Below are 72,089 nucleotides of genomic sequence, written 5' to 3'. Positions count from 1 at the left end.
ACCTCCATCGCTAAGGTAATGGTAACTGAGTTTCTCCTCTGTAAAGCTATGATTTTCCCTTTCCTTACTCTGTTCTTCGGGATAGAGTCATTAAGTCCAGCCCACAGTAAAGGAAGGTTTAGCTCCACCTCCTGGAGTAAGTATCTATATATAATATTTGTAATTTTTCTGTAAGGAAGATTTGTCTTTTCTTCCTCATTCATTTATTTATGGAATATTTTACTTATGTCAGTATAGATTTGTGCATTTTTTAATACTTTAAATTATAATCCAATACCATGCTATTTATTTTGTTGCCCACATTGTTCCAGCTTTGACTATTGAGGGCTCTTTCCGGTTAGCTCCTATGCCCTTGTGACATACCCATACTTTTTCATTGTGAAGCTTTCTGCCTCAGCCCTAGAATCATCCATCCCTCCAACTTGCCCTGGTTCCTTTTAATGAATGATAAAATATAGAAACCAAGATCTGGACATTGTTTAGCCTAAGTTTTAAGCAGGAAAATGATATAATCATATCTGTGATTTTTAGAGCACTGTAATCCTACAGTGTGGAGAAAGTATTGCAAGGGGACAAAGTAGACATGGGATTATTCATTGGGAAGAAAATGAAGTATCACGTGCAAGATATCTCCTTTACCCTAAATTAAATTCATGTAAGAATGACACTTCTGGGGGCCGGCCCGGTGGGACAGCGGTTAAGTTCGCACGTTCTGCTTCTCGGCGGCCCGGGGTTCGCTGGTTCGGATCCCGGATGCGGACATGGCACTGCTTGGCAGCCATGCTGTGGTAGGCGTCCCACGTATAAACTAGAGGAAGATGGGCACGGATGTTAGCTCAGAGCCAGGCTTCCTCAGCAAAAAGAGGAGGACTGGCAGTAGTTAGCTGAGGGCTAATCTTCCTCCAAAAAAAAAAAAAAACAACAAAAAAAAAGAATGACACTTCTGTAGTTTGTGTTCTATTTCACTGATCTCCCTGTCCATTCTTAAGCCAGTATCATAATATTTTGATTAATGCATCTTTACTACATATTTCAGTATCTGATATGTCAAATCTCTGCTTACTATTCTTTTTTCAAAACTTTCTTGGTCATTCCTGCATATGTTTCCTTCCAGGTGAACTTTAAAATGCTTTTTGGTCCCCCCAAATTCCCAAAGGGATGGTTATTGCAATTGCATTAATTTGGGAGAAAATTAACAAGTCAGCACTATTTATCTGTGTACAGAGAATGACTCTGAGAGCCCCTGTGGCTATAAGTAATAATATGAGAGGTGGGGTTGATTAAGGAAACACACAGGAAAGCTATCATGGGAGGATGCAATTTTTCCATTACAGTGCATTGAGGAAATTCTCAGAATTATCAACAGCCTTATAAACTGCTAATCCATGGGGAGAAATAGAGGCTAAAAAAATTCTCTCTCAAACTTATCTTGAGGAACTTCACTATAAAATAGAAGTTTCTGCTTGCCCAGAAATCCAACCTTAACCATTCCCCACACAAATTATTTTCAAATAACCGTAAAGAAAAATCACCTTATTTAAAGATAAGTAATATAAACAGGAACCAGAATGAGATCCAATATTTAACATTAAAAGAAGAAAGAAAGGCAAGTAGCAGGAAAGGCAAATGGCAGATAACAAACATACACAAGAAAATGCTGCTATAGAATTGATGGCATAATTAACTCAAAGAACTTAATGAAAAAATTGACATTTTTTTCCAAGCATTGATTTATTCTTTTATTTAAATTTTTATTATAGAATAGAATTCAACTTACAGAAAAGGATATTACAGATTTCCGATATACCTCACATCCACTTTGCCCTATTTTTAACATTTTATAGTAGTAGGGTACATTTGTTATATTAATAAAAAATATTAATATATCATTAACTAATGTCCATATTTTGTTCAAATATCATTAGTTTTCACCTACTATCCTTTTCCACTTCCAGTATACCATTTGGGAAACCACAATACATTTAGTATTTATGTCTCTTTAGCCTCTTCTTGGTTGTGAGTTTCTCAGACTCCTCGTTTTTTGATGATCTTCAGTTATGAGGAATACTGCTCAGGTATTTTGAATAATGTCCCTCAATTGAGATTTCTGGTGTTCTCACAGTTACACTGGGGTTATGTGTTTTTGAGAGGAAGACCACAGAAGTAAAGTGCTATTCTCATCTCATTATATCAAGGGAACATACTATTAACACACAACTTGTCACTGTTGATGTTAACCATGATCGCCTGGTTGAAGTAGTTTTTGTCAGATTTATCCACTATAAAGTTACTCTTTAACTCCATTTTCCATAGTGTACTTTTGGAAGGAAGTCATTAGGTACACCCCACACTTAAGGAATAAGGAGTTATGTAAATACTTCCTTCTTGAGCAGGAAGTATTTACATAAATTTTCTCCATGGGAGATTTGTCAATTCTCTCCAATTTATTTATAATCCAATCATTTATATCAGTATGGACTCATGGATATTTACTCGATATTTGAAGTTAAAATCCAATACTCATTGTTAATTTTTATCCAATATTTATTTTCTTGCTCAAATTCTTCCAGCTTTCACCGTTGGGAGGTCTTTCAGTAGGCTCCTGTGTCCATTTGACATACATTGACTAGAATGGGTTGTTTGTTTGGAGAACTTTCTTATTCTGTGTCAGTATAAGATGTTACAGGGTCCATTTACATATTCTCTGCCTAGCCCTATAATCAATCATTTATTCAAAGATTTCTGTTTCTTTATTCTAGAATGATAGAAAACAAGTTCTGAGCCCTGGATATGCTTATTGCTAGAGAGTTAACTTTGCTTCTAGGTCCTCTCAGTTGGCAGAAGTAAGAAATATGTGTGTGTAGACTAACCCCAGTATACTATAATTATGTCTATATATATTCATCTGTATCTATACTAAGTTAAACATAAGTTCATACTGACGTCTCCAACTCTAATCGAGAAATACATAGCTCATCCTAGTCTTCTCTCCTTTGCTTATCTTCAACCACTCCAACTGTGAGAAACCTAGGTCCTGCCATATGTTACCCCAACACTTAATTGTTCAATTCTAGTTTACATGTATAGTGGTCTCAGCATTCTTAATCTATACCTCCCATAGGACATAGTACTATCAACTAGAATACAGTGCTTATGTACAGTTTCTTTTGCCTTTAGTCTTTGAGTTCTTATTCATTTCCAAAGTTACTTAGGTTAGCACCTTTTTCACCCACCCATTCAGTAAGATTATGTAACATATCTGTAAAATATTTAGATTATTTTGTCATAGTCTCCATTCCAATATGGGATCCACTGACTTCCTAAATAATATTTTTTAATTTGCATACATTAAGGTCCAATCTTTGTGCTATAAATTTCCGTGACTTTTGAAAAATATATACTGTCATGTAGCCACCAATACAATATCATATAGAATAGTTTAACTGCCCTAAAAGTTTCCCTGTGCTTCATCTATTCAAATTTCTCCAATTTTGAACTCGTGGCACCTACTAATTTGTTTACTATTTCTAAAATTTTCCTTTTACAAAATGTCACGTAAATGGAATCACATAGTTTGTAGCCTTTTCAGACTGCTATCTTTCACTTAGCAATATTCATTAAAGATTTATCCATGTCTTTGCATGGCTTGATAGCTCACTCTTTTTTCCACTGAATAGTACTCCACTGTATGGATACACCACAGTTTGTTTATCCATTCACCTATTGAAGGACATCGTGGTTGTTTCCAGCATTTCTTTTTTGTGAATAAAGCTGCTACAAACATTCATGTGCAGTTTTGTATGGCTCTAGGTTTTCAAGTCAGTTGTGCAAGTACCTAGGAGCACGACTGCTGGATCATATGGTAAGACTATATTGAGCTTTGTAAGAAACTGCCTAACTGTTTTCCAAAGTCGCTTTACCGTTTTCCATTCCCATCAGCAATGACTAAGAGTCCCTCTTGATCCACATCCTCATCAGGCATTGGTCTAGTTAGTTTTCTGTATTTTAGCCATTCTAATAGGTGCATAGCTGGAACACATTGCTGTTTTAACTTGCGTTTCCCTAATGACACATAGTGTTAAACATCTTTTCATATGGTTATTTGCCATCTGTATGTCTTCTTTGGTGAGGAATCTGTTAAGGTCTTTGGCCCTTTTACTTAAAAACAGGTTATTTGTCACCACATTTTTGAGTTGATCATTTTGCAATATATACAAATACCAAATCATTATGCTATACACCTGAAACTAATATAATATTGTGTCAATAATACCCCGATAGAGTTCTAAGTATATTTTTTATATAAGTCCTTTCTTAGATACGTGTTTCACAAATATTTTCTCCTGGTGTGTGCTTTGTCCTTCCATTACCTTAAAATTTTCCTTTGCAGAGCAGAAACTTTTATTTTAATAAGATCCAATTTATGTACTTTTTTTCTTTCATGGATGATGCAGTTGGTATCATATTAAGATCTCATTATCAAACTCAGGATCACATAGATTTTTCTCGGATGTTATCTTCTAGAAATTTTATAGTTTTAGATTTTATATTTAAGTCTATGATCCATTTGCAGTTAATTTTTGGGAAAAGTGTTAAGTTTGTGCTTTGTTTCACTTTTTTTGCATGTCAAATTGCTCCAGCACCCTTTGTTGAAAAATCTACTGTTTCTTCATTAATTAACCATTGTGTCTTTGTCAAAGATCAGTTGACTGAATTTGTTTGAGTCTATTTCTGGGCTCTCAATACTGTTATACTGATCTAAGTGTCTATTTTTTCACCAATACCATACTATCGTGGTTACTTTATCTTTAAAGAAATCTTAAAATTAAGCTGTATAATTCTACCAATTTTGTTCTTCTTTAGTGTTGTGTTGACTATTCTTTTCCCTTTCTATATAGTTTTGAGTATCAGTTTTACAATATCTACAAAATAGGTTGCAGGGATTTCATTTAGTATTGCATTATATCTAGAGTTTGGAAGAACTAACATTCACAATAGTGAGTTTTCCAGTTCATGAACATGGGTTTATTTAAATCTTCTTTGACTTCTTTCATCAGCATTTTTCAGTTTTCTACACACAGATCTTGTGTATTTTGGTAGATTTATAACCAAGTATTTCTTTATTTTTGGTGCCATTGTGAATGTTGTTGTTTTCTTTTTTTGGTTAATTCTAATTCCAAAGGTTAATTGCTGACATATACACAAGCAATTGTCTTTTGTATATTTACTCTGTATCCTGAAAACTTGCTATACTTGCTTATCAGTTCCAGGAGGGTTTTTCTCATAGTTTTTTTATTGGGGGGGGGTTCTACTTAGACAATAATATCATATAAAAATGAAGGCCATTTTATTCCTTTCTTTCAATCAGTACAAGTTAAAAATCTTATTATAATAGCTAGGATTTCCATTACAATGTCAAGTAAAAGTAGTGAAGAAGAATATCCTTGACCTTTTGCCAATCTTAAAAGAAAAGTGGCCAGTATCTCACCATTGAGTATAATATTAACTGTATGTTTTTTTAGGTGTTATTTATCAAGATGAGAATGTTCTCATTTCTAGTGTGCTGAGAGTTTTATCATGATTGGGTGAAATGTTTTTCTACATCAACTGATATGATTTTTCTTTTTCAGCCTTTTGATACAGTATAATACGCTGATTTTTGAATGTTGAACCAGACATATATCTGGAATACATCTGGTGATGTATAATTATTTTTATAAATTTTTAGGTTCAATTTGGTAACATTCTGTTGAGGATTTTTGCATCTCTGTTCATGAGAAATATTGGTCTGTGGTTTTCCCATTGTGCTTTTCTTTATTTTCTTTTGGTAATCCTGGTTTCATAGAATACATGTGTTAGGAAGTGTTCTCTCCATTTCTATTCCTGGGATAGATTGTCAAAATTGGTATCACTTCTTCTTTTACTGTTTGGTAGAATTCACCAATGAATCCTTTTGGTCTTGGTGCTTTCCTTTCTGAAAGTTTAAATATTGATTCACTTCCTTTTATAGATACAGCACTATTCAGTTATCGGTTTCTCCTTGTGTAAATTTTGGTAGCTTGTCTTTCAGGTAATTGGTCCATTAACTAAGCTTTAAATATGTGAAGTTTTTTCTACCCTGACAATTTCTGCCTTCAACTGGCGTATTTAGACAATTTACATGTTTTTTTCTTTTTTCTTTTTCTTTATTGAAGTAACATTGGTTTATAACATTATATAACTTTCAGGTGTACATAGTAATATATTTCAAATTCTGTGCAGATTACGTCATGTTCACCACCCAAAGATTAATTATAATCCATCCCCATACACATGTGCCTAATCACCACTTTCGCCCTCCCACCTTGCCCCTTCCCCTCTGTTAATCACTAATTCAATCTCTGTTGCTATGTGTTTGTCATTGTTTTTATATTCTACATATGAGTGAGATCATACGGTATTTGGCTTTCTCTCTCTGACTTATTGCACTTAGCATAACACCCTCTAGGTCCATCCATATTGTCACAAATGGCTTGAATTCATCATTTCTTATAACTGAGTAGTATTCCATTGTGTAAATATACCACATCTTCTTTATACATTCGTCGCTTGATGGGCACCTCGGTTGCTTCGAAGTCTCTGCTATTGTGAATAAGGATGCGAGGAACATAACAGTGCATATATCTTCATGCACTTGAGTTTTCAAGTTCCTTGGATAAATACCCAGCAGTGGAATAGCTAGATCATATGGTAGATCTCTTCTTAATTTTCTGAGGAAACTCCATACTGTTTTCCATAGTGGCTGTACCAGTTTCCACTCCCACCAGCAGTGTACAAGGGTTCCCTTCTCTCCACATCCTCTCCAACACTTATTGTTTCCAGTCTTGTTAATTATAGCCATTCTGATGGGAGTGAGGTGATATCACATTGTAGTTTTGATCTGTATTTCCCTGACAGTTAATGATGTTGAACATGGTTTCAGGTGCGTGTTGTCGATCTGTATACCTTCTTTGGAGAAATGTCTGTTCAGATCTTCTCCCCACTCTTTAATTGGGTTGTTACCTTTTTTGATGTTGAGATGTATGAGTTCTTTGTACCTTTTAGATATTAACTCTTTATCTGATATATAGTTTGCAAATATCTTCTCCCAATGGTTTGCAAATATCTTCTCCCAATGGTTTGCAAATATCTTCTCCCAATTGTTAAGTTGTCTTTTTGTTTTGGGGATGGTTTCCTTTGCTGTGCCGAAGCTTTTCAGTTTGATGTACTCCCATTTGTTTATCTTTTCTATTGTTTCCCTTGCCAGCCAGACATGGTATTTGAAAAAAATGCTGCTAAGACCAATGTCGAAGAGTGTACTGCCTATGTTTTCTTCTGGAAGTTTCCTGGTTTCAGATTTTATATTAGTCTTTGATCCATTTTGAGTTGATTATTGTGCACGGTGTAAGATAATGGTCTACTTTCATTCTTTTCCATGTGGCTGTCCAGTATTCTCAATACCATGTATTGAAGAGACTCTCCTTTCTCCATTTTATGTTTTTGACTCCCCTGTTGAAAATTAGCTGTCCATAGATGTGTGGATCTATTTCTGGGCTCTCAATTCTGTTCCATGGATCTGTGTGTCTGTTTTTGTGCCAGTACTATGCTGCTTTGGTTACTATAGCTTTGTAGGATATTTGGAAGTCAGGGAGTGTCATACCCTCAGCTTTGTTTTTTCCTTAAGATTCCTTTGGCTATTTGGGGTCTTTTGATGTTCCATATAAATTTAGGATTCTTTGTTCTATTTCTGTGAAAAAGGTTGTTGGAACTTTCACAGGGGTGTCATGGAATCTGTAGATTGTTTTAGGAAGTATGAACATTTTAACTATGCTACTTCCTCCAATCCAAGAGTACAGAATATCTTTTCATTTCTTTTTGTCTTCTTCAATTTCTTTCAACAATGTTCTATATTTTTTGGTGTACATATCTTTCACCTCATTGGTTTAGCTTATTCCTAGGTATTCTAATCTTTTTGTTGCAATTGTAAATGGGATTCTATTCTTAATTTCTCTTTCTGCCACTTGGTTTTTAGTGTACAGAAACACAACTGATTTTTGTATTTTGATTCTGTACCCTGCAACTTGACTGTATTCATTTATTATTGACTGTATTCATTATTAATAGTTTTTCAGTAGATTCTTTACGGTTTTCTATATACAAAATCATGTCATTTGCAAATGGTAACAGTTTCACTTCTTCTTTTCCAATTTGGATCCTTTTATTACTTTTTCGTGCCTGATTTCTCTGGCTAGGATTCCAATACTATGTTAAATAAGAGTGGTGAAAGTGGGCATTGTTTTCGGGTTCTTGTTCTTACAGTGACTGCACTCAGTCTTTCTCCATTGAGAATGATATTAGCTGTGGCTTTGTCATATATGGCCAGTATTATGTAAAGGTATTTTCCTTCTCTTTTTTTAAATACTTTTTTTTATCACAGTAACATGGGATTATAACATTATATAGATTTAAGATGTATATCGTAATATATTTCAAATTCCGTGTAGCCTACATCATGTTCACCACCCAAAAACTGATTATAGTCCATCACCTCACATGTGAGCCTAATTACCCCTTTTGCCCTCTCCACTTCTCCCTTCCCCTATGGTAACCACCAATCCAATCTCTGTTGCTACGTGTTTGTTTGTCATTGTTTTTATCTTTTACTTATGAGGGAGATCATACAGTATTTGACTTTCTCCCTCTGACTTATTTCACTTCGCATAATATCATCAAGGTCCATCCATGTTGTCACAAGTGGCCGGATTTCATCATTTTTTATGGTTGAGTAGTATTCCATTGTGTATATATACCACATCTCCGTTATCCATTCATCCCTTGATAGGCACCTAGATTGCTTCCAAGTCTTGGCTATTGTGAATAATGCTGCAATGAACATAGGGGTTCATGTATCTTTATGCATTTGTGTTTTCAAGTTCCTTGGATAAATACCCAGCAGTGGAATAGCTGGATCATATGGTAGATCTATTCTTAATTTTCTGAGGACACTGCATACTGCTTTCCATAGTGGCTCCACCAGTTTCCACTCCCACCAGCAGTGCACCAGGGTTCCCTTCTCTCCACATTCTCTCCAACACTTGTTGTTTCCTGTCTTGTTAATTACAACCATTCGGACGAGAGTGAGGTATCTCATTGTAGTTTTGATTTGCATTTCCCTAATAGCTAATGATGTTGAGCATCTTTCCTTATGCCTGTTGGCCATCCATATATCTTTTTTAGAGAAATGTCTGTTCAGATCTTTTTCCCATTTTTTAATTGGGTTGTTGTGTTTTTGTTGTTGAGATGTATGAGTTCTTTGTATACTTTGGATATGAACCCCTTATCTGATATATGGTTTCCAAATATATCAATGGTTAGGTTGTCTATTTGTTTTGTTGATGGTTTCCTTTGCTGTGCAGAAGATTTTTAGTTTGATGTAGTCCCATTTGTTCATTTTTTCTTTTGTTTCCCTTGCCAGGTCAGACATGGTACATGGAAATATGCTACTAAGACTGATGTCAAAGAGCGTACTGCCTATGTTTTCTTCCAGAAGTTTCATGGTTTCAGGTCTTACATTCAAGTCTTTAATCCATTTTGAGTTGATTCTTGTGCATGGTGTAAGGGAATGGTCTACTTTCATTCTTTTGCATGAGGCTGTCCAGTTTTCTCAACACGTTTTATTGAAGAGACTCTCCTTTCTCCATTGTATGCTCTTGGCTCCCTTGTTGAATATTAGCCGTTCATAAATCTGTGGGTTTATTTATGGGCTCTTGATTCTGTTCCATTGATCTGTGAGTCTGTTTTTGTGCCAGTACCATGCTGTTTTCATTACTATGGTTTTGTAGTATATTTTGAAATCAGGGAGTGTGATACCTCCAGCTTTGTGCTTTTTTCTCAGGAATCCTTTGACTATTCAGGGTTTTTTGTTGTTTCGTATAAATTGTAGGATTCTTTGTTCTATTTGTGTGAAAAATATTGTTAGAACTTTAATAGGGATTGTGTTGAGTCTATAGATTGCTTTAGGAAGTATGGACATTTTAATGATGTTAATTTTTCTAATACAAAGTCATGGAATATCTTTCCATTTCTTTGTGTATTCTTTGATTTCTTTTAACAATCTTTTATAGTTTTTGGTGTACAGATCTTTCACCTCTGTGGTTAAGTTTATTCCTAGATATTTTATTGTTTTTCTTGCAATTGTAAATGGGATTCTATTCTTAATTTCTCTTTCTGCTACTTCATTGTTAGTGAATAGGAAATCAACTGATTTTTGTCTGTTGATTTTGTATCCTGCGACTTGAATGTATTCATTTATTATTTCTAAAAGTTTTTTAGTGTATTCGTTAGGGTTTTCTATATATAGAATCCTGTTTTCTGCAAAGAGTGACAGTTTCATTTATTCTTTTCCAATATGGATCCCTTTTATTTCTTTTTCATGCCTGATTTCTCTGGCCAGGACTTCCCATACTATGTTAAATAAGAGTGGTGAAATTGGGCATCCTTGTCTGGTTCCTGGTCTTAGAGGGGTTGCTCTGGCAATGATCATTAAGAATGATATTTCCTGTGGGCTTGTCATATATGGCCTTTATTATGTTGGAGTATTTTCCTTCTATACTCATTTTATTTAGAGTTTTTATCACAAATGGATGCTGTATCTTGTCAAATGTTTTCTCTGCATCCATTGAGATGATCATGTGATTTTTATTCTCCATTTTGGTAATGTAGTGTATCACATTGATAGATTTGCAGATGTTGAACCATCCCTGCATCCCTTGAATGAAACCCACTTAATCATGATGTATGATCTTTTTAATGTACTGTTGTATTCGATTTGCTGTATTTTGTTGAGGATATTTGCATAGATGTTGATCAGTGATATTGGTCTGTAATTTTCTTTTTTTCTGTTGTCCTTGTCTGGTTTTGGTATCAGGATAATGTTGGCTTCGTAAAAGGGGTTAGGAAGCCTCCCCTCCTCTTCAAACTTTTGGAAGAATTTGAGAAGGATATGTATTAAGTCTTCTTTGAATGTTTGGTAGAATTCACCAGAGAAGCCATCTGGTCCTGGACTTTTATTTTTTGGGAAGTTTTTGATTGCTGTTTGGATCTCCTTACTGGTGACTTTGTTCTTTGTTCCAATTCAAATTCTCTACTTCTTCTTGGTCCAGTTTTGGAAGGTTGTATGTTTCTAAGAATTTATCCATTTCTTCTAGATTATCCAATTTGTTGGTATATAGCGTTTCACAGTATTCTCTTATTATCTTTTGTATTTCTGAGGTGACTGTTGTATATTTCTCCTCTTTCATTTCTGATTTTATTTATTTGAGCCATCTCTCTTTTTTTCTTGGTGAGTCTAGTTAAGCGTTTGTCAATTTTGTTTACCTTTTCAAAGAACCAGCTCTTGGTTTCCTTAATTTTCTCTAATGTTTATTTAGTCTCTATTTTGTTTATATCTGCTCTGATTTTTATTATTTCTTTCCTTCTGCTGATTTTAGGATTTGTTTGTTCTTCTTTCTCCAGTACCTTTAGATGAGCTGTTTGATTATTTGGGATTTTTCTTCTTTGATGAGGTAAGCCTGAATTGCTCTAAACTTCCCTCTTAGAACCACTTTTGCTGTATCCCATAGAGTTTGGCATGTCGTACTTTCATTTTCGTTTGTCTCCAGGAATTTTTTGATTTCTCCTTTGATTTCTTCATTGACCCAATCGTTGTTCAGTAGTATTTTGTTTAATCTCCCCATGTTTATGGCTTTTCTAATTTTCTTCCTGTAGTTGATTTCTAGTTTCATACCTTTGTGGTAAGAAAAGATGCACGGTATTATTTCAATCTTCTTAAATTTATTGAGACTTGTTTTGTGGCCTAAAACATTATCATTCCTGGAGAATGTTACATGTGCATTTGAAAAGAATGTGTATTATGTGGTTTTGGATGGAATGTTCTGTACATATCTACTAAGTCCATCTGGTCAAATGGGTCATTTAAGGCCAGTGTTTCCTTATTGATCTTCTGTTTGGATGATCTATCCATTGGTGTAAGTGGAGTGTTAAAGTCCCCTACTATTATGTTACTGTCTATTTCTCCTTTTATGTCTCTTAATAATTGCTTTATATATTTAGGTTCTCCTATGTTGGGTGCATAGATATTTACAAGTGTTATATCCTCTTGTTGGATTGTTCCCTTTATCATTATGTAGTGCCATTCTTTGTCTCTTGTTACAGTTTGTGTTTTAAAGTCTATTTTGTCTGATATAAATATTGCTACCTCCGCTTTCTTTTCATTGTCATTTGCATGGAATATCTTTTTCCATCCCTTCACTTTGAGTTTGTGAGGGTCTTTAGGTCTGAAGTGTGTCTCTTGTATGCAGCATCTATATGGGTCTTGTTTTTTTATACAATTAGCCACCCTATGCCTTTTGTTTGGAGCATTTAGTCCGTTGACATTTAAAGTAGTTATTGATAAATATGTATATATTGCCATTTTGTTATTTTTTTCTGTGTGTTTTAGTAGTTCTTCTCTGTTCCTCTCTTTTTCTCTTGCTCTCTTCCCTTGTGATTTGATGGCTTTCTTTAGTAATATGTTTTATTAGTTTTGTCTTACTTATTTGCTTACTTATTATCAGTTTCCGATTTGTGGTTACCATGAGGATCCTATATAATATTCTATGTATATAACAGTCTACATTGAGTTGATAGACACTTTAGCTTGACCTCTTCCTAAAAGCTCTACTTTTTCACTCCCGTCCTCCACATTCTATGTTTTTGAAATCATATCTAATCTCTCACTTTGGGCGTGTCTATCCATTACCCTATTACCATTTAAATAGGTAATTTTAGTACTTTTGACTTTAACCTTCATCTTATCTTCACAGCTGGTTGATCTATATTTTCTATAATTTTACCTTTAGTAGTGATTTTATTGTCTGGTTTTTTGGGGTATTTTTTTGATAATTTTTATCCTGATTTGTGGTCATCACTTTCCCACTTAAATAAGTTCCTTCAGCATTTCCTATAGAACTGGTTTCTTGGTGACAAACTCCTTTAATTTTTGCTTGTCTGGGAAGCTCTTTATCCCTCCTTCAATTCTGAATGACAATCTTAATGGATAGGGTATTCTTGGCTGTAGGTTTTTTCTCATTAACACTTTAAATATGTCATGCCATTCTTTTCTCGCCTGTGGGGTTTCAGTGGAGAAGTCCTCTGATAGCCTTATGGGCTTTCCTTTGTACCTCACTTGTTGCCTTTCTCTTGCTGATTTTAGGATTGTCTCTTTATCTATATTTTTTATTTTTTTCTTTTTGCTTTTTGAGGAAGATTAGCCCTGAGCTAACGTCTGCTGCAAATCATCTTCTTTTTGCTGAGGAAGACTGGCCCTGAGTTAACATCTGTGCCCATCATCCTCTATTTTATATGTGGGATGCCTACCACAGCTGGCTTGCCAAGCTGTGCCATGTCCGCACCCAGGATCTGAACCAGCGAACCCCGGGCCACCGAAGTGGAAGGTGCACATTTAACCACTGTGCCACCAGGTCGGCCCCTCTCTTTATCTTTAATTTTGGACATTTTAATTATAATGTGTTTTGGTGTTGGTCTTTTTGGGCTTATCTTGTTTGGAGCTCTCTGTGCTTCCTGTACTTGGATGTCTGCTTCCTTCCTTAGGTTAGGAAATTTTTCAGGTATTATTTCTTCAAATAAATTTTCTGCCCCTTTTTCTCTCTCTTCTCCATCTGGGACACCTATAATATGAATGTTAGTGTGCTTGATATTGTCCCAGAGTTCCCTTACACTGTTCTCATTCTGTCTAATTCTTTTTCCTTTTTTATGTTCGGCTTGGGTGATTTCCTCTAGGTTTGCATCTAGCTCGCTGATGCATTCTGCTGTATCCTCAACTCTGCTATTGAGTCCCTCTAGTGAATTTTTCATTTTCAGTATTGTATTATTCATTTTGGATTGGTTCTTTTTTATATTTTCCAGTTGTTTCTTGATGAGCTCACTGTATTCCTCCAGTCTTCTCTCAATATCTGTGAGCATCCTTGTGAGTTTTTGTTCAAACTCTTTGTCCGGTAGGTCACTTATTTGTTTCATGTAGTCCTTTTTCTGGGGTTTTGTCCTGTTACCTTGCTTGGAATGTATTCCTTTGTCTCCTCATTATGGCTCTTTCTCTGTGCTTATATGTATGTATTAGGTGAGTAGGCTATGTTTCCTGATCTTGGAGAATTGGCCTTACGTAAGAGATGCCTTTTGAGGCCCAGCAGTGTGCTTCCCTCTTGTCACGAGTCCAAATGACCCAGGAGTGACCTTTTTGTGGGCTACTTCCATCCTTCTACTGTGGCAGGGTTGTTCCCACTGCAGGTACCCAGGGAGTCTAGTCTTTCCTTCCCTGGCCAGCTGTTTGTAAATCTGGTTTGGGAAGCCTCAGCAATCTCATCTACAAGGTCTAACAGCACACTCTTGTTGCAGTTTTCCTTTTAATTGGTTAGGTACCCAGTGTAGCTGGTTGCTAGGCTTACAAGGCTGTTGTCAGTTGAATTAGGAGTGCAGCTGAGTGGGGCTGGCCCTAGGCATGGGAGCACTCAATTGTTTCAGGCTTTGGAAGGTGGGGCTGATTGTTTTTGTGGCTATTTGGGAAGCACAGGTCTTCTGCCACTGAGAAGCCTCATCCCCCACAGGACCACACACACCATCAACACAGTCCTGGTCCATGCACACTTCCCAACCCTCTGGAGTATACCCCAGCACCCCACTGAAGAGGCCCCCATATCTGCACCAATGCCCCCACAGTTCACATGGTCCTCATACAGGCCCTGTCCCACAGAGGCAGATGCACTCACCTTCCTGTAGAGGATCAAGGCACCCAGAAAATGCAGGCCAACAAGTAGCCTGCGGGCTTGCTGTTGGGTGGGGCCAGTCCCTAGGGTGGGCTGCCTGCTCTGGTTGAACTGGATTAAATTTGCTGTCTTGTGGGTGTGGCAGACCCCTAGGCTAACACGCCAGGGAAAGAATTTCAATGGCATCTGACAGGGTCTGTGTCAGCACGCCTAGACTAGGTCACAACAGTCCCCCCCCCCAATGTCTCAGTCCCCTGAGAGGTCTCTCCTCTCACAGAGATGCACCCAGAACCCACCAGGTGAGTCTCTTTTCACCAAAAGACTCTCAGCATTCTCTCTGTTGATTTTAGGTTGCTGAGACAGGTGAGATTGTGTGTGGGCCCTTTAAGTCATGGGTCTTTTCAGCCTTCTTCCAATAGCTTTTCTGGGGGTATTCCCCACTGCAGTTAATAGTCAGTGAAGCCAGATAGTAAGACCATCATCTCAGTTGTGCTGAGTCTCAAGGATGCTTATAGCAGTATCAACCCCCACTCTGGACCTCACTGCTCCAGGGAGGGCTGTGTACCTTAGGGTGGCTACCCCTTGGCTGGCTGAGAAACTCCACTGCTCCTGTAGGTGTGTTTTTCTCTCCAGAAGGAATTGCTGCCACTTCCAGCTTAGTCATGACTGTCCCTTGTTGTGGGGGTTCTTTTTATCCAGTTTTCAGTTTTCTATCCAGAGTAATTTTTCCAAAAATAGTTGTAACCTGGTTGTGTTCATGGGAAGAGATGAGTTCAGAGTCTGCTTATGCTGCCATCTTGATGAGATCTCCATATTTTCCTTGTATACTCATTTTATTCAGAATTTTCACCACAAATGTATGCTGTATCTTGTGAAATGCTTTCTCTGCATCTATTGAGATGATCATGTGATTTTTATTATTCATTTTGTTAATGTGGTGTATCATATTGGTTGATTTGTGGCTGTTGAACCATCCTTGCATCCCTGGAATAAATTCCACTTTACCATGGTGAATGATCTTTTTAATGTGTTGCTGTATTAGATTTGCTAGTATTTTGTTGAGGATTTTTGCATCAATGTTCAACAATAATACTGGCCATTAATTTTCTTTTTTTGTGTTGTCCTTGTCTGGTTTTGGTATCAGGATAATCTTTGGCTTCATAGAATGAGTTAGGAAGCTTCCTCTCCTCTTCAATTTTTTGGAAGTTTGAGAAGGATAGGTATTAAGTCTTCTTTGAATGTTTAGGAGAATTCACCAGGGAAGGTGTCTGGTCCTCAAGTTTTATTTTGTGGGAGGTTTTTGATTGCTGTTTCAATGTCCTGACTGGTGATTGGTCTACTCAAATTCTCTACTTCTTCTTGACTCAGTTTTGGAAGGTTGTATGATTCTAAAAATTTATCTATTTCTTCTAGATTATACAATTTGTTGGCGTATAGTTTTTCATAGTATGCCATTATAACTTTTGTATTTCTGAGGTGTCTGCTATAATTTCTCCTCTTTCATTTCTCATTGTATTTATTTGAGTCTTCTCTCTTTTTTTCTTGGTGAATCTAGCAAAAAGTTTTTCAATTTTGTTTATCTTTTCAAAGAACTAGCTCTTGATTTCATTGATTTTTTCTTTTGTTTTTTTAGTCTCTTTTCTGTTATTTCTGCTCTTATTTTTATTATTTCCTTCCTTCTGCTGATTTTGGGGTTTGTTTGTTCTTCTTCTTTTGGGTCCTTTAGGTTCCACTGTTAGATTGTTTATTTGGGATTTTACTTATTTGCTGAGGTAGGGCTGAATTGCTATACACTTCCCTCTTAAAACCACTTTTGATGAATCCCTTAGATTTTGCTATGCTGTATTTTCTCTTTGATTTGTCTCCAGGTATTTTTCAGAGATCTGCTGACGATGAATTCTTTCAGTTTTTGTCTGAGAATTTAATTACTTCTCTCTTAGTTTTGAGTGGTAATTTCTCTGAATCTATAATTCTACACTTTTTTTCTTTTCACACTTTATTTTCATTCCATTTCCTTCTTCCTTTGATTCTGATGATAAGTCCTCTATGTTTATTCTACTTGTTCTTCTATAGGTAAGATGTTTTTCTGTATCTCCTTTAAAGATTTTCTCTTTCTGTTGGCTTTTTTGCATTTGGAATACATGCCTAGGGGTAGGTTTTTTTTTTTAATCTTGCTTGATTTTTCTGAGTATAATAGATCTGTAGTTCTGTGTCTGTGATTAAATTTGGAAAGTTCTTAGCCATTGTTACTTCAAATATTTCTTCTACTCCATTATTTCTTCTCATAGTATTCCAAATTTTTATATGTTACAACTTTTTATACTTTCCCTCACTCACTGGATGCTCTGCTCTGTTTATTCATTCTTTTTTCTTTTTGCATTTCACTTTGGGAAGTTTCTATAAACCCATCTCCAAGTCACTGATTCTTTCAATGACTATGTTCAGTCTACTGATGAGCCCATTAACAGCATTCTCAACTTTTGTTACAATGTTTTTTATTTCTAACATTTCCTTTTGATTCTATCTTAGAGTTTCTATCTCTCTGCTTTCATTGCCCATCTATTCTTGCATGTTATCTACTTTTTATATTGGCACCAATAATATATTATTCATATTTATTTTAAGTTGCCTGTGATAATTACAACATCTGTATTACTTCTGAATCTGGTTCTGAGGATTTTCTGTCGATTCATTCAATTTGTACTGTGTTTTTCATGTCTTTATTATCTTTTGTAAATTTTTGTTGAAAGCCTGAAATATATTGGTAAGATGAACTAAGGTAAACAAACCTTTATTATCAGCTTTTATATTGCTCTCGCTAGGATTTGTGTTGCACTTTATGTTTGCTCTTTCTATAAGTGCCAGAAGCTTCAAATATCTCTCACATCCTTTTTTGTTTACCATCTTGACTTTGGGTTTCCTTAAGTATTCCAGTCAGAAAGAATGTGTTTCTTGCAGCAATTTCAGGTGTAATCCTCTTTTATTATACTGGAGTATGATTGTATCTTGGTATGATTGTAAAGTATGGAGTGGGGGAGATTTCTATAATCTTATGATTAAATTTCCATCTTTTAGTGGGCCTATATCTCATGGTTGTTATGTTCAAAAGTGTTTCTCCATTTGCACAACTTTTTTCCTCAGCTCCCTACTTCATCCCCTGGCTCCAGCACTTACAATCTATTTCCTTGAATCCTTGAACTCTGTTGACTATGTTTTTACCCTTAGGTGAGACAGGCAGGCTAGAGGGAGCTGGGATCAAAAAAATTCCCTTTATCCAAATGGGGTAAGGCTCTGATAAAGTCTTGAACACTAGAGAATAGTATTTTGTTATGGAGAAGGCTCTTGATATATTTCACAATTATTACTCTTCCCTCCAGAGCCACAAGTGGATCTTCCTTCGATATCCACCATGAGAACTTGGTGGGGTTCCTTTAGGTAAAGCCCATGAAAGTATGGGGGGGCTCCCCTAAGACTGAAGCCCTCAGGAATTTTTTAATTTCATGATAGTTAACACTCAACTTTTAGCAATTCATCAAAATGATCATTTTTATATTCCAACTAACATGGTTTTGATGACTTATCTTGCAAATAAGACAAGTTTGACTGTGACTCTCTGGATACACCTGTCTCTCTAGATTTTGGGGTGTTTGCTCTACAACTTCAGTTCTATGATTAGTTCAAGGAAATCCATAGATTTTCAGTTTGTGTAACTTTTTATTATAGTAAATTTTGGAATGTTGGTTTTTTAAACTCTACATGTGGAGGTTGATACTGGAAGTCTAAATGGACTTTAAAACAAAAGTCCTAAGCAGAGATACAGCAGAAAAATAATGAGGCAATAGAAAAATATGAAAAATAATTTGGAAAATAAGTTTAAAAATGATACAGAACAGGGGCTGGCCCCGTGGCCGAGTGGTTAAGTTCGCGCGCTCCGCTGCAGGCGGCCCAGTGTTTTGTTGGTTCGAATCCTGGGCGCGGACATGGCACTGCTCATCAGACCATGCTGAGGCAGCGTCCCACATACCACAACTAGAAGAACCCACAACGAAGGATATACAACTATGTACCAGGGGGCTTTGGGGAGAAAAAGGAAATAATAAAATCTTAAAAAAAAAAAATGATACAGAACAGTGAAACCATCATAGAAGTAAATGCCACATTGAAGCAGAAAAAAAGGAAACAAGTTACTGGAAAGACAGCCAACGATATAGAGGAGATATTGAGTAAAGTAAGGTCTTAAAGGCTTTCCAATATATAAAAAAAAAATTTGTGTTCCTGAAGAAGAGAATCAAAGAAGTGGAAGAGAAGAGAACTGCAAAGATTTAATTCAGGAAATCATTCAGAATAAAAGAAGATTTAGCCTTTAGATTCAAAGTTTCCTTTCACTCTGTCATAGGATAAATTGGTACAACAAAGCAATACCAAAGGATAGCTTAACTAAATTACTAGACTTCAGAGATAAAGAAAAGTGTGCAATGTAGCAAAAGATCAAGCTTAGGCTTACAAGGGAAAATACCAGTCCAACCTCGGAATTCCTCACTGAAACAGTCACTGTTAGAAGACAGTAGAGCAATGCTTACAAGGGAAAGTGACCTAAGCATTGTATACCCACAGTGTCATTTAAGTACAAAGGAACAGACAAAAAATTTCAATTATGTAGGAACTCAGCACATACAGTTCCAATGAGCCCTTATTGCACAATGGAGAAACTGCTACACAAGACCTGTCATTGAATAGTCTTAAGATAGCACAAGAGTATGAGTATTGCTACAGAACAGAATGTAAATGTTTTTAACTATAACTACTTTGAAATAATATAAATAAAAAAAGACAGACAATAAAGGAAATGAAGAGCTAGAAGGTAGTGTAATTAAATTAATTTTCTAAATTAATTAGCCATGCATCAAAAGATACTTTTAAAGTTGTCAAGTCCAGTAACTGAACAATACATATATGTAAATCTGTAATAATGAACACCAATCATTCTAAAATTAGCAGCATAATTAACTAAAAATGCATAGTGGAGGGGAGACAGATCTAATGAGACATGAAGTAATTTTATAATTTCTCATAGTGGGATGTCAATGGATAAAAACTCCCACTACCTTCCCCTTGGTAGACCACAGCTCCACTACAAGTTTCTTAGCAAGACATTGGCCTAATCAGTGTTTGGTTTGTGATTTCCAAACTATTATTTGATTCCTTGAAATTACTATTGGTGACTTTTAGTTGGATGAGTGTTTTGGTCCTTCATAGAGTTTTAATTTTTTGCAGCATGGAGTAGAGCACAGCCAACACCACTGTGAGGTGGCCTGGAGATCATTACTTTGTCTGCCTTATTTTAAAGTGTCACTACCACTCCACACTAAAAACACCGTCTTCCTATCTGGGTTCCAGGTCCCCCTTCTCTTCCTCCTACTCCATACAAACAAGCCCTTTTTACTTCTTGCACATGGGTTAAAGTTTTATGAAGAGACATTTGTCTTCAGTACTCTGTCCTCACCTAGTTTTTATGTCAAATGTACTTCCTCTGGACCGACCAATCTAGCCCCCAATCCTGTAGGGCTTCACTTCCCTGCCATTTCACACCCCTGCCTCTTCCTTTCTTTCCTCCCTTTCCATCATCAGACAACTCAAAGATACAAACATATCTACTAGAAGGAGGGTCTTCTCTCACCTTATTGATTTTATTTTAATCATCACCATCTGTGTTCTGTGTTGGTGTCATATCTTGGACTGGTGTAGTTCTGCAGCATCCCTTGGGCCTGGCCTAGCTGCATTTAGCTTGGGTATTCAGTCTGTGGTAATGGCCAAAACATGTTGCCCTTTTTCCTCCATTCTGCTTTCTTGAAGTAGTTGCAGTTCTGTGAGGAGATACATTACTCGAACTCAGGTGAAGCAGTCTTTTTGCTCTCCTCCTTGTGTTCTGCAATTGGAAGGACAAGAAAGTGAGCTCAGAAGGGTACTGGGTAAAGAAAGAGAATGACGGATAAATGAGAAGGGGACTTCATGAGAATGAGTGCAGGCTGAAGAGAAGTTTTTGCCAGGCAAGGACAGTGAGGAGTCTTGGAGGGGAGGTAGTCAATGAAGAAGAGGGGAAGCTTGAGTAGGATCATCTGACTTTCCCACCACCTCTGGACCTAAGTTTAAAGAAGGTCTTCCTCTTATTCCTCCCTTTGGTGCTTTGGTTCATTGTCTCCTATGTACACGAGGCTCCTGTATTTTCTGGTCACCTTAGCCATGTTAATTCCTCCACGTTTCTCCCTCAATGGTCCTGCCTTCCCTATAGACACTGAGGACCATGCCCTTTCAGCATTATTTGGTCAACAAGACACTCGCCCCAGCCAATGGTACTTTTAGGAGGCTTATACTTCACAAATCACCATTTAGACACCTCTCTGGAAGGTGAGGACTTTGGGGGAACAATGTGCTGCTGTTTGAATTAGGGAATATTTCCTTAGCACCCCTAAAGAGCCTCCCCAGTTGACCTTCCACTCTTTCTCATCTTCCCATGTTCAATTCTGGTGGTACACGTGGCTAGGTAGACCTCACAGGTTATGTGGAAGGACAGTCATAATATCTAGAAGGAAACAGATTTAACTGGATTGATGGATCATCAGCCAGTTTTTGTGGAACTAGGTCACAGATTAGTGACCCTGGAATGTTCAAATAGGTTAAACAACCACTATGGTAGCTTCTCTGAAATCTGGTGAGTCATATCCAATTCCTTCCCTCAGCAAAAGTTCAGGGGTTGAGACATATGTCCAAATAAGTGAGACAAATGATATTAGTCATAGATGAGGAACTAAACAGGAGCCTCTAGAGTCAAGAGGTGAGGGTTTTTCTGCAACAAAGCTTCCAGTAGATAATGCCACTCACTGTGCAGAGAGTAGTTTTATAAAAATATAAATTTTATTATCTCTTCTAGTAAAGTTTATAGACTCATTTCTGAGTATGTATCCCAGAGAAATCCTCATGTAGGATCTAAGAGCAAATGTATAAGACTGGTCTTCATAGCAATTCTGTGGAAATGGATAGTGGGAGACTAGGTGCTCATCTATAAGGATACAGATAAGTAACTGAGGGCATTTATCCACTCTGAAATACTAGATATTTCAAGGCAATGAACTAAACTACTGGACAGATACACAGCAGCAGGGACACACTTTATCACATTGATATACACACTAACTGAAAAATTTACAGTTGAAATGGTTCTCTCCAGCTAAATGGAGAGAACTTGATGTGGATTTGCCTTATAAATACTCTAACAAAAACACAGAAATAAGTGGGGCGCTGGATAAAATATGAATAGTAAAATGTTGTCAATTGTTGAAGCTTGGCAATGAATACACCACTAGCATATATTCTTTGAAGAAATATCTATTCAAGTCCTTTGCCCATTTTTATTGTAATAAAATACATTTAACATAAGACTCATCAGTTAAACCATTTTTAAAGATAAAAATTTGGTGACATTAAGTATATTCACAATGATGTACATTCATCATCACTATGTAGTTCTAGTATACTTTCATCGCACAAACAAAAACTGATACCGAGGAAGTAGTATGAATGCAAGCCAGAAAAAGAGTGGGGAAATATCTTTAAAGTATTAAAAGGGAAAAAAATGTCAACAAAGAATTCTATACCCAGTGACAATACATTTCTAAAACAAAGACAAAATAAAAACTGAAACTTTAAAAAGTAAAAGAATTCATCACCAACAGACATGCTAAAGGAATTCCTTCAAGTAGAATGAAATAGATTCCCCATGTTATTATGGATCTACACAATGGAGTGGAGAACAACAGAAAACTATAAATATTTGGATAAATATAAAAGATAGCTTTTCCCTTATTTTAAAAATCTCTTTAAAATGTAATATTTTAAAGCAAAAATCATTACAATGTATCATAGTATTTAAAACATATATAAAAGTAAAATTAATGAAAACAATAGTAAAAAGGTCAGTAAGGGGTAAATGGATATATACTGTTACAAAGATACTATTCATAAAGTGTTATACTATCACATGAAGGTGTACTCTGAGAAGTTCTAGGTGTGTGCTATAAAACCCAAAGCAACCACCAAAATATCAAAATAAACAATTATAGCCAATATGACAAAAAAGATAAAGTAGAATAATGAAAACTCATTAATTCCAAAGGACTTAGAAAAAGAGAATAAAGTAAACAAAGTACAGATGGAACAAATACAAAATAAATATCAAATGTTAGCTTTAAACCTAATCTTATCAATGATCACATTAATTGTAAATGGTCTAAATACCTCAATTAAAGGAAGAGACTACAATATTGAATTAAAAACAAACAAGACCAAATTATATGATGCCTGTAAGAAACACACTTCAAATATAAAAACAATGATAGTTTAAAAGTAGTATAATTGAAAAATACTACAACAACATCAAAAGAATCTGCAATGGGTCTATTACCACAATACAAAGTAGATTTCAGAACAAAGATCACTTTGTATATATTACAACATACAAATATATATTATATTATATATTAGAAATATTATAAAATATTATTAGGAATAAAGAAAGTCATTTTATAATAATAAAGGAGTCAATTCATCAAGAGGACATAACAATCATAATAGCTTATGCAACTAATAAACAGAGTTTCAAAATACATGAAACAAAAATTGATAGTACTACAAGGAGAACTAGACAAATATACAGTTACGATTTGAGATTTAAATACCATTTTTTCTATAACTGATTGAACAATTAGACAGAAAATCAATAAAGATAAAGAAGACTTGAAATATCATATGAGTCAAATTGACCTAATTGACATTTATAGAATTCCCTACCCAGCAATAGCAGAATAAGTATTATTTCCAAGTACATACAGAACATTTATCAAGATAGATCACATTCTGGACCAAGGAAACACGTCCAAAATATTTTAAAAGATTCAAATCATATAAAGTATCTTGTATATCCACAGTGGTATTAAATTAGAAATAAATGACAAAGATGTGTTGTTTTAGCATTTATATTTTCCATTAAGTTCAAAGTATTAAACCTGCCCCTATTTAGATGATATGACTGTCGATGTAGAAAATCACAATCTAAAAATGCTCCTAGAAGTAATAAGTGAGTTTAGCTAGGTTGCAAGAAACCAAGTCAACATACAAAAATCAATTTTATTTCTACATACTAGCAATGAACAGTTGGAAACCAAAATTTTTAGTACTATCTACAATAGCCTCAAAAACATAAATCTAAGTAAAATATGCAGGAACAGTATGCAGTAAACTAAAAAATACTGATGAAAGAAATCAATGAAAACCTAAATAAATGGAGAGACATACTATGTTCTTATGATATGAAGACCCATGTATGAAGATTCAATATATTTAAAATGTACATTCTCTCTAAACTGATAGATTGAAATTAATCCTAGCAGGATTATTTGTAGCTGTGAACAAGCTTATTCTAAAATTTACATGAAATAGCAAAGAAAGTAGATTAACCAAAAAAAATATTTTCTTATTATAAATCTAGAGGACTTACACTACTCCATTTTAAGACTTAAAATAAAGCTGCAGTATTCGAAACAGTTTGGTATTGGCAAGAGGGTTGAAATACAGATCAGTGAAACAGATGAGACAGTCCAGAATTAGAGAAAACACACATTGTTTAATGGATTTTTGACAAATACATAAAGACAATTACATGAAGAAAAGATAGGCTTTTCAACAAATGATGCTAAAACACCCCTACGGCAAACCACTAAATTGCTCTATGTCACTGTTAATTGTTCTTAGATATTATACAAAAAGCATGACCCCAAAAAACAAAAGAATCAATAAATTGGGATTAATCAAATTAAAAAACTTTAGATCTGCAAAACACACTGAAAAGACAATAAAAAGACAACCCACAGACTGGGAAAAATATTTGCAAATTACTTATCTGATCAAATAAATTTTCTCAGAATATAGAAACAACTCTCAAAACTCAAAAATAAGGAAACAAACAGCTCAATTTAACAATGAGCAAAAATTGGCATAACTGCTTCTCCAAAGACCATGTCATTTCTTGCATCTGTGCTTCCATATTCTCCATCAATTTTGGAAAATTCTTGGCCATTACCTCTTCAAGTATTGTCTTTGCCCTATTCTCTCTCCTCCCCTTCTGGGACTCAATTACATATATGTTATATCTTTTCACTGTGTTATATATGTATGTTGCACGCTATGCTTTATTTTCTCTCTGTGCTTTATCTTAATTATTTTATATTGGCCTACTTTCCAGTATAGTATTTGTCTCTTTTTCAACTGTCTAATCTGCTCTTAAATACATCTATTGATCTCTCAATTGCAATTATTGCATTTTTTATTTCAGAATGCTGGTGAAATTTCTACATATTCCTTTATTTTTTAGAAATACTAGTCACAGCTATTTTAAGGTCCATGGATGATAAATTCACTATGTGGATTTTCTATGTTCTTTTTTAATATTGTCTGTTTCTTCACTGTTCTGTGCTTTGGTGTAGCTGCTAATTTTTGATAGAGGTCAGCCACTTTGTGTCAATAATCCATGAGGCTTTGGATGATGATATCTCTTTTACAAGCTGCCTAAAAGGGGACAGATTATCTTAATCCAGTTAGGAGATAAATCCACCTTAGCCTAATGCAGTCCCTTTAAGTCTTGAACTACCTCTATTTTTCTGACTTTTTTCCGGGCTCTCACACTTTTTTGTTCTTGTTGGCTTTTTCATATGCATTTCAGAATCAAGTCCTCTGGTTCTTAAAAAATTCATGCTGCTATTTTTATATGCATTATTTTAAATTGAAATAAATGACATTTTTATGATAATGAGCCCTCTGTCCAAGAAAGTCAATGTCTCTTTTATCACTTTTATGAAGATTTAACTGACATACAATAAATTGCACATATTTATAGTGTATAATTTGGTAAGTTCTGACACATGCACACCCATGAAGACATCACCATAACAAAAGGCATTATATACCTACTGCCCAAAAGTGTGCTAGTGCCCCTTTATAATCTCTTGCCCACACCTTTGTGCACATACTCCTGGCCCCATCCACAGGCACCCACTTTCTGCCACTACAAATTAGTTTGCATTTACAAGTGATTTCTGCAAATGGAATCATGAAGTATAAAATTTTTTTGTCTGACTTCTTCACTTAGCATAATTATTTTGACATTCATCTATGTTACTGAGTATATCAATAGTACATCCTTTTTTGTTGCTGAACAGTATTCCTTTCCTGTAGATATGTTTTGCTTATGCATTCACATGTTCACTGACATTTGGGTTGTTTCCACTTTTTGACTATTAAAGATAAAGCTACTAAAGAGCATCCATGTACAGGTCTTTGATTGGAAGTAAGATTTTTTTCTTTTGGGTTAATATCTAGGAATGGAATGGTGTGTATTCATATGGAAGATGTGTGTTTATCATTTTAGGAAACTGCTAAACTGTTTTTCAAAGTGATTGTACCATTTCACATTCCCACCAGCGGTGTATGAGAGTTCAAGTTGTCTCAAATCCTTGCTAACAATTTCAGTACTGTCAGTTTTTATGATTTTAGCCATTTGGACAAGTATGTAGTGGTACCTCATTATAAGTTTAATTTTTCGAATGACTAATGATAAAGAGCATCCTTTTATATGCTTATTTGTCATCTCTATATCTTCTGTGGTGATGTAACTGTACAAATCTTTCCCCCATTTTTTAATTGGGTTGTCAATCTTCTTATTCTTGAATTGCAACAGTTTTTCATATATTCTAAATATTTAAGCCCTTTGTCAGATGATATGTTTTACAAACATTTTATCCCATTCTGTCACTTTCCACTTAATTTTCTTAAAGGAAACTTTGGGGCAGAAAAACTCTTAACTTCAATAAAAAGAAAAGCTTGTATAGCAATAACCAATAGATGAGATAAAAGAAAATTTCATAATTATACAAGAAGTAATTAGGAAAAATGTTCTAAATTTCTATGCACCTAAAACACTACATATCCACTTTTATCTCTATCTGATATATACAGTGTGTAAATATATATTACATATTACATATTATATGTTCTATTCATCTTATATAAGGTATATGTATGTACATATAACAGAAAAAAATTGGAAAAGTGAAAAACTGACCATAATATTGATATAATTAAGATTATATCCTCTTATATTAATGGAATTAATCTTGAAATCAATTTCAAAATCTTAAGCAGAAAATCTATAATTGGTTAGAAATTAAGTAACACACTGCTAAATAAGCCATGTGGCCAAAGAAGAAATCAAAAGGAAATTTTAAAATATTTTTTCCGCTTTTTTTCTCCCCAAATCCCCCCAGTACATAGTTCTATATTTTAGCTGTGGGTCCTTCTAGTTGTGGCGTGTGGGACATGGCCTAACGAGCGGTGCCATGTCCCCACCCAGGATCCGAACGGGTGAAACCCTGGGCCACCAAAGCGGAAGGCACAAACTTAGCCACTCGGCCATGGGGCCAGCGCCTAAAATATTTTTAACTAGACAATAATAAACATATCAAATTTTACAGGATGCAGCTAAAGTTGTGCTTAGAGGGAAATATATAAACTTAAATGCATATTTTGGAAAAGAAGTAAGGCTGAAAAACAATGATTTAAACTTCCATTTGAAAAGAAGAGCAAGCTAATCCTAAGGAATACAGAAGGAAAGAAATAATAAAGAGTAGAGTAGAAATCAATAAAATAGAAAATAGAAAATAGTCTAGAGAGAATAAACAATGCAAAATTAGTTCATTCAAAAGACTAATAATATTGGCAAAGCTCTGAAAAGAAGGACCAAGAAATGTCAGTATACAAAGATTATATGTACTTTGTATATCAACTAAAAAATAGAAAATAATGTTTAAAAGTGATAACATTTATAATAGCATCACAGATATAATAACCAAAAAGCTGATTAAAAATCCACAACAGGGGCTGGCCTGGTGGCGTAGTGGTTAAGTTCACAGGCTCTGCTTCAGTGGCCCGGGGTTTGCAGGTTTGGATCCCAGGCACAGACTAGCACAACACATCAAGCCACGCTGTGGCAGCCTCCTGCATAAAATAGAAGAAGATTGGCACAGGTGTTAGCTCAGTGACAATCTTCTTCTAGCAAAAAGAGGAAGATTGGCAACAGATGTTAGCTCAGGGCCAATCTTTCCCACAACAAAAAAAATCCACAACAATACTAAAGAAAGATATGCAAGAACTTTACCCAGAAAAATTGCAAAACATTACTGATAAGGCCATCTCAGCAGATACAGAAAAATCATTTGACAAACATCTAAAACTCATTATTGATAAATAGCATCAAAAAGAACAAAACATTTTAGACTAAATTTAACAAAAATGCAAGACCTATACAATACAAACTAAAAATATTTTTAAGAGCAAATTTGAGAGAAATATATGAAGTTTGTAGATTTTGGGACTTAATATTGGGCAGTTCTTCCCAAATGGGTAAATATATTCAATGCAATTTCAATTAAAGTCCCAGAAGTTCATTTGTAGATATTGAGAATACTAAAACTTATATGAAATAATTATCTAGAATAACCAAAACAATTTTAAAAGAGCAACAAAGTTAGGGAAGTCATACCACCTGATTTCAAGGCTTCCTATAAACTGTAGTAATAAGAAAGTACATTACTGGCATAAGGATAAACATACAATCAGTAGTACAAAATAGAGAGACCAGAAATAGGCCTTTATGGATGTAGTTAATTGATTTCTGACAAAGATGCCAAGGTAATTCAATGAGGAAAGGATAGTCTCCTCAACAAATAGTGGTAAAACAATTGAATATTCAGTTTCAAGAAAAAACAAAAAAGAACCTTAAACCTTACCTCACACTACATGCAAAAATTAACTCAAAATGTATCAAATACATAAATGTAAGGTCTAAAATTATCAAACATCTATAAAAAACACAGAAGAAAATCTTGGTGACGTTGGGTTAGGCAAAGATTTCTGAAATATCAAAGGAAAAGAAACCACATGAATTAGACTTCATCAAAATTAAAACTTTTGTTCTTCAAAAGACACCGGTAATGGAACCAAAAAAAAAAAAAACGAGTCACAGAATGGGAGATACTTGCAAAACATATATCTAATAAAGTACTTCTATCCAGATTAGATACAAAAAAAAATTCTTCCAATTTAGTAAGAAGACAAATCAATACAAATTAAGCAAAAGAATTGAATAGCCACTTCACCAGAGAAGATAATCAAATGGCAAATATGCACATGAAAAGTTTTCACCATCATTAGTCATTTGGGGAATGAAAATTAAAACTGCAATGAAATGTCACTATACAACCACTAGAATGTCTAAAATAAAAAGACAACAATAAATGTTGGTGAGGATTTGGAGAAACTGGAACCCTCATACATTGTTGGCAGAAACTTAAAATGATACTGCCACTTTGGGAAATAATTTTGCAGCTTTTTAAAAAGTTAAACATAGCCTACTCTATGCCCTAGAAATTCTCCTCTTCGTTACCTATCCTAGAGAAATAAAAACCTATGTCCACAAAAACATTTATATGTGAATATTTCTAGCTATGTAACTCATAATAGCTCAAAATGGAAACAATCTATGTGTCATTCACCAGGTGAATGAATAAATGCAATATGGCATTCAATTGAATACTCACTCAGCAATTAAATTAAAGGGAACAAACTACTGTTACATGCAACATGGATTAATATAAAAGATATTATGCTAAGTGAAAGAAGCCAGAAACAAAAGACCACATACTGTATGATTCTATTATATTAAATCTCTAGAAAAGGCAAAACTATATAGAGAGAAAGCATATCAGGGATTGCCTGGGTCTGGGGACAAGAGCAGAGATTTGCTGCAAAGAGGCACAAGGACTTTTTGAAGTGATGGAAATGTTCTAAACCTGGATCATAGTGATGATTGCACAATTGTATAAACTAAATAAAACATCAAATGGTACAGTTAAAATGGGTGAATTTTAAGGTATGTAAATTATGCATCAATGAAGCTGTTAAAAAAACATTATTAAGAAATATTAAAGAAGACCTCATTTAATGGGGGCATATATCATGTTCCTAGACTCAAAATTTAAAGACAACTCTCCTCAACATAACTGCAAGTAAAATCATGACTGCGTTGTAATTTTGGGGGGAAATTGATAAAGTGATTCTAAAATTTATATGGAAATACAAGATCAGGAAGAGTCAAGATAATCTTGAACAAGGATGGGTGACACACTATCAGAAATCAAAGCTTACTTTAAAGCTACAGTAATTAAGGCACTGTAGTATTGTTATTGTGTTAAAAAGAGAGAAATAAACTATGGAGCAGAATATAGAATCAGGAAGCAGACTGTACTAGTTTCCTATTGCTGCATAACAAATTATCTCAAACTTAGCAGCATAAAACAACGCCCATTACAGGTCAGAAGTCCAGGTGGGCTCAACTGGGTTTTCTGCTCAGGGTCTCACAAGGCTGAAATTAGTAAGTTGGCTGGGCTGGGATCTTTTCTGAAGACTTGAGGGAAGAATCTGTTTTCAAGCTCATTTAGTTGTTAGCAGAACCCAGTTCCTTAAAGTGTAGGTCTGAATTCCCTATTTCCTTACTGGCTGTCAGCTGAGAGCTGTTCCCTTCATCTCAAGGCTGCCTGTATACCATCTCACATGGCCCTTTCTATCATTAAACTAGCAACAGTGTGTTGAGTCCTTATATTTCAAATCTCTCTGGCTTTCCCTTCTGCCACCAGTAGGAGAAATTACTCTGCATTTAAGGGCTTATGTGATTAAATCAGGCCCACCCAGATAATCTCCTTATCTGTCCACTATATGGTCCCCTGTGCCATATAATACAAAATAATTATGAAACTGCTATATCACCATATTCACAGAATCCCATGATTAGTGTGTGGCATCCTGGAAAGCCATTTTAAAATTCTGCCTGCCACACAGATTCATATATATGTGGTCTCATGATTTTCCACAAATGTGGCACTACAATGCAGTAGGGAAATTATTTTCTTTTCAATAAATGATTCTGGACCAGTTGGAAATCTATATGGAAAAAATGAACCTTGTACATACAAAAACAGTTTCAGTTGGATCATATACCTAAATATGGAAATTAAAATAATAAAGCATCTGGAAGATAACAGAAAAATGTCTTCATTTCCTTCAGATAAGCAAAGATTTCTTAAACAGGATATTAATGCACTAAACATAAAAAGGTTGATAAATTGCACTTCATTAAAATTTAAGCACTTCTATTTAGCCAAAGATGACATTAAGAAAGTGCAAAAGCAAGCCACAGAGTTTGGTACTGGCAGTACATATATCTGATGAAGGACTCCTATCCAGAAAATATTTTTATTAAAAATCCTACATATCAGTAAGAAAAAGGGAGACAACTCAAGCTTTTAAATGGGCAAAGGATGTGGAACAACCCTTTACAAAGGTATACAGATGGACAAAAATATATCAAAAAAGTTCTCAACTTCATTTGTCATCAGAGAAATGTAAATTAAAAACACAATATTTTATCACTATACCATAACTAAAATGACAAAAAAAGGAAAAAAAATCTGTTGTGATAGATTACATGAATGGCTGCAATTCTTCACGTCTCACTGTATCCACACTCTTTGCCAAGAGACTTTGCAATTCCTCCCATTAAATTTGTGGAGTATATTGCTCTCCCTCTTGACTTTGGGTTTGGCCTTATGACTTGCTTTGGCCAATAGAATAAACAAGAACCAAATGTATGATATTTTCAAGGCTAAGCCTTAGAGTCTTCAGTTTTTCTCCTAGCCCTCATGCATTTTTGCCATCTCCATGAGCAGAAATCCTCTGTGTAACTGCTGCTCACCCACCCTCTGGTCTATGCCTCTGAATAAACACACATAGAATAGACCCCAGTAAAGTCAACTCCAGCCAGAACCATTGAATAGAGGAGAGCCACCCAGGAGAACTTAACCTACATCACTTGACCCTAGGCCTACCAGCAGATATATAAGCAATAACAAATAATTGCTGTTTTAAACCACTGAGTTTTGTGGTGGTTTGTTTTGCAGCAATAGCTGTCAAAAGCAAGCGTTAGGGCCGGCCCGGTGGCTCAGTGGTTAAGTTCACATATTCCACTTCAGCGGCCTGGGGTTCGCTGGTTTGGATCCCGGCTGCGGACATGGCACCACGTGGAAAGCCATGCTGTGGAAGGTGTCCCACATATAAAGTAGAGGAAGATGGGCACGGATGTTAGCTCAGAGCCAGTCTTCCTCAGCAAAAAGAGGGAGATTGGCAGCAGTCAGCTCAGGGCTAATCTTCCTCAAAAAAAAAAAAAAAAAAGCAAGCATTAGTGAGGAGGTGGAGCAACCGGAATTCTCATATGCTATTAGTGGAAGTGAAAACTGGTACATCCACTTAGGCAAACTGGCAGTATCTAATAAAGCTAACCATGTATTTGCCCTTCAACCCATCAACTCCAGTCCAGAAATGCAAACATATATGCACCTCAAGACATGCACAAGAGAGGTCAGAGCAGTACTATTCTAACTGCAAAAGCTGGAAACAGTATAATTGATATATATATTGTGGTACATCCATACATTGAAATATTATAGATAGAGCAATGAAAAGGGATGAAAAATAGCAATATTCAATAACATGGATAACTTAGAATTATAATTTTGAGGAAAAGAACACGGACACAAAGGAGAACATATTGTACAGTTAAATTCATAATAGAGTTCAAAAATTGGCAAAATTAATATAGGCTTACAGAATAGTGGTTATCTTTTGGAAGAGTAATGATGGGGTAGAGGCTGCTACATAAAGAGGCTTCCACAGTACTGGCTATGTTACTGGACCAAACATGAGTCCCCTTTTTGGCAAATTAATCAAACTATACCAGAAGTAGGTGTCACACAAACCAGAAATTTTATTTGTGGCATGCAGCAAAGAAAATGGAGATCATAGGGAATAATTTCACAAAGCTATGGCTCCCCAAGCACAGGCGGGGGTAGGGAATGAATATTCAAAGGGAAGTTTCATCAGTGCCTGTAGAGGTGAGCATAAACTTGCCCATGTATGGTTTGAAATCATGCTTTTAGATACACTGCATGATCTAAAAATGGCTTCTTCGCCCCTCCTAGAGGAGGAGACTTTATTATGTTAATGAGGGCAGGTTACTTTAGTAGAATATCTGTCTGCCTGTACAGGTGTCATTCTTGTGGTTGCAGTCTGGGCTGGTGTGGGCCAGTTCAGAGAAGTTGGGCCCAACATGGTTGTTGCTTAGAGCTTATTCCTGGAACATAGCTGAAACCACATAAGCTCAAGACCCCAAAGTCGTTAGAGGAAGGAACATCTGCACATTTCAAGAAGACAAGAGAATTAGGTCAAACACAAAAGCTTAGAGTTTAGGCAAGACAAAAGAAGCAGGTTAGAGTCCATGACTGGTGACAGTTGTGTTCTATATCTTGACCTGGGTGGTGGTTACATGGAAGCATTCATTTCATACAAATTCATGAAGCAGTACACTTGGGATTTGCATACTTTTCTGTATTTAAGTTATACTTGAATAAACAAGTTTAAAAAGAAAAAAGAAAGTGGAAATCTCTCTCTATGTATACTAATATAGAAAAATTCCCAAGATATAAATGAAAATATTAGCTATGGTAATTATCTCTAATTTCTAGTTAACCTGCATATAGCAAGCCCCTGAAGGAATTCAGTTGTACTCAGGGTCTTTTCTGGTAAGTAGATATCACAACTGCTGTCAATAAACAGTGACCCCACTTGGTAATTCACAAGGATGCCTGATGCCTTGAAATCCCTATCTGTACTGAAATCCAAGCGAGATAACCAGGGGTAAGCTATTGCCTCTTCCCCAGTCCTCCCCATACCAAACTCACACTAGACTATAATGGTTCTTTACTTAGGGGTCATGTATATCTCAGTATAGTAGTGCAGTGTGGGAACAACAGAAATTGTAAGTTTATTAGACTTGATCATTCCATTATATTTACACAATGGAAGGGCTTTCCAAACTTGGAAGATGTCCCATGTAGACATTCTATTTCCATCAACTTCCCTTTGCTATCTCTTTTCTCAATAACCATTCCTTTCTATGCAGCCCCTTCTTTCAAGTTCCTGAGGACAGTCCTTTATTGCTATTCCCTTGAGAAACTCCATCTTTCCGCACAAGAAGAGAAAGCTGTCCTCTCCTTAATCACTTCCTGGTTTCTACAAACTGGAGTGTTTCAGGCTTCAGCTAAGTGCTAAAAGAGATGCTCATCTGCACAGCCATCATTGCCTTTGGAGGGGTCATATGCAGACCCTAATCTCTCAAAGAGTGAAGTGGGTGCCCTTATCACAGTTCTGCTTCTCCACCAGCAAGATCCACAAACTGATTTCCTCCCTAGATTTCCTAATAACCTTACTGTGTTGAGATTTATTTTTTCTTGGAGTTAGTATGACAATAGAATCTCAAATGAGCAAACTATATTTCTGCTGCCATCTTGAGCACAACTTTGCATTCCTTTCAAACAATAAACAAAACTAAAACAAGACTATGTATTTTACTAAGGATTTTCTGAGCTGTACTTACATTATAAGAACCATAACACCAAGCTTTCTCTTTACATGCAAGAGACTTTGTGCAAGCTCAGTTGATATTCTTTTTCATTTCAATTTTCCTGCCTGATTGAGGCATGGGGATATGAAGACAGGGATGTTGGTTTCCAGTTCATTTCACTATGTCTTTTTCCATTGTTAAAAGAGAGAATCCTGTTTTCTTCAATTTCATTGAGAACACAACATATAGTCTATAAGTTTTCCTTTGGCTTATTCTAGTAAATCTTTTTCAATCTCAATAGAAAGAAGGAGCTGCCAGACAGACCTCTTTTCAATTCAGTCTCTTCTGCACTATTTATAGTATACTTTTATTTTAGTTTTTAGTCATATAGAACTTTTTCCTCATTTTCTTAGGTATGGGGTTGTTTCTGGTATTATATTCTACTGTTCATTTAAATGGTTATACGAGAAATGCATGTGTTAGATAGAGGCTAGGCTCACATTACCATTCATTAGTGGTTTAAGAAAGCACTTCTCAAATTTTAACATACATATGAGAATTGAGGATCTTGTTAAAATGCATAATCTGAGTCAGTGGGTCTAGAGTGGGGCCAGAGATGACACATTTCTAACAAGCTCCAAATGATGCCAATACTGATGGTCTATGGACCACAAATTGAGTAGCAAATATGTGAAGTACAGATTCTGGAGACAAACTACTTGGCTAAAATTCTACTTCCTCCACATAACTTGGCTATGTTAAAAGAAAATTTTCCACAATTTACTGATCCAGTACACTTTTATTCAGCAATTCACGAACTAGGAAGCATCCAATCTAGCAGATACAAAGGAGCACTGAAGAGCTTTCCAAGGCAAGAGATTTTTATAGACCAAAGTGACCAGGAACAAGGAACTTATATTGGGCATTTGCTGATTGGTTAAAGCGGGGTCACTTTTCTTATGTGGAGCAAAGGGAAGTCTTGGAGCTGGGTTAGGTAACTTGTGCTGAGCAGGAAAGCACTGATTGGTTCAGACCCAGGCCTTCCTTTTCTAGGAGAGCCAAGCATAGAAACTTAATTAAGTTTTGGTTTGCTGATATGGGGCTTAGCATAAGCAACTCCATCTTGGGCCTAATCTGGTTTCTTTAACAGCTATATGACTTGGGCAAGTGACTTAGTTTCCTCATTTTTAAGATGGCGATCATAAGGGCAGCTACCAATTGGAATGTAAAGACTGAAGGAGATAATACACGTAAAATATTTAGAAAAGTATCTAGTGAAGAGTAAATGCACAATAAATGATATAAATCTCTGAGGCAATTTTAATACCATATAAAAAGTGATAATTGTAGAAATCATTATGATGGAGTCTCAGATACTTTTGGCAGCATTTGAATTATACTGATCACTTAGAATAAATGACTTGTTTCAACCATAGAAAGAAAAAAATGTGATTAAAAGAAATTAATGTCCCAGACAAATGACACGCATAAGTGACAACCAGCAGGTGAAGGGAAAGGAATGTATATGATGCTAGATGCATATGAATATATATACATATAGCCTTTATTTAAATCTTATAATAACCCTGCATAGAAGATTTCCATTATACAGTAAATTATGCATTATACGATTTCCATTATGCAGTTGAGGAAACTGAGGTTCAAACAACTTAAGAAATTTGACCAAAGTCACACAGTTAGTAAATGGCAAAACCAGATTTGAATAGATTTGCAAATTTCTATTTCATTGTCATCCTAGAAAAATTAGCTTATTTCTGAAAAAAGATCCAAATAGAAAGCGAATTCTCTGGGCATGAATCTCTAAATAATGAAGAGAGTCTCAATTCTTTCAGCTTCAAATGCTTCACCAACCTTTTTGTGAACTAAATTCAGCGACACCTGCTAGCCTGGCTCTACTAAAGGCACACATGGTCAGCATTTCCATTCTGAATGCTGTAGGGGCACTTTGTAATTCAGCCATAATCAATCTGTGTTGGGCTGAGGTGTGTCATTAAAGGTCATGACTCGAGAGCAACTTTAAAATAAAAACTCCTGTTAGCCAACTTAAGTAGGATTAAGCCGCATGAATGGAGGCTGATTTTGCACCTGATTTTAATTCACAGCCAGGTGTCAGATTTAAGTATTTTCTTTGTGCTTTCCAGAAGATGGCTTCTGTGTATTTGCACCTGCAAAAAACAAACTAACTGCAGGAGGAAATAATTACAGGTACAGCTAGCTCAGCAATGCCCTTATCCAAAGATGCTGTGAACATTCACTTCCATTTTCAAAAGGTTTATCACGCTAAAATTGCCTCACCACAAACATTGCAAATACCAGTGAAAGAAAATGGAAATAACATAGGTCCAAAAACAGTGAAGTAAATATTCTGACCCTGAAATTGAAGATAACAACTTGCTTGTGATTTGAGGAATTAATAATTCCAGAGATGTCTAAGAACAAACAATTTGTAAGTATGAATATTTTGGGCATGAAGAATTCCATAATTGCAATGCAATATAGAAGGGCAGTCCTAATGCCATCTAATAAAGCCAGTACTATAATCAGGTAGGTTTGAGCAATTCAGCCGTGATCACTGGTGTGCTTGTAAAACAGCTCTCCAAAAAGAAACTCTTGATTTGTGTCATTGGCCAACTTATATGGTATAAATACCCCCACCTAGACTGATTTCAACCTATGAATCTGACACCACTAAATACGGAGTTGGGAATAGATGTATACAATTGGCTCTGTTAAGCCAAAGTTAGCTGGCTATGGCACACTGATGGCTCAAATCTAAACTTCCACCCTAGGAGGAAAGTAGAATAATAAGCACAAATTAAATCTAAAACAAACGGAAGAAAGAAAATAATAAAGATTAGAGAGGAAATAAACGAACTACAGAATAGAAATACAATAGAGAAAAATCAATGAAACCAAAGGTTGATTCTTTGAAAAGATAAACAAGATTGATAAACCTTTGGCTAGACTGATCATGAAAAAAAAAGGGAGAAAACAACTCTTACAAAAATAAAAAGGACTATAAGGAAATACTATAAGCAACTGTTTGCCAAAAAAGTTAACCCAGGAAATACACAAATTCCTAGAAAGACACAAACTACTGAAATTGACCCAAAAAGAAATAGAAAACCTGAACATTCCTATAAAAAGTAAACAAATTGAATCAGCAGTTTTAAAAAAATTCCCATAATAAAGAAAAGTTCAGGACTATATCGCTTCACTGGTGAGTTCTAACAAACATTTAAAGAAGAATTAACATCAATCCTTCACAAACTTATAAAAAAAAGAAGAAAAATGAATTTTCCCAACTCACTATATGAGGCTAATGTTGCCCTTATACCCAATCTAGACAAAGATATTTTTAAAAATATTACAGACTAATAATATTTAAGAATATTAACACAAAAATCCTCAACAGAATACTAGCAAACCAAATCCAGCAACATATAAAAAGGATTATACATCATGAATAAGTCGGTTTTATCCCAGGATTGCAAGGCTGGTTCAACATTAAAAATTCAATGTAATACAATATATTACAAGAATTAAGGGAAAAACCCACATCAGCATCTCAATAGATGGAGAATAAGCATTTGACAAAATCCGGCACCCTTACATGATAAAAACACTCAAAAATTAGGAATAGAAGTGAACTTCCTCAGCTTGATAAAGGGCATCTATGAAAATCAACTACTAACATCATAATTAATAGTGTAAGACTGAAATCTTTCCCCTAATTTCAGGAACAAGACAAAGATACCTGCTCTCATCACCTCTGCTCAACATTGTACTAGAAAATCTAGCTGGGGCAATTAGGTAAAAAAAAATAAAGGCATCTAGTGTGGAAAGGAAGAAATAAAACTCTCTGTTTTCAGCTGACATGATCTTATTTATAGAAAATCCTAAGGAAACCATTTATAAAAGACTGTTAGAACTAATAAATGAGTTCAGTAAGGTTGCAGAATACAAAATCAATGAACAAAAATTAACTGTTTCTATATACCAGCAATGAAAAATCAAAAATGAAATTAGGAAATAACGTAAATTTTATTTACAATAGCATAAAAATAAAGTACATATTTACCAAAACAAGTGCAAGATTTATACAGTGAAAACTTCAAAACATCATTGAGATAAATTAAGGAAGACTTAAACCAATAGAAAGACAATCATGATCGTGTACTGGAAAACTTAATATTGTTACAACAGCTATATTACTCAAATTGATCTACAGATTCAATGTAATCCCTATCAAAATACCATCTAGATTTTTTGAAGAAATTTACTAGCTTATCGAAAATTTCATATGGAAACTCAAGAGACCCAGGATAACCAAAACAATTTTGAAAAAGAACCAATTTGGAAGATTCATATTTCCCTAATTCAAAACTTATTACAAAGCTACAGTAATCAAGAGAGTGTGGCACTGATCTATGGATAGACAGGTAGATAAAAGCAATGAAAATGAGAGTAGAGACATAAACCCATATAGTTATAAACTATTGATTTTTTACAAGGATGCAAAGACAATTCAATGAAAAAGAATAATCTTTTCAACAAGTGATACTGGGACAAAAAGATATCCTCTTGCAAAAGCACGTAGTTGGATTCCTACATCATACCATATAAAAAAGCAACTCAAAATAGATCATAGATCTAAATATACGAGTTAAAACTACAAAACTCTTAGAAGGAAATAAAGGAATAAATACCCAGGATCTTAGATTGAGCAATGATTTCTTGGATATGGTTCCAAAAGAACAAGTGACAAAAAAAAAATAGACAAATTGGACTACATAAAAATTAAAAACTTTTTTGCGTCAAAAATCATCATCAAGAAAGTGAAAAGACAACCCACAGAATGGGAGAAAATTTTTGCAAATCATATATCTAATAAGAGATTTGTATCAAGACTATATAAAGAACACATAACTAAATAATAAAAAGACCAATAATCCAATTAAAATATGGGCAATAGATTTAAAAGAAAACAGTTTCTCTACTCACAACATTTATGACACCAAATGTGTGGTTTTTTTCCCCCACAGCAACCAATTTTCCAACTCTCTGGACAGCTATAATTGGGTGTCCTATAACATAATTCAACATTATTCCAGTTAGTGTCAGGCTCCACACACTTAAGGGCTTAGTCTCACAAAACTGCCCTCACTTCAGATGCCAGTCACAAGTAATGGGTCCTCAGGGTGCTCACTCTTCTTCTGTTCAACTTAGCTACAAAGTCAGAGGTTCCCACAACCTCCCCCTTCTCAGGTTCAATTATTTGTGGGAATGGATCAGAAAACTCGTGGAAACATCTACTTATGTTTACCGGTTTACTACAAAGGATATTATGAAAGATACAGAAGAACAAGATGAAGAAGTACATGGGACAAGGTTCAGAAGGGTCCTGAGTACAGAAGCTTCTGTTCCCGTGGAGTTGAGGTGTATCACCCTCCAGACACATAGATGCATTCACCAACCCAGAAGTTCTTTGAACCCCATACTTCAAGGATTTTTATGGAGGCTTCATCACATAGGCCTGATCAATTATTAACTTAATCTACAGCCCCTGTCCTCTCTCCTCCCTGAAGCATAGGGGTGGGGCTGAAAGTTCTAAGCATCTAATTATGGCTTGGTCTTTCTGATGACAATCCCCCATCTTGAAGGTATTCAGGAGCCCACCAAGAGTTGCCTGATTCAAACAAAGGACACTCCTATTACCTAGGAAATTCCAAGGAATTTAGTATTTCTGTGTAAGATGTTCCAATTATCTCCACCACTCAGGAAATTACAAGGGTTTTAGGAGCTCTGTATCAGGAAACAGGGGAAGAGTCCAAATATATATTTTTTATTATATCACAAGATTTGATTTTACTTTTCTCTAAAGAAGATATACAATTATCCACTATGCACATGAAAAAAATGCCCAAAATCATTAGTAATTTGGGAAATGTAAATCAGAATCACAGTAAGATACCATTTCACACCCACAAGGATGGCTGAAACTTCAAAAAAACAACAGACAATAACAAGTGTTAACAAGGGTGTAGGGCAACTGGAACCCTGATCTATTGCTGGTAGGAATGTAAAATGTTGCAGCTGCTTTGGATAACAATTAGGCACTTCCTCAAAATCTTAAACACTGAGTTACTATATGACTCAGTGGGTATATACCAACTCTTAAGTATATACCCAAGAGAAATGAAAATATAGGTCCTGACAAAAATTTGTACACAAATGTTCATAGCAGCATTATTCATAATAGCCACAAAATGGAAACAACGAATGTCTACCAACTGGTGAATGAATAAATAATGTGGGATATTGATACAATGGAATATTATTCAACAATAAAAAGAATTGCTGACACATGCTACAACATGGATAAACCTTGAAAATATTATCCTATGTTGTATGATTCCATTTATATAAAATGTCCAGAATAGTCAAATTTTAAGAGACAGAAAGCTATTAGTGGTTCCCTAGAGCTGGGAGTGGAGAAAATACAGAGTGACTGCCAAGGGCTACTGGTTTATTTCTGGAAGGATAAAAAAATGTTGTAAAATTCGATTCTGCTCATAGTCGTACAACTCTGTGAATTTACAAAAAAACATGGAATTGTATACTTTAAATGGGTGAATTATATGGCATGTGAATTATAATATCTCAATAAAGCTTTACAAACCAAAGTAAAAGCAGCTAAACTTTATTGAGTACTGATTAAGTACCCAACACAGTGCTATTTACTTTATACTTATTTCACCTAATTCTCACAATAACAATATAAGTTAGGTATTATCATTAACTCCTTTTAATAGATGGATAAGCCAAGAATCAAAGTTTAGTATTCCTAGGCCCTAGGCGTCATAGCTAGTAAGTGTTAAAACTTAATTTGAAACCAGGTTTGTTTGATTCCAAAGGCCATGCCTGATTTTAAGTTACTATACTACACTGCCTGGTCATCAGGTAAAAGGTGATCACTGAAAAATAAATGGACATAGTAAAAGTGTGTAGAAGGAGAAAATAATGGTCTGAGATTGGAACCTTGAGATACTATAATTTGAGGGCCAGACAGACGGAAAAACCTCACAAACAGGATGAAAAAGATTAATAGAAAGTTAGGGGACCTCATCAAGATGGTAGCATGGGCAGACTCCGAACTCACTTCCTCTCACAAACACAACCAGGTTACAAGTATTCTTGGAAAAATTACCCAAGATAAAGAACTGAAACTGGATAAAAAGAACCCCCACAACAAGGGACTGTCCTGACTAAGACAGAAGAGGCAGAAATCCCTTCTGGAAAGAAAAAAAAAATCCACTCTCACAAGCTGCAGAGCTTCATAGCCAGCCAGGCGGGAGCCACCCTAAGGTATGCAGCCATCCCTGGAGGAGTAGGGACTGGAGCAGGAGGACGTTACCACTATAAGCATACTTCAGACTCTGCACAACTGAGATGAGTCTCATAACATCTGGCTTTGCTGGCTATTAACGGCAACAGGGAATACCTCCAGAAAAGCTATCAACACAAGCCAAAAAAAGCCGGCTCTTAAAGGGCCCACACACAAATTCACCTGTCTTAGAAAGCAACCTAAAATCAGCAAAAAGAAAGGTGCATAATCCTTTGGTGAAAAGAGACTCACTTGGCAGGCTCTGGGTGCATCTTGATGAGAGGTGAGACCTCTCCAGAGGCTGAGACATTGGTGGCAGCCATTATTATGACCCAGTACAGGCATGCTGACACAGACACTGGCAGAAGCTATTAGAGTTCTTCCCCTGGCCTGTTCACCCAGGGGGCTGCCACACCCACTAGAGCACAGATTTAAACCAGCTCAGCCAGGACAGGCAGCCCACCCTAGGGACTGGCTCTACCCAACAGCAAGTCCTCAGGCTACTTGTTGGCCTGCATAGACTGGGTACCTCGATCCTCTGCAGGTAGCTGATTGTGTCTACCTCTGTGGGGCAGGGCCTGCATAACGAATAGGTGAACTGTGGGGGGCATTGGTGGAGAGTGTGGGGGCCTTTGCAGTGTGGCAACTGGTTATACTCCAGGAGGTTGGGAAGTGGGCACTGGCCAGGACTGTGTTGACAGTGCTTGTGGATGTGTAGGGGGTGGGGCTTATCAGTGGCAGAAGACCTGTGCTTCACAAACAGCCACAAAGAGGGTCAGCCCCACCTTCCAAAGCCTGAAACAACTGGGTTCCCCTGTGCCTAGGGCCAACCCCACTCAGCTGCAACCCTGAGAGCTGACAACAGTCTTGCAGGCCTGAGGTCTAGAGTAAGTGTAAGCCTCTGAGCCTAGCAGCCAACCACACTGGGTGCATACTAACTTAACAGAAATACGGCAACAGGAATGTGCTATTAGACATAACAGCCAACTATGCTGGGGCTCCCCAAACCCAATTTACAAACAGCTGGCCAGGGAGGGAAAGCCTAGATTCCCTGGGTACCTGCAGTAAGAGCAACCCATCCACAGCAGAAGGACACATGTAGCCCAAAGAGGGGTCACTCCTGGAACATATGGACTGGTGATGAGAGAGAAGCACACTGCAGGGCATCAAAAGGTGTCTCTTATATAAGGCCACTTCTCCAAGATCAGGAGACATAGTTAACTCACCTAATACATAGATATAAGCACAGACAAAGAGGCATAATGAGGAGGCAAAGGAATACATTCCAAGCAAGGAAACAGGATGAAATCACAGAAAAAGAACTAAATGAAACAGAAATAAGCAATCTATGTGACAAAGAGTTCGGACAAAAACTCATAAGGATGCTCACTGATCTTGGGAGAAGACCAGATGAACACAGTGAGAACATCAACAAAGAATTGGAAAATATAAAAAAGAACCAATCAAAAAAGAAGAATTCAATACTGGAAATGAAAAATTCAGTAGAGGGGCCTAATAGCAGAGTAGATGATACAGAAGAATGGAGCAGTAAGCTGGATGAAAGACTAGAGGAAATCACCCAAGCTGAACAGATAAAAGAAAAAAGAATGAGAACAATCTAAGGGAACTCTGGGAGAATATCAAGCACACTAACATTCGTATGATAGGTGTCCCAGAAGGACAAGAAAGAGACAAAGGGGCAGAGAATCTATTTGAAGAAGTAATAGCTGAACACTTTCCTACCCTAAGGAAGGAAACAAACATACAAGTATAGGAAGCACAGAGAGCACCAAACAAGATAAATCCAAAGAGGCCCACTCCAAGACACATTATAATTAAAATGTCCAAAATTAAAGATAAAGAGAGATTCCTAAAAGCTGCAAGAGAAAGGCAACAAGTGACATACAAAAGAAATCCCATAAGGCTATCAGCAGACTTGTCAGCTGAGACACTATGTGCCAGAAAAGAGTGGCACGACATAGCTAAAGTGCTGAAAGGAACAAAACATACAGCCAAGAATACTTTACCCAGCAAGGTTACCATTCAGCATGGAAGGAGAGTTAAAGAGTTTCCCAGAAAATCAAAAATTAAAGGAGTTTATCACCAAGAAACCAGTTCTACAAGAAATGTTGAAGGGGCTGATTAAAGTGGGAAAGAAAAGACCACAAATAGGAATAAGAAAATTGTAACCAAGAAAAACAGGCAATACAATCACTGGTAAAGGCAAAAATACAGTAAAGGTAGCAGATCAACCATCTATGAAGATAATATGTTGATTAAAAGACAAAAGTATTAGAATTATCTATTTCAATGATAAGAGGATAGTGGATAGACACACACAAAATAAGAGATTACGTATGACTTCAAAAACATAAATTGTGGGAGGAGGTGGGTAAAGGGTAGAGCTTTTAGAAAGAGATAAAACTAAAGAGACTATCAACTCAATATAGGTTGATAAATATGTAGAATATTATATATGAACCTCATGGTAATCGAAAACCAGAAACCTATAATTAATAAACAAATAAGTAGGAGAAGGTAAATCAAACATATTAGTAAAGTAGCCATCAAACCACAAGGGAAGAGAGCAAGAGAAGAAGAAAGGAACAGAGAAGAACTACTAAAACACCCAGAAAAAAGTAACAAAATGGCAATACGTACATATTTATCAATAGCTACTTTAAATGTCAATAGACTAAATGCTCCAATAAAAAGGCATAGAATAGCCAATTGGATAAAAAAGCAAGACCCATATATCTATGGCATACAAGAGACACACTTCAGACCTAAAGACACTCACAAACTGAAAGTGAAGGGATGAAAAGAGATACTCCATGCAAAGAGCAAAGAAAAGAAAGCTTGGGGAGCAATACTTATATCAAACAAAAGACACTTTAAACAAAAACTATAACAAGAGACAAAGTAGGGCACTGCATAATGATACAGCAAACAACACAACAGGAGGATATAACACTTGTAAATATCTATGCACCCAACATAGGAGCATCTAAATATATAAAGCACTTATTAACAGACATAAAAGGAGAAACAGACAGCAACACAACAATAGTAGGGGACTTTAACACTCCACTTAGACCAATGGATGGATCATCCAAACAGAAGATCCATAAGAAACATTGGCCTTAAACAACACATTAGGCTAGATGGACATAGTAGAAATATACAGAACATTCCATCAAAAAACCACAGAATACACATTCTTTTCAAATGCACATGGGACATTCTCCAGGATTGATCAAATATTAGGCCACAAAACAAGTGTCAATAACTTTAAAAAGATCAAAATATTACCAAGCATCTTTTCTGATCACAAAGGTATGAAACTAGAAATCAACTATAGGAAGAAAATCAGAAATGCCATAAATATGTGGAGATTATACAAAATGCTACTGAACACCAATTGGATCAATGAAGAAATCAAAGGAGAAATAAAAAAATACCTGGAGACAAATGAAAATGAAAACATGACATGCCAAAACCTGTGAGATACAGCAAAAGTGATTCTAAGAGGGAAGTTTATTGCTATTCAGGCCTAGCTCAACAAACAAGAAAAATCCCAAATAAACAATTGAACAGTGGACCTAAAGGAACTGGAAAAAGAAGAACAAAGCCCAAAATCAGCAGAAGGAAGGAAATAATGAACAGCATAGCGGAAATAAATGAAATAGAGACTAAAACACAATAGAAAACATCAATGAAACCAAGAGCTTGTTTTTTGAAAAGATAAACAAAATTGACAAACTTTTAGTTAGATTCACCAATGAGAAAAGAGAGAAGGTTCAAATAAATACAATGAGAAATGAAAGAGGAAAAATTACAACAAACACCTCAGAAATATAGATTATAAGAGAATACTATGAAAAGCTATTTGCTGACAAATTGGATAATCTAGAAGAAATGGATAAATTCTTAGAATCATATAACCTTCTAAAACTGAATCAAGAAGTAGAGAATTTGAATAGACCAATCACCAGTAAGGCTATGGAAACAGTAATCAAAAACTTTCCAAAAAATAAAAGTCCAGGACCACATGCCTTCCTGGTAAATTCTACCAAACATTCAAAGAAGACATAATACCTATCCTTCTGATACTTGTCCAAAAAAATGAAGAGGAAGGAAAGCTTCCGAACTCATTCTACGAAGCCAACATTATCCTGATAGCAAAACCAGACCAGGACAACACAAAAAAAGAAAATTACAGGCCAATATCATTGATAAACATCGATGTAAAAATCCTCAACAAAACACTAGCAAATCAAATATAACAACACATTAAAAACATCATACACCATGATCCAGTGGGATTTATTCAACGGATGCAGTGATGGTTCAACAGCCACAAATCAATCAACATTATACCCCACATTAACAAAATGAAGAACAAAAATCACATGATCATCTCAATAGATGCACAGAAAGCATTTGACAAGATACAGCATCCATTTATGATAACTCTAAATAAAATGGGTATAGAAGGAAAATACCTAAACATAATACAGGCCATATATGCCAAACCCACAGCTAATATCATTCTCAAAGGAAAAAACTGAAAGCTATCCCTCTAAGAACAGGAACAAGACAAAGATGCCCACTTTCACCACTCGTATTGAACATAGTATTAGAACTCCCAGCCAGAACAATCAGGCAAGAAAAAGAAATGAGACATAAAAATTGGAAAAGAAGAAGTGAAACTGTCACTATTTGCAGATGACATGATTTTATATACAGAAAACCCTAAAGAATCCACTACAAAACTTTTAGAAATAATAAATGAATACAGTCAAGTTGCAGGATACAAAATCAACAAAGAAAAACCAGTTGTGTTTCTATACACTAAAAACAAGTAGCAGAAAGAGAAAATAAGAATAGAATCCCATTTAAAATTGCAACAAAATGAATAAAATACCTAGGAACAAGCTTAACCCAAGAAGTGAAAGATCTATACTCTGAAAACTTTAAAACATTGTTGAAAGAAATTGAAGACGACACAAGGAAATCAAAAGATATTCTGTGCTCTTGGATTGGAAGAATTAACAGAGTTAAAATGTCCATACTTCCTAAAGCAATCTATAGATTCCATGCAATCCCTATCAAGGTTCCAACAACATTTTTCATAGAAAGAGAACAAAGAATTCTAAAATTTATATGGAACAACAAAAGACCCCGAATAGCCAAAGGAATTCTGAGAAAAAAAGAACAAAACTGGAGGTATCACACTCTCTGATTTCAAAATATACTACAAAGCTATAGTAACCTAAACAGCAAGATACTAGCACAAAAACAAACCCACATATCAATGGAACAGAATCGAGAGCCCAGAAATAAACCTACACATCTATGGACAGCTAATTTTTGACAAGGGAGCCAAGAACATACACTGGAGAAAGGAAAATGTCTTCAATAAATGGTGTTGGGAAAACTGGACAGCCACATGCAAAAGAATGAAACCATGCACAATACACCATGCACAATACTCAACTCAAAATGGATTAAAGAGTTGAATATAAGATCTGAAACCATGAAACTTCTAGAAGAAAACAAAGGTAGTATGCTCTTCGACATCGGTCTTACCAGAATTTTTTCAAATACCATGTCTGACTGGGCATAGGAAACAATAGAAAAAATAAGCAAATGGGGCTACATCAAACTAAAAAGCTTCTTCACAGAAAAAGAAACCATCAACAATACGAAAAGACAACCTAACAATTGGGAGAAGATATTTGCAAACCATATATTAGATAAGGGGTTAATATCTAAAATTTACAGAGAACTCATACATCTCAACAACAAGAAAACTAAGAACCCAATTAAAAAATGGGAAAATTATCTAACAGACATTTCTCCAAAGAAGATATATAGATGGCCCACAGCCACATGAGAAGATGTTCAATGTCATTATCTACCAGGGAAATGCAAATCAAAACTACAATGAGGGGTCGGCTCCGTGGCCGAGTGGTTAAGTTCATGTGCTTCGCTGCGGCGGCTCAGGGTTCGGATCCCGGGCACGGACATGGCACCACTCCTCAGGCCACGTTGAGGCAGAGTCCCACATCCCACAACTAGAAGGACCTGCAACTAAGATATACAACTATGTACAGGAGGGGTTTGGGGAGATAAAGAAGAAAAAAAAAAAAAGATTGGCAACAGTTGTTAGCCCAGGTGCCAATCTTTAACAAAAAAAAAACAAATCACAATGAGATATCACCTCACTCCCATCAGAATGGCTATAATTAACAAGACAGGAAACAATAAGTGTAGGAGAGGATGTAGAGACAAGGGAACCCTCATGCACTGCTGGTGGGAGTGCAAACTAGTGCAGCCACTATGGAAAACAGTATGGAGAGTCCTTAGAAAATTAAGAATAGATCCACCATATGATAAAGCTATCCTACTGCTGGGTATTTATCCAAAGAAGCGGAAAACATAAATCCATAAACATACATGCACCCCTTTGTTCATCGCAGCCTTATTCACAATAGCCAAGAGTTGGAAGCAACCCAGGTGCCCATCAGGGGACAAATGCATAAAGATGATGTGGTATATATACACAATAGAATACTACTCAGCCATAAGAAATGATGAAATCCAGCCGTTTGTTACAACATGGATGGACCTAGAGGGTATTATGTGAAGTAAAGTAAGTCAGAGAGAGAAAGCCAAATACCGTATGATCTCACTCATATGTAGAATATAAAAACTACAAACAAACACACAGCAACAGAGATTGGATTAGTGGTTACCAGAGGGGAAGAGGGGAAGAGAGGAGGGAGGAGGGCAAAAGGGGTGATTAGGCACACGTGTGTGGGGATGGATGGTAATTAGTCTTTGGGTGGTGAACATGATGTAATCTACACAGAATTTGAAATATATTACCATGTACACCTGAAAGTTATATAATGTTATAAACCAAGGTTACTGCAATAAAAGTAATAAATTTCAAAAAAGAAAAGTTAAAGAGTAGCTCCTTGGAAAGATTAAATATTTATCAGAAATGCATGTGTTAGCACACAAAGTGCTGAGAATACAACAAAAAACAAGATATAATTATTGTCCCAAAATATATTAGTTAAAATAGGTAAGTAATTTTTAAATATTATAGGCAAAATTGAGATTTGACTTAGCATTTCTAGGCTTCTGTTTGATTTTTATTCAAGGATGTATTCATATGGACTTCAGGCAAGACAGCCGGAGGCGAAGTTGCAGTGCAGACAGCTGTCTTGGGCATCCCATCATTGGTCGTTTTTGTACTATTCCCTGTCCTACTATACATTCCCCCAATCCCCCATACTTTTCTGATGCTTAGCAATCTATTTTTCCTGCTTCCCCTGTTGTCTGGAAAGAACCAGATATCAGTCCCTTAAACTCCACTGTGAATGAGTTAGCATTACGTGATACCTTGGGAGGAATTAACTGATGTTAAGTCACTATCTTAGGAAGATTTTCAGAAATGTAAAGTAGTCAGAATAATATATTATTTAGTCTGTTCCATTTATTGTTTTATATATATAACTCAGGTTTTCCAAACTATTCTATAAATACTGTGAGAACAGGAGCAGTATTTTTTCTATATATCCTAGAAATATACTATTGCTGTGAGTTAATTCAGAGATAAATACATGCTCAGTGCCTGGCTGAATGATTAATAACTGTGTTAATCTTAATTATTTTTCATGATATTTCCCAGGGAATCAGAAATAGGTTTGATTTATTTATGTCCTTCACCAAAGACCAGAGAAAATTATAATTCCCTTCCCATTACAGTAATTATTTCTAAATTCAAATTTTGGTAATTGTAGTCCTTTCCTTTTCATCATATCAATTCTTTATCCCTGGTAGGGTTTAAATAATGGGCTACACCATTCCCTCTCTCAGGGAAGGGCTTCTTATATTTTTGAAAGTCTAGGCTGTTACATTTGACCAAATGAATGTTTTGTCCCTTAGAGAATGCAGATGTCTGTAGGTATGTTGTTTAAGACACCCCTTATGGGCAGGGCAGGAGGCAAACTATGCTTACTGTATCTTCAAAATTCTCTTGAATAAAGAATAACTATCTTTACACAGTAGGCCAAGTCCTACAGTTCTTTTTTAGGCAAAGTTCCCTTTGTACTCAGTAGGAGCTTTCTCTGCATGCGAATTCCTAGCTCAGTAGAGCCTGAACTTAAAATAAAAAAATCCTTCACTCCTGCAGACAAATCCTCAGGCTCAAGTATATAGGGAAAATTAGAAACAAAGAGTTTCTGGTGAAGATCCTCCTGCTGTGGTTTGGAACCTGCTGAAACTTATAGTGGAAATTAGCACCTTAAACTTGTATACAAAGAAAAGTCCTCAACTCAGAGCTTTGCCGGAATGCCAAAGGTCATGGAACAAGGCTTATCTATCGGAAAGGCAGAGTAGATGATCACCTATATTGCCTAATTTGAGGATCATCAATTGGAACCCTTACCCCTATAACTATTTTCCTCCCTGGCCTCTCCAGGTCTGAAATGTTTGCAGCACTGTATCCCTAGGGAGGAGAAACCTGTGAAAGCAGGAGTGTGATTAATATTAAGTGCACATTTACCATGTTGAAGGCATCAGCATCTCAGCCCTGACGGAAACCTAATGAGGTCAGGCTTATTATCCCTATTTTTTAAGTGAGTAAACTGAGGTACAAGGAAGTTCAACAACTAGTCCAAGGCCACACAACTAACAAGTGGCAGGGACAACATTCAAATCCATATGCCATGTTCCAGATCCTATGCTCATAACATGAAGACCCCCAAATACCTTCAGACTACCGCAGAGGGTCAGCCCAAGAGGACAGTTAATTCTCTTATAAGCTTGAAATAGCTGATTTAGCAGCTTTAAGAGGGGGAAAATGAAATACCTATGTTACTTTTTAAAGAAGCTTCCATTTGAGGTTCTCTAAGCCTTAAAAATTAATTTAATGTAACCTGCTCTGCAGAGGACTTTGTGGATACCAAGAGCTTTTGTTCATGTAACACCACAAGAAGTTGTGCCTTCTGCACATTCTATAGCTCCTGCTGGCTTGTAAAGGAAATACTCCATTTCCAACCTCCGGTAAATATTGCTGTAGGACATTCTGGAGTTTTCTTTGGAAATGACTCAGCACCTAATACTAATTTTTCCTTAAAGTTCTATAAACTCATTGCCAAATGGACAATTTCAGGGCATTTGCCTGTTCTCACTTGAATAAATCTGCAGGGGAGGTAATACCTCACTTTCCATAAAATATAATATCAACTCAAGACAGACAAATAACATTTTCCATCCATCAGTCAAATGGTTTCATTTTGCAGTTTTATCTGCTATCCAAAAGCTACTTGTTTACTGGGCACTCTTATCTTTTCTCTGCACGAACTGCCCTTACAATAAAGAAAGCCTAGGTTTTGACAGTGCATGGAGATTTGGTTTTGATTTGAAACCAAGTCAAGATTTCACTTTGATTCCCTTCTCTTAGGTGCTTATATTTCATACAAAGCCATAATACCAAACCTGGCCTGAACTGTGAGCATCTCTCTCTATTATGGGAAGAAGTAGAAATATCTCCTGAGTAGCTCACCAACAACAAATTAATCTCTGAGTTTGTCAAGGGATTTTCTCAGAGTAATAAATAATCTGATACGATTGGAATTGCTGACACCTAGTCAAAGCAATATAAAAAGGGAACAGTCTATTGACTCTACTGAGCATTTCACTTTAGAAATAACATTCAATAGATGTCAAAGGGTAAAATGAAAGTATCATCTTTTTCAATTGCCAAATGACAAAGATGCTCTATTTCGGATGAAATGAAAGGCCCATCTTCCCACAAATCTCTCCCCCACTAGCATATCAGTTTTCCTGAACATTCAGCCATTACCTTCTCCTCTCTGAGAACTGCTAGAGGGAGATATAGTCATTTCACTCATTTAATAAACTGTATTAACTGAGAAAGTTAGGTATCTCTCTTCTGTGATACCATTACACACTCTCTCATGACATTCATCAAGCTGCATCGTGATTGCTTATATTCTGACTCTCGTATAAACTCTTAGATCCTTGAGGAAAGGGACCACTTAACTGCATTTCCAGTGCCTAGAACAGTAACCAAAGTCTACTAAGTTGTATTTGCATAGTAAATACATCATGAATGCATAACTGAACGGAGATAGGAAGAAGTAAGGAAGACATGAATTACAAATAATGACAGGAATTTATTTATATTATCAAGCCATTATCATCCAGAGCACAAAGCACCCCAAATGGAGGTTTCAAACTGGTGGCTTTTCAAGTTACATGTAGGCCGTAGATGAGCTTTATGTGACTCATACAGTGTAATCCAGAACAGTGTTTTAAAAAGTCAGTTGCCAGCAATGAAAAACTAGGAGATTTCATATTTTTTAAAAAAGATCCATATGTCTGGCTTTTCCTGGGAAGTTGGTAGATTGATCTATTGATTGATCCATATTGGGTCAATATTCCTATGTAGCAGTCATCTGTTGTCCCTATTAGATGGGGCATGGGCTTTCCTTTTGTTTACAGTCCCTGTGGCCCATTTTCTTTCTTTATATTACCTGACTAGCCAATATAACTATTTGAGATTCTGCCTTAAAGGAAGAGGATACAAGACAAGAATGTTGTCTATAAAGGTTAGTGAGAGAAGGCAATAGGTCGCTGAATTAAGAAGGACATGAGTGAGTAGGAACCAACGTGAGAACTACCACCTCTTCATGAGGGCCCTGGGCATCTTGAAGAAAGCAGCAGCAGTGCAAACGAAAAACTTTGCATTACTTCATAATTTTTTTAAAGAGAACCCTGTAAAGAGGGATGACCATAGGACCAAGTGTTAAGACATTTTCTTCCTTTATAGATCATAATGTAATATTTAGACTAGCTTAGAACTTCACATGATAAACACCATTTTCACTAAAGAGAAGGTTTAAGTTACTGTCTTGGCTGAAAATAAATGGAGAAAGTGGTTCAGATGGTGTTTGCCCAATTAAAGAGCCAGTCAGTAATTTCTTTTCATGAACCTTGGAATATAATTTTGCTTTCTTCCATTCACATGCAAATGCATTATTTTAAGTGCACAAAAGATGCACAAAGAAAGAAATTCAAACATTATGTATCCTAATACTAGGGGTATAACACGCCAAGTGAACTTTTTTATAAAGCTTTTGTTCAGCTTCTGTACAATAAGACAGCTGTTTCTATTCATTCAGCCTTTTCTTTCTTTCCTATTTTTTTTGAGGAGACTGGTGATTTTGATTAAAGCAGAATGTCTTCCTAAATTATATTCAAAATAGTAAAATTTTCTTTTAAAGTATCATTGATAAATGTAAAGTGTTTCTACAACAAAGTTAAATTTTATAAACCCAAATGGCTGTTAGAAGCAACAGGCACTATGGAAGCCATTTCTATCTATTGTTTTTTTCCAACTTTTGGGCAGAAAATCTGACCAAAAGATGGCAAACTGAAAAACATTAGAAAGAAAGTAAAGAATGAAAATTTGCACCAACCAAATTTTGTGATACTTCCATGTACCATCAACACAGTAATATTTCTATTTAAGAGCTAAATACATTACTTCTAATGTGAAATGATTTGATTAGTTTCCTCATTACTATCAGCAGCTATACAAAACCAGAAAGGTGAGGTAGGCAGGTGGATAAAAATGCTTGAGATGAGAAAATAGATATTTATGTATAGAGAAAAATAAATTCAAACTATGGAGATATTTAAATGTGTTCTAAACTCTCCATTGTTTCTATTCTTTCAAAAAAATAACAAGCTTTCCATAAACCAGTGAATAAAAAGCTAGTCCTCACAATTGTATTTTTAGGACTTGAATGAAGAAACAGGAACACCCTTTTGACAAAATTATTGTGATTTTTGTTTTTAATCTATGAGGACTTATTGATTTCATTGATGGACATACTATTTGTCATGGTTGAAATAAAGAAGGTTCTTTCAAAATCCCAGATGTTTATTGAATACCTCCTATGTTCTAATAATAAGAGAAGTAATATTTATTAAGAATTTACTAGGTACCTTTATAACTTTCTTTCTAAATTTACATAAATTAATTCATGTTATCATGGTTCTAGGAACTTTATCAGTATTTTCTCTCACTATTTATATATATGATATATAGATAGACAGATATATAAAATCATATCTACCTCCTAATGTGGCTATCATATATATTATATATCTCAATATAGATATATATATTAACAGACGTATAGTCACATTTTCTTAAGTGTAAAATGGGTATAATAAGTATATCTACCTCATAATGTGGCACTATATATATATATGCACATATATATAAGAGTTCTTTCTCACGTATACATACACAAGCATATATATAAAGAGAGAGCTGTAGATATGATTATTATCCCCATAAGAAAATTAAGAAAGAGCACTAAAGTAACTAACACAAGCTCATATCATTAATCAATGGTAAAAATAATATTTTGATCCATGTCTCTTGAACTCCAAAGCTCATCTTCATTCCATTTGGCTACATAAACTTACACAATGATCAATGGCTCCCATCTTTTAAATATGAAAGTACTGTTTTCTAAATAGTGATACTGAATTTTCAGAGTCACACACTCTTTTGTTTTATTCCTTTTGTGACCAAGAGAGTCCCAGAATCTTTATGGAATAGAAATAAATATAGGTCAAGATACACTACTGGATTAAGTGAGATGATCTGGATGAGAGCCATGGTCCATGTCTTTAAAAGACAAGGCAAAAAGAAAAGGATTGAAATGGGTCTTCCAGCAAGGAGAAACTCCTTGTACCAGACAAGTTCAGTTGACAGTTACCCGGCCAAACCCCAAAATTTAAAATGTTGGTTTAGAGAAGTGTTGTGACAAGGCTGAATTATTCTTTGTAAAGGCAATCTACTAAACTCTGCATATTCATACTGCAGTTACCTTTTTCTCAAGCAAGCAGGGTCTGTGACATAATCTCCTTTGTCTCACTTACAGAAACAAATTGATGGTGACCAACAGGAAAAATGAGTTAAAATCACCTCAGTTAGATTCATCCACAAAGAGAGATTTGTAAATATTATGATGAGCTATCAAAGTAAAGTTTTCCTTTCCTTCTTTTCTCATTTTATTCTTGAGATCAATATCTTCCTTCAATCATCTTCTCTAAGACAACTCTTGTAAGATTAATATAGAACTGCATTCCTTCAGTTTGGCAAAATGATGCGATAGTACAAACATATCCTTAGAGTCCTCTGAACTGAGTTCAAATCCCATCTTTTGTTTGAGACCCAAGATCACAGCTAACAATTTTCTCATCTCTAAAATGAACATAATACTAACCTCCTGGGCAAGTTATGAGCAGTAAATGAGATAATGCAGTGAATTGCAAGTATTTCTTTTTCAGCCTCAGGAATTTTTCTTCAAATTAAAGCTTATGGCGAACCTCATCATATACAACAGATAAATGCAGACCTGCTCTTGAGGTCATTTGGGTTGAGGAGGAATTCAAGAAGAAATTTGAAAATTGTGATTATGTATACAAAGTATCTAGTACTTGCCATATAATAGCAGAAAATAAATGGCAGCAATTATTATTGCTTGACCACTCTCTTTCAAATCAGTGGTTGAAAAGAAAACTTGAGTCACGGACCACTGGGAGTAGGGTAGGAAGCAAAAGATCTTTTGCCCATTTGCCTCACTGCAACAAGTTTGTTCTGGGAAATGTTGACTTCAAATCTAATTTTTCCAAATCAAACTATAATTTAAATGCACTATGGACATTTACTGTTCAACAAAATTATGCTGTAAATATAGCATCAACACAAATAATTGTCTCTAACATGCTTTTTGTGTTGAAGAAACCACAAGGTATAGTGGAGAGTACACTGAACCAAGTATTAAGGGACCTGATTTCTAGTTTGAATTCTGCTACTAACTACTCAATGAAAAATCTTTATAACTTCTAAGTTTACTGTTTTTCTTCTAGCACAGAAGTCAGCATACTTTTTCTGTAAAAGGGTCAGATACTAAATATGTTATGTTTTGTGGGCCGTAGAGCCTAAATTCAACTCAGTTGTTGTGCTACAGAAGCACTGATAGACAGTGTATAAACAAATAGGCATGGCTGTGTTTCAATAAAATTTAATTTACAAAAACAGGTGCTAGGCTGGATTTGGCCCACTGGCTGTAGTTTTCCAAACTCTACCAGGAAATAGCAGGGTTGGACCAGATTATTAATTTCGAAACTGGCTAGGCATCAGGATAATTTGGGGGAGGTTTGTAAAATACATATTTCTGCCCACCCCTCTCCAACTGCCCCCGACCCTGTGGCGAGAACCTTCTGAATCAAAATCCCCAGGGGTAACACGCACGAATCTCTAAGACCCCGGCTCCTGAAGTAATTTAAATTCAGGTCTACAGATAATGCGTAACAATCACTGGACTAGATGATTTCTAAGGCCTCTTCCAACTCTAACATTCTTTGATGAACAAGGATTCTCACCAGTGGTTTTGATCAAAGTTTCACATGCTTATAAATACAAAATATATTGAAATAATTCCTTTGCTTTTGTGAGAGAAACTTTGATAATACTTTATAATATGGAAGATATCAATAGATTAATTTATGTCAGAAAAATGTGGACATACTATAAACATTACCACCCTTTAAAAAAACACCCAGAAGTCCTTAGGTTTCACTTTCTGAAGCATTTCTCTTAGAGCAGTGGTTCCCATACATTTTGGTCTTTAGGAAACCTCAACATTCTTTGCAATTACTGAGAATCTTAAAGAGCTTTTGCTTAAGTGGGCTTAGGCAAAGCTTGTACTTTATTTATATTTACCATATTAGAAATTAAAACTGATAAAAATTTTTAAATAGTTATTTTAATGATAATAAACCCATTACATGTTAATATAACTAAAATATTTTTAAAGAAAACCATACTTGAAAAAACAAAGTATTGAGAAGAGTGGCCTTGTTTTAATGTTTTTCTTATCTCTTTAATATCAGGCTTAATAGAAGACAGATTTTCATACCTGCCTCTACATTCAATCTGTTACCATATATTGTTCTAGTTAAAGTATATGAAGGAAATACAGCCTAACATAGATAGCAGTTGGAAAACTGAGGAGTATTTTAATAGCATTTTCAGATATTTGTAGATACTATTCTTTGATACTACATAAAAATTCGACAAGTTTTATTACAGGGTTAATTGAAATGCAGACTTGAATTTTTACTCTATTACATTCAAATTCATTAGTCTATCTTTCACTCCGGATGCACCTTTTATCTATACTTAGTTTTGTAATATCATGCACTGGTCATCTGGAAAATACTGCTTCACTGAGTTATGCAGATCTTCCAAATGTTGACACCTTTCATTATATAATATCAAAAAAATTGTATTCATTAATATGACCACCAATCTCCTAAGAAAAGTTTTTAAATATTGGGAACCTGCTGCAAACTTTCCAAAATATCAATTTTCACTCAAAAGCACAAATTTTATCATTGGCAACAAATACTTTGTTGTTTTTCTTGAAGTAACAAGTTCAATTTAAAAAAAAATTTTAATTAAAACCAAAATTTAAAAAAATCTGCCAAATACCCAAGTGTGAATAACCATACTTGGTCAGTCTTTCAAGTAAAAATGGTGTTACATGGAACCTTTTCCAGTTGAGCTAGTAACTCAAACAATCACACAAATGCTTTTCAAACAATCACACAAGGCAAATAAGACAATATCCTAATTTGCTCAAACTGGGAGAAAATAAGGAAACTTAAAAGATAAGCACTCTGGCCCAATCATCAGGGAGGGTTTTCTGACTGGAAACTGAAATTCTTTTAAGGTAAATTGATAAAAGAAAGGACTCATTCTAAGTTACTGATTCATAGCACAGTCATCTAGCTCTTTGATAAAAAAACAGCCTTAAGTACTTTTAATATAATAGTTTATTTCATTTACATCTAATTCTTTTAACAGGCTATATTTCAACAAATAATGGGTGGAAATTCATGGATACTATCCTTGAGGAATTGAACAAAGTCTCTGTCAAATGTCTAGTAAAGCAAGTATAGTGTAGCTTTAAATACCTGGTAGCAGCTTATATAAACAGCAGTCTTTCTTTTAGGAGTGAATTATTCTGCTTTCAGTCAAAATTGAAAAATGTGCATCAAGAGTTTATTGTGTTCAAGACTATTAAGCACTATTTAGAAGCAAAAGTATAAATATATGGCTTCAGACATAACAAACTACTTGCCTTTCCCCATACTGAAAAGGCTGTTCCAAGCTTCCTTGTCCTTTCTCTCAATACTCTGCCTAGAATGTTCTCCCTCCCCAAGTGTCTATGTCAAACAAGAAGATATTCTTTTTTAAAAATAAAGTGTTATATATTTGGCTAAAGCACATGACCCACACTACCCCTTGCACCTCTCTTCAGAAATAAACATTACCCTGTTTTTTTAACATGTGTCATACCCATTTGTGGTAGGCAGTCTCTAAGATGGCCCTCAATGATTCCTGCTTCCTGGTTTTCATGCCCTGGCGTATACTTTCCCATTGATTATGAACTGGACTTAGTGATTCACTTCTAACAGGTAGAATATGGCAAAAGTGATGGGAAGTCACATCCAAGATTAGGTTACAAAAAGACTGTAGCTTCCACCTTGGGCACTCTCAATCTCTCTTGGTTCATTTGCCCCGGAGAAGCCAATGCCATGTTATTAGCAGCCCTATGGCAAGGCCCCTACGGCACAGCAAGCTAAGTGAGGCCCTTAGTCTTTAACAGCCTGTGAGGAAATAAAGCTTTCCAACAACCATATGAGTGAGCTTAAAAGTGGAACCTTTAGGGGCCAGCCTGTGGCCAAGTGGTTAGGTTCAGACACCCCTCCGCGGTGGCCCAGGGTTTTGTCAGTTCGGATCCTGGGCGCCGACATGGCACCGCTCATCAGGCCACGTTGAGGTGGCGTCCCACATGCCACAACTAGAAGGACCTGCAGCTAAGATATACAACTATGTACCAGGGGCAATTTGGGGGAGATAAAGCAGAAAAAAATAATAAAAAAAGACTGGCAACGGTTGTTAGCTCAGGTGCCAATCTTTAAAAAAATAAAAGTGGAACCTTTAGCCTCAGTAGAGTCTTGAGAGGAGTGCAATCCCTGCTGACAGATTGACCACAACTTTATGAAACACCTTGAACTAGAGCTCCAAGCTGAGCTACACCTGGATTCCTGACCTACAAAAACTGTAACATAATAAATGTTTGTTGTGTTAGGTATCTAAGCTATAATGCAATTTGTTACACAGGAATGAATAACTAATACACCATCTGTTTTCATATTTTTTACTATATTTGTATGTGAACATTAACAATATACAGCATTCATTTGTGGGTTTTAAAACATGTCACACAAATTTTTTTGCAACTTCTTTTATTTCACAGTACTTTTTGAACTTTGCCCATATTGGTACATGCATAGGTATTCTTACTGCTGCATAGTATTCTGTATAGGATGAAATCATTTATTTTCTCAATCATTCATTGAGGAAAAGATGGATTGCAAACTTTGTTGCAAGGAGCAATCATTGGACATGAATCCCTCTGCACATGCTTAAGAGTTTCTCCTTGACGTGCTATTGCTATGTTATAGGGTACATGCATTCCAACTTTATAGATATTACCAAATTGTTCTCAAAAGTAGTTGTATCATCACTACTTTTACTAGTGATGTATAAGAGTTCCCATTTCTCCACATCTCAACAAATACTGTTGTCAGAAGAATCAGTGTCCCAGAAACACACAGGCATAGTCAAATTAGAATAATTAAAGGAAGGTTTAATAAAACAGTTAATGTCAAATTGTGTGAGCAGGATGTAGGGAAACCACATGGGATAACGTGGCATCATAGAGTTGTGACCATTCCTGTGTCTAAGTAATGAGGAAAGGGAGTACATTCTAGAACAAGGGAGGGAAAAGTTTTACATAAGAACAGCCTTGAGATGAGCTATGAACTTTGGTCAAAGGACATAGCTCAGCCAAAGGCCAACTCTGCAAGTAGTTTGGATGCCATTTTATTACTTTTCTCTGATCTCTACTCAAAGCTCCTTACTGGTCCAGACTGACAACAGCTGGAGGGCAAGGGAGCCCACTGATGTAGTCCATACAGGCCAGCCTCCTGGAGCAGGATGGAGGGTGTATCTGAAGGGACAAATAGAAGATATCTAGAAAATCCACTCCGCCTGCCTTTCAGCATCATCTGCTCTTGCCCATCATCCAGTTGAAAAATGTGTGTCTCCAAACACAGGGAACACATAAAATCCCATCATCTAGATTAACAATTGTGGTGTGATATTAATGCGGCTATACTCTGACCTATAACTGAAAATTTTAGCTGCCGCCTATGTTCTTCATACAAAGTACTGGAGATGATTTGCCTACCTGGGATGCCACTAAATGCCAATTATTACCAAGGTACCATTTCTCCTCAGCAAAGAAATTATTCCTCCACTCCTCAAATGTGTGAATAATTCAATTCCAGAATCTTACTTTTGGAGTGTTTCCTGGATTCACTTCTAGAACCATTTACTGTCTCAGTCAAGGACTCAGCAGAAAGTAGATGGCACACTCAAATTAGAATAATACAGGAAATTACTTACAAAGATTAAGCATGGTGTAATGTAAACAAAAGGGATAGTGCAGTATCCCAGGACTGTTACCAAGTCTAGATTCAAAAAGGATAAGGGAAGATAGTAGTAACAGGAAATCCAAGAGAAAAATGTAGAGAGAAGGCTGTCTTGAGAGGATTTTTTGTCTTTTTTTCAAGGGAGGAGATGATCCAGAAGCAATCTCACAGAGAGGGAATCAGGAGATTAATTTCCCTGACATCACTCTCCTCCAACTCTCTGATATTCTGATGAATCCAAACAGAAGATGGAGGACAAGGGGACCCATTGATGTAGTCTATACAGGTCAGCTTCCTGAAGCAGGGAAGAGGGTGCATTCAGATGGGACAATTTGAATATATTTGGATCATCAGACTTTTTAAGATTTGCCAATCAGAGGGGTTTGAAATAATATTGTTGCTTTAATTAATTGCCTTACCGCTCAGTAATTCATACAAAAGATTTTAACATGTTTTATGAGCATTCAGGTTCGCTCATCTGATATTTTTTCTATTTTCTTTGTTAATTTTTTTATTATTAACACTCAACTTTCAAGACTCATATAATGCATAAGTTTATGTCTTCCTGACTTCTAATCTACCCAGAAGTAACTCTCTACCTCCTTTGTAGTCTACGACAGCATTTCAACACAAAGCAATAACTTAGAACCTACAGCACTTGATTGAACTCATTGGCTTAAATCTTTGTCTTCTCAAATAGTGCCTTATACAGCACCTAGAACCTAATAGATTGTCAATAAATGTTTAAATAAATAAATGGTCCACAAATAATCTCAGGCTATTTATCCTTCTGGTTCCCTGTAGAGTAGAACTGAGGTTGGAGCTAGAGATAAAAATTTTGGAGTCCAGGTGTTTTTAGGTCTTAATTGAAGTTGTGAAGATTGAATCAAGAATACAGAGTCAAGGTTAAAAATTGGGAAATACCTATACCCCACGGGCAATAAGAGTAGGAACAAATAAAAAGAGGAAAAAAGAATGGACAGAAAAGAAGAAAGAAAAGCAGGAGAGTGTACTGTCATGAAAGCCAGATAACAAAGGAATAAAAGAAGAAGGAAGAAGGGAAGGTGGGGAGACAAGGAAGGTGCAGGAGAGGAAGAAGGGAGAGGAGGAAAAAGCAGAAGAAGGATGAGGAGGAGGTTACCAATGTGAAATACTGAATATAGTATCCACTTAAATAAAGTGGACACGATAAATATAGTGGATACTTGTGATCAGCCATCCCATAAAAAAAAAAAAAGCCTTTTGAGGAAATAAATCTACACAACTGCAGAGAAAACTCATGGTGGCTCCCTGAACTGTTGAACCTAGATATTCATGTATAAATATGAATGAACAGCTAAATTCATTAGACCGTGATGAAAACCAAAAGCAAAGAAAAAAAGCACAAAAATAAATACACAGAACAAATGACTCTAAAGGAAATAGGCAGTTAGGAAAATAGAAGAAAGCTTTTTTCTTTCATTTTTCTATTGCAATAAATCAATTAATGTAATCCATACAATAGAAAATAAACATATGTAGAGTTTAAAAGAAATTAAAAAACAAATGCTTATGTTACCACCATCAAGGTCAAGAAATAAAATACTGCTCGCACCCTAGAAAGCTCCCCTCAACATCTTCTCCTCCTCCTTCCTTGGAGAGACAACCAATACCTTCATTCTTAGGATTACAATGTTTCGTTTTCTTTATAATTTACTACATATGCATTTATTCCTAAAAACTCTAGTCTAGATGTTTTTGGTTCCTGTAGTTTATATAAATAGAACAATATTGTATATATTTTTGGTGCCTTGCTTGCTCAAATATTATATCCAGAAAATTTATTCTCATTGTTGCAGGTAACAGTATTTATCCATTTTCTTTCCTATACAGTATCATAGTATATGAATATACCATGACTTATTCGTCTAATCTACTATTGATAGACATATGTACTATTGCTCCCATTCTGTAGGTTGCCTCCTCACTCTGCTGACTGTTCTCATTAATGCACAAAAGTTCTTAAGTTTGATGAAGTCCCATTTATCTACTTTTGTTATTGTTGCCTATGCTTTTGGTGTCATATCCAAGAAATCATAGCCATATCCAATGTCGTGAAGCTTTTCTCCTATGTTTTCTTCCACGAGTTTTATATTTTTAAGTCTTATATTTAGGTCTTTAATCCACTTTGAGTTAGTTTTTGTATATGGTGTAAGAAATGGATCTAATTTCATTTTTTGCATGTGGCTATCCAGTTTTCCCAACATTTGTTGTAAACACTATCCTTTCCCTATTCTGTGGTCTTGGCATCCTTGTGGAAGACCATTTGACCATACACAGGAGGGTTCATTCTGGGCTCTTTATTCTATTCTATTGGTTTATATGTCTGTCTTTATTAAAGTACCACATTGAGTTGATTACGGTAGCTTTGTAATATATTTTGAAATCAGGAATTGTGAAGCCTCCAACTTTGCTCTTCTTTTTCAAGATTATTTTGGCTATTCCACTTCCCTTGAGATTCCATATGAATTTTAGAATGAATTTTTCTATTTCTACAAAAAATGCTATTGAAATTTTGATAGGGATTACAATTAATCTCTAGATTGCTATAGATAGTATGGACATTTTAACAATATCAATTCTGCCAATCTATAAACAGGGAGCTCTCCCGATTTGTTGGTATTTTCTTTAATTCCTTTCAGTAATGTAATGTAGCTTTAAGTATACAAGTCTTTTACTGGCTTGGTTAAGTTTATTCCTAGGTATATTATTCTTTTGATTCTATTGTAAATGGATTGTTTTAATTTCCTTCTTAGATGGCTCACTGTTAGTGTGTAGAAATGAATCCAACGTTTTCAGTTGACTTGCATCCTGCAACTTAATGAATATGTTTATTAGTTCTAACAGGGCTTTTTTCTGTGGAAACTTTGGGGGTTTCTACATACAAAATCACATCATCTGCAAAAAAATTATTGTACTACTTCTTTTCCGATCTGTCTACCTCTTTTTCTCCTCCATGCCCAATTGCTCTGGTTAGGACTTCCAGTATTATGTTAAATAGAATTGGCAACAGTGGGCATCATGCCTTGCTCTCGATCTCAGAGGAAAAGCTTTCCATTTTTAACCACTGACTATGATGTTAGCTAAGGGCTTGTTTTATAAGACTACTATTATGTTGAGGTAGTTTCCTTCTACTTAGAGTTTATTGAGCATTTTGATGATGAAAAGGTGTTGAATTTTTCAAATGCTTTTCCTGCATCAGTTGAGACATCCATGTGTTTTTTGTCCTTCATTCTGTTAATGTGCTGCATTAAACGGACTGATTTTCACATGTTGAACCATCCATGCATTCCAGGAATAAATCCTGCTTGATCATGGTATATACTTCTTTTAATGTGCTGTTGAATTAGATTTGCTAGCGTTTTGTGGAGGATTTTTGCATCAATATTCATCAGGGTTATTAGCCTGTACTTTACTTTTCGTGCAGTATCTTTATCTGGCTTTGACATCAGGGTAATGTTGGCCTCATAAAATGAGTTTGGAAGTGTTCCGTCCTCTTCAGTTTTATGGAAGAGTTTGAGGAGGGTTGGTGTTAATTATTACTTAAATGTTTGGTAAAATTCTCCAGTGAAGGGGGCCGGCCCCGTGGCCAAGTGGTTGAGTCCGCGCGCTCTGCTGCAGGCGGCTCAGTGTTTCGTCAGTTTGAGTCCTGGGCGTGGACATGGCACTGCTCATCAAGCCACACTGAGGCAGCATCCCACATGCCACAACTAGAAGGACCCACAACTAAGAATATACAACTATGTACCAGGGGGCTTTGGGGAGAAAAAGGAAAAAAATAAAATCTTTAGAAAAAGAAAAAATTCTCCAGTGAAGCCATCTGGTCCTGGGCTTTTCTTTGTTGGGAGATTTTTGATTGCTGATTCAATCATCTTACTAGTTATAGTTCTGTTCAGAATAAAATTTCTTTTTTATTTCTTCATGATTTAGTCCTGGTAGGTTGTATTTTTCTAGGAATTTACCCATGCCTTCTAGGTTATCCAATTTGTTGGCACTTAATTGCTCATAGCAGTCTATTATGATCCTTTTTATTCATGGAGCATAAGTTGTAATGTTCCCTCTTTCATTTCTGAATTTATATTTGTGTCCTCTCTTTTTTTTCTTAATCTAACTAAAAGCTTGCCATTTATGTTTGTCTTTTCAAAAAATTAATGCTTAGTTTTTATTTTATCTATTGTTTTTCTATTATTTATTTCATATATTTCTGCTCTAATCTTTACTACATCCTTCCTTCTGCTAATTTTGGGTTTAGTCTGTTATTTTTCTAGTTCCTAGGTGTAAGGTTATGTTGTTGATTTGAGAACTTTCTTCTCTTTTAATGCAAGCCTTTACCACTATAACTTCCTTCTTAGAACTGCTTTTGCTGCATCCCATAAGTTTTGTTAAGTTGGTTTTCATTTCCATTTGTCTCAAGATATTTTCTAATTTCCCTTGTGATTTCTTCTTTGACTTATTGATTGTTTAAGATGTGTTGTTTCAGATCCACATATTTGTAGATATTCCAGTCTCCCTTCTGCTACTGATTTCCAGTTCATTCCATTATGGTCAGAAAACATACTTAGTATAATTTCAACATTCTTAAATTTATAAAGACATATTTTGTAGCCAACATGTGGGTTATCCTGGAAAATGTTCCATGTGCACTTGAGAAGAATGTGCATTCTGTTTCCCTGTGGGCCATGTTTCCCTGTTTCTTTGTAGGCTATGATCTTCTGTTGATTCCAAATATCCTGTCTTATTTGTAATGTTTAACATCTGAAACAATTGTAATTATATCCCAGTTTTTATTCTTGGTATTTGTTATTTTGCTTTAACTATTTTCTCCTCAAACAATAAATCAATGACATTTTGTCAATTTTATTAGTCATTGTGAAGGCCAAATTTTGACCATGCTGATCATCTCTACCAAATTATTTTCCTTTTCTTTAAATACTGCTCTTAGTTTTATTATTTCCTTCTTTCTACTTTATTTGATGTGATTCTAATCTAACTTTTTACATGTATCCATACATTATTACTTTTTGACCTTTATTATTCTCTAATATATACATTTATGGTGAAAAATTTCCCTCTAAATTCCACTTGAGCAGATTCTCATAATCTTTAATAGAAAATAATTTATTTTCATTCAATTCAAAATAATTTCTGGTGTCCACTGTGATTTCTTCTATTATCTATGGATTTAGAATTTTAAAAAAAAATTCCAAACATAAGAGGTTTCTCTAGATATCTTTTCATTATTTATTTCTAGTCAAATGTACTGAAGTCAGAGAACATGATTTGTATGACAAAAATCCTTTGAAATTTGACACTTGCATTTAGCTCATAATATGCTCAATTTTTGAAAATGTTCTGTGTCTTTTTATTTTTTTTTTATTTGAAATTCTTTATTTATTTATTTTTAATTTTTATTTTTTTCGGATGTACATATTTCAAATTCCGTACACATTATATCATGTTCACCACCCGAACACTAATTATAGTCCATCCCCTCACATGTGAGCCCAATCACCCCTTTTGCCCTCCCACCTCCCCCCTTCCCCAAAGGTAATGACCAGTCCAATCTCCAATGCTATGTGGGGTTTTTTGTCGTTTTTATCTTCTACTTATGAGTGAGATCATATGGTATTTGACTTTCTCCCTCTGACTTATTTCACTCAGCATAATACCCTCAAGGTCCATCCATGTTGTCACAAATGGCCGGATTTCGTCATTTCTTATGGCTGAGTAGTAGTCCATTGTGTATAAATACCACATCTTCTTTATCCATTCATCCCTTGATGGGCACCTAGTTTGCTTCCATGTCTTGGCTATTGTTTATAATGCAGCAATGAACATAGGGGTGCATGTATCTTTATGCCTTTGTGTTTTCAAGTTCTTTGGATAAGTACCCAGCAGTGGGATAGCTGGATCATATGGTAGATCTATCCTTAATTTTTTGAGGATACCCCATACTGCTTTCCATAGTGGCTCCACCAGTTTGCACTGCCACCAGCAGTGAACAAGGCTTCCCTTCTCTCCACACCTGCTCCAACATTTGTCATTTCCTGTCTTGTTAATTATAGCCATTCTGACCGGAGTGAGGTGATACCTCATTGTAGTTTTGATTTGCATTTCCCTGATAGCTAATGATGTTGAGCATCTTTTCATATGCCTGTTGGCCATCTGAATATCTTCTCTGGAGAAATCTCTGTTCAGATCTTTTGCCCATTTTCTAATTGGATTGTTGGGTTTTTTGTTGTTGAGCTGTATGAGTTCTTTGTATATTTTGGATATTAACCCCTTATCTGATATATGGTTTGCAAATAGCTTCTCTCAATTGTTAGGTTGTCTTTTCATTTTGTTCATGGTTTCCTCTGCTGTGCAGAAGCTTTTTAGTTTGATGTAGTCCCATTTGATCATTTTTTATTTTGTTTCCCTTGCCCGGTCAGACATGGGACTTGAAAATATGCTACTCAGACCAATGTCATAGAGCATACTGCCTATGTTTTCTTCTAGTAGTCTCACAGTTTTGGGTCTTACATTCAAGTCTTTAATCCATTTTGAGTTGATTTTTGTGCATGGTGTAAGGGAATGGTCTACTTTCATTCTTTTGCATGTGGCTGTCCAGTTTTCCCAACACCGTTTATTGAAGGGACTCTCCTTTCTTCATCGTATGCTCTTGGCTCCCTTGTCGAATATTAGCTGTCCATAAACTTGTGGGTTTACTTCTGGGCTCTCAATTTTGTTCCATTGATCTGTGTGTCTGTTTTTGTGCCAGTACCATGCTGTTTTGGTTACTATGGCCTTGTAGTATAATTTGAAATTAGGGAGTGTGATACCTCCAGCTTTGTTCTTTTTTCTCAGGAATCCTTTGGCTATTTGTGGTCTTTTGTTGTTCCATATAAATTTTAGGATTCTTTGTTCTACTTCTGTGAAAAATCTTGTTGGAACTTTGATAGGGATTGCGTTAAATCTATAGATTGCTTTAGGAAGTATGGACATTTTAATGATGTTAATTGTTCCAATCCAAGAGCACGGAATATCTATCCATTTCTTTGTGTCTTCTTTGATTTCTTTCAACAATGTTTTATAGTTTTCAGTGTACAGATCTTTCACCTCTTTGGTTAAGTTTATTCCTAGGTATTTTATTCTTTTTGTTGCAATTGTAAATGGGATTGTATTCTTAATTTCTCTTTCTGCTACTTTGTTGTTAGTGTATAGAAACGCAACAAAATGCTACTGAACAATGATTGGGTCAATGAAGAAATCAAAGAGGAAATCAAAAAATTCCTGGAGACAAATGAAAATGAAAACACGACATGCCAAAATCTGTGGGATACAGCAAAAGCAGTTCTATGAGGGAAGTTTATAGCAATTCAGGCCTACCTCAACAAAGAAGAAAAATCCCAAATAGACAATCTAAAAGCACACCTAAAGGTACTGGAAAATGAACAACAAACAAAGCCCAAAATCAGCAGAAGGAAGGAAATAATAAAAATTAGAGCAGAAATAAACAAAATAGAGACTAAAAAGACAATAGAAAAAATTAATGAAACCAAGAGCTGGTTCTTTGAAAAGATAAACAAAATTGACAAACCCTTATTTAGACTCACCAAGAAAAAAAGAGAGAAGGCTCAAATAAATAAAATCAGAAATGAAAGAGGAGAGATTACAATGGACATCTCAGAAATACAAAAGATAATAAGAGAATACTATGAAAAGCTATACGCCAACAAATTGGATAATCTAGAAGAAATGGATAAATTCTTAGAAACATATAACCTTCCAAAACTGGACCAAGAAGATGTAGGAAATTTGAATAGACTGATCACCAGTAAGGAGATCGAAACAGCAATCAAAAACCTCCCAAAAAATGAAAGTCCAGGACCAGATGGCTTCTCTGGTGAATTCTACCAAACATTCAAAGAAGACTTAACACCTATCCTTCTCAAACTCTTCCAAAACATTGAAGAGGAGGGGCGGCTTCCTACTCCTTCTATGAAGCAAACATTATCCTGATATGAAAACCAGACAAGGACAACACAAAAAAAGAAAATTACAGGCCAATATCACTGATGAACATCGATGCAAAAATACTCAACAAAATACTAGCAAATTGAATACAACAATACATTAAAAAGATCATACATCACGATCAAGTGAGTTTCATTCCAGGGATGCAGGGATGGTTCAACATCCGCAAATCTATCAACGTGATACACCATAGTAACAAAATGAAGAATAAACATCACATGATCATCTCAATAGATGCACAGAAAGCATTTGACAAGATACAGCATCCATTTGTGATACAAACTCTAAATAAAATGGGTATAGAAGGAAAATACCTCAACATAATCAAGGCCATATATGACAAACCCACAGCAAATATCATTCTCAATGGAGAAAAACTAAAAGCTATCCCTCTAAGAACAGGAACCAGACAAGGATGCCCACTGTCAGCACTCTTATTTAACATAGTATTGGAAGCCCTAGCCAGAGCAATCAGGCAAGAAAAAGAAATAAAAGGGATCCACATTGGAAAAGAAGAAGTGAAACTGTCACTCTTTGCAGATGACATGATTTTATATCTAGAAAACCCTAAAGAGTCCACTAAAAAACTTTTAGAAATAATACAGGAATACAGTCAAGTTGCGGGATACAAAATCAATGTACAAAAATCGGTTACATTTCTATACACTAACAAGGAAGTAGCAGAAAGAGAAATTAAGAATACAATCCCATTTACAATTGCAACAAAAAGAAAATGTTCTGTGTTTTTTTAAAAAAGCTATATTCTTGGAACCAGCGCAGTGGCATATTGGTTAAGTTCACATGCTCTGCTTTGGTGGCCCAGGATTCGCTGGTTTGGATCTCAGGCACAGACCATTGTACTGTTTATTAAACCATGCTGTGGCAGGCATCTCACACATAAAGTAGAGGAAGAGGGGCACAGATGTTAGCTCAGGGCTAATTTTCCTTAAAAAAAAAAGCTATATTCTTTATTATTTTGGTATAGTATTCCTTACATGTCTATTAGGTCAAATTTTCAATGGTGTTATACAAATCTTCTATATTCTCTCTGATTTATTTAATCTATTTGACATATCAGTTTAGAGGAATGTGCTGAAATCTCCTACCAAGACTGTGGATTTCTTTTGTAAGTTGTAGTTCTGGAAATTTTTGCTGTATATATTTTGAGGCTATCTACCTAATCAGGAGTTATATAACACCCTCGTGTTACCTTCTTAGTAAAAGCAAAATTTTGTTATAGTAACTCTATCTTGAGATAATTTTTACCCCTTTGTAGATTTTCTCAGGCATTAATATAGCATTATATCAACTCTTTTGATTAGTATTTGCATGGTATATACTACTCCACCCTTTTAATCTTTTTATAAACTTGTTTTAAGAATGTGTCTGTTATAAACTGCATATAGTTGAACTTTTTTAATCCATTCTAAGAAATTTGGTCTTTTAACTAGAATAATTAGTCCATTTACATTTCAGGTATATTTAAGTTACATTTAACGCATATTAGGTTTATATAGGCTATTTATGTTTCTGCTAATCTTTGATTCCTTTTTCCTTTATTTTCTTTGAGACTGATTTTTTGTTGTTGCTACATTATTCTTTCCATTAGTTAAAAAAATACACACTCCATTTCCATTCTTTTAGGGATTTCTCTGGAAATTACTGCATGCATATTTAACTTACTCCATTGTAAAGGGGATCAGTATATTTTCCCTCCTTCTAATTCCTATAATGATTGCAAAACACATTAATTCCTTTTACCATCCACTCAGTTTTTGTTTCTCCTTCAGTTGTGAATAATATTTTCATTGGGTATATTATTCTAGGCTGTGTGTTAGTTTCTTTTGGCATATCAAGAATATTATTCCACTGGCTTTTGGCTTCTATCACTACTGTTGAGAAGTCAACTGTCAATACAAAGGTTGCTCCTTTCATGAATATGTTTTTTCTTTGGAGGCTGTCTACATTTTTCTTATCTTTAGAGATCTATAATTTCATTAAGATGTGCCTAGAATTCAATTTCTTTTTATTTGTCTTGCTTAAGATTTTTAAAGCTTCTTAAATCTTTTGATCAGCATCTTTAATTAGTTCTGGAAAACTGTCAGCTATCATGTTCTTAAATTCTGCCTCTGGCCTTTCTCTTCCTCCTCTGTTAGCCTGATTAAAGGTTAACAACCCTATTTCAAAGATGGGATGAAGAACACCACTTTTCTTAACTCTAAATGAGTGTGACTTTAAACATGGAAAAAACAGACTTATTGTGGAAGAGTAAAACATAAGCAATATACTATGTTGACTCCTAACTGACCATCCTTCATTTAACTCTGATGGAAAGAGAAGGTCCCTGGTTCAAAAAGGGGGGAAAATGGCCACAGCTCCACTTCGCTCTAAGCAGACTGTGAAGAAAACCAATGGTAGAGAAGTTTGGTGATCATTTTTGTAGCTGCCTAATTGAAAAGGATGATGAAAAAATGAGTCATGAGTTGATTTATCAAAGGAGGAAGAGCTCTACAATCAGTGGCTCTTGTGATGATTAATAGCAGATGTATGGACTGCTTGCTGAGTGTGGTCCTGGTTATTGGCATCTAAGGCTAGGCTTCACTAGCAAAGATATGAAAAAACAATCACATTCTTATATTTCAAATATCACTTTTGTAATGATATCAAAATGGCTGCATTATAATAATATTGCATCAGCCTGTTTTATATTTAAGATCTATAATATTCAGCTAATTTAGGAAATCATCTGATGTCAAAAGAAGAAAGCCTCATTCTAAAGTGCCAGATGTAAAGGTAACATAGGTTTCAAAATTAAATTTTCTCTATAAAGACAAAATTATTTTGGGGACATGAAGCAATCAAAGTGTAATATCAGCAGATACACACTATAATAACTATCTGAGTATACTATAGCAAAATAAAAAATGAGTCCAAATGGTAGAAGAAATAGTGGTGAGCAAAGAAAGCTGTAAAATTTATTAGTAAGGATCATTCATTTGGATGCTTATTGTAAAAAATATCAACAATCACAAGGCAAATTGCATATAATTACAAATAGGAGGTGAAATTTGTGTCTGTGTGTATGTAATCTCTGTGTATGTGTCTATACTGGTGTGGACGTTGGTCTCAGGTGAAGGGGTGCATCAAACTCTTAACTGGTTTCTGGAGTTCATGCTGAAGGTTGCTGAATTTTGTAAAATAACTTTCTGTATCTATTGATCATATGTTTGTTTCTCCTTTAGCCTATTAATTTAGTAAATTATACTGATTTATTTTGAATGTTAAACCAACCTTACAGTTCTGGGATAATCTGTACATAAAAAGTTTTCAGTAAAAAAATATCAAGGCACACCATTTCACCAAAGAAATTCCTATAAACATTTACTGGAGAAATAATGAAAATTTTACCAAAAAAGTCTTCCAGAGATTAGAAAATGTGGGATATTTCACAACTCATACTCTGAGAGCAGAAAAACCT

Source organism: Equus asinus, chromosome X (genome assembly GCF_041296235.1).
Source record: "Equus asinus isolate D_3611 breed Donkey chromosome X, EquAss-T2T_v2, whole genome shotgun sequence".
Classification (NCBI taxonomy): domain Eukaryota; kingdom Metazoa; phylum Chordata; class Mammalia; order Perissodactyla; family Equidae; genus Equus; species Equus asinus.
Note: the sequence above shows the minus strand (reverse complement) of the source record.